Genomic DNA, 56502 nt, shown 5'->3' on the forward strand with positions numbered 1-56502 from the left:
AACGGTCGTTCTACACTGACTTAAAACTTCGACAAAAGAATATATCAATTCGCTAAAATACTTTACTATTGAACTAATAATATTCAAATTCTTACAATGTCATTACGGTTTTAATCGTTCTTTATAAGTAATATGGGCTTATGAAATGTTCACGCTCTATTTTCATAGAAACTATATCTCAAAAGTTTGATGTATTTTTATTTCTGAGCACAGGTTAACACGGAATGATGGTCGCACGTGCTAATAATAACAATGGTAAATAGGAAGGTATAAAGTGAAAAAGAAAATTATAATTTTAGTAGGTATAGCATATAAGTAAGTGTTAGATTCGTATTTGGTTTTTCTGAGTGTATCCCTTTAAATTTATCCACTTCATATACAAATTTTTTCTTCAATTTAAACGTATTATGTTTTTATTAACACATTCACAAATAAAATGATATGAAACATAAATTTGTTTTAAAGAAAGGGTTTTTTAAGTTGTAGTTCTGCTTCTATTAAATTGATTTATTTTTAAATTTCCATCTTCTTATTTTTTTCTTTTGTTTTAACTTTACGTCAGGACTTTACTTTCTTTAATTTCACTTTACATATATAATTTCTTTCAGATTTCAGATCAGAACTTATATAAAAATAATATATACAAAAATGTATGTGACGACTTTTAATTAAGACTGGCTCAGAACGACCTGATCTCGGCAAACTTTCGACGATGGGAAAAATTCACAGATCGTGGTGGAACATTTCTTTAAGCCCTACGTGGCGTGATGCTAATTTATGTTGTTGCTGTGTTGATATCAATTGCGGCTCAAATGGCTATGGGAAGGCAACGCTTAGACGGTCAACTTTGGGACACGTGACTATCTCACGGACACCAACTGAAGTTAGGGTTCATTAATTTGTCGATAGCCACCAATCAAATCTTCAAGAATACCCTTTTGAACTGTGATAGACTGGTATGAGCTGGGTGCCTAGACTAGAAGATATGCCTAATTTTAGGAACATATGTATTGGATTTGCAACAATAATTATCTTTTTATGTGCACCCAAAATGAGCCAAAAATGGTTTGAACGTAGCTTCCACTATGGTGTTCTCAAATATGAAACTGTAACCCGTAGAGGTGACAAATAATTATTTCACAATAAAACGAGAAAAATAAGTAATCGCTCGAAAAATGTTGAAAGGCCGTGCCCGTGAGCTTTGAAAAACGTTATTGGAAGTAAGGGATAAGTCCGATAAATTATAGCTGAGCTATATATTTGATATCGGATAACTTACCCCTGGGCTTACAAAGTAGAAAGCTTAATCCAAAATCAAAACCCCTGCATACTTTTAGGGTTAATATCATATTGAATAAAGATTTAGATTTGGGCAAAATCTTTCGATTTTGTTTATAGGTGCTCTGGTTTTCGCAAAATTTTTGCTATCGGAGTGTTCCGTTTGTTTCTGCTCAAACAGCTGACTTATTTTGTTTGCCAAAATCAAACAACGTGAATATATTTTGCATTTGCACTTGCTTGTTTGAAGCCACGAGAAGGCAGAAATTACTGTTTGTATTCATGAGTAAACAGCTGTTTTCCAGACAATCGAGCGGGCACAACTACTTTCTTACCATTTAAGGAATTGCATTACTTACGAACAACACTTGAGCACCTCCTTAGAATGAATTAATGAATTCCTTTGTATTTGGTAAGTATTTTTACCTGCCTGTTTCGTTTCGCGAACATTGTGGCAACCTTCGCGTTAGCTTTGCCAAGTCGATCATTTTTGGGAAAATTTTGTTTGTCAAATTAGAGGTGGTGCCAGAAATAAAATAATATTATAAAATATCTAAATACTAGAATGATCTTGTGGTGATGTGGAATAAAAATCAATAGATCACTGAGTAAACTATTTTTTACCTTAGTTAATAATATCTGATTTTATATAAAAAGAGGCATTTAATTTTCATTTTGGCCAGATAAAAGTGGCCGTTTTACACATTGAAAATTCAACCGGAGCACCGATTTTGCGATTTCAAATCGAAATCGTAAAATTCTTACGAATTCGATTACGGATTATATATGTATGGTGGTGGTGATTTTAACGTATTTAAGGATATTCAACATGTTTTGAGGTGTGGGATTTGAAAGGAGCTCTATTGAGTTGTTATTGTTAAAAATGATGCTTCACGGTTAATAAGATGGTGTTTGTTATTTGTGTGTGTGTCGAGTGTGAGCCGTGTGATTATACCCGTTTCTCGTAGCGTAGAAGGGTATACTACATTCTTTGAAAAGTGTGTAAGGAAGCGTTTCCGACTATTTAAAGTATATATACTCTTGATCAGGATCAATAGCCGAGTCGATCTCACTAGTTGAGTAACAAGTATCTAAAGTAAGCCTTAATTTGCACTTTAAGCACCCCAAAAACTTTAAAACGTTGTCTCTAGATTACATCACGGACTGTTCCCTTTTGGGAATAACCGCTTGAAGCAACAGCATTAATTTTCACCAAATTACCTGACTGTATTACTACAATGGGTGGGTGACCCTTGCCTTGGGGCACCCTGCCAAAAGCCCCGCGAAACTAACAGAAACATATTAAGGTTAATCGAGAGTACAAGCAAAAGTCGGCAAGAGGCGAGACGCAGACAAGTCGAGAAACAAATGCTGCAATCAATGAATATAGCGCAAAAAACGCAATGCGGCAAAGAAGTTACCTGACGGAAGGCAAGTGAAGGGGCTGTCCCAGAGGACTTGTAAATATCAACATGGCAAACAGGTAAAAAGTTTTCCTCTTGTTCTTTGGCATTTGTTTATTTGCCCGGGTCGAGGCCGAGCCATAATCGTTTTTCATTTCGGTCTTGTCGGAGGTGCACCTTAGATATTACTCCCATCTTCGCCAAAGGCACTGAACCAAATTTTCACAGAACATAATTATATAAAATATATGTTTCGGTAATAACAATCTGGTACACCCGCGGTTGTAATAGTCATGTTGAATTTACACCCGTTACTCGTAGAGTAAAAGGGTTTACTCGATTCGTCGAAAGGTATGCAACATGTAGAGGGAAGCAATTCCGGCTATATAGGTATATATATTCTTATAGCCGAGTCGATCTGGCCTGTGCGTCCGTCTGTTTTTTTGCCAAGCCTATTCTTCTTATTATTCTTCAATATTATTCGATATGCCAGAATAATTATGAAATTTCGCGTCCTCACTTCCATTAGATGAGTAACGGGAATCTGATAGTCGGGGAAGTCGACTATAGCATTCTCTTTCATTAATTTATATTATTAGACTTGCCAATCCATATGGATTTGGATTTGAACTCTTTTGGTTGAATACAAGGACCACGAGGAACTCTCTAGTTCTTATACACGTTACTCGCAGAGTAAGATATTCGTTGAAGGAAGTGTTTTCAACCCTGAAAATATTATATATTCATTATCAGGATCAGTAGTCTCGGAAACTATAAAAGCTAGAAAGCTGAAATTAGGCATACCGATTCCAAAGAGAAAGCTGTCACGTCCACAACATTGCACGTTTTTTTGTTGTATTTTCCTTTTTTTTCTGGCCATTTTTTATTGCAACGCCAAAAAAATCCTAGCACTCCCACTAGCCAAGTATATATCATTGGTATATGAGATACCAAGTATAGTATAGCCGATAAAATCGACTTTAGTTAAATATGTATATGATTAGGACGATACAATTCTACTGTTTTGGATTTTAAGTCCCTTTTTTCTAAGTGCGCCCTTTTTAACAAGGACGCAATTTAGTTTTGAGCGTAATTTCTTTTAATAGCGTTAGTCGTCAGATAAAATTTAGCCGGAGTAGAGTAGCAAGCCCCAGCCAGATGTCGCGCGCTGACATTGGCATTGTACTCTTCGGGAGCTCCACCTCAGGTCAAAGGAAAGTCTCTGTTTTGGCGGATGTCGCAAGTAAATTGCTTGGTTGGGGTCATGTCCAGGGGCCAAGGTTGGCGTCTTTTCGGCTTGTTTTATTGGAGGTAAGGGCGTATTGGTGGGGAAAGGTTTCCAACTGCCGCTTAGGTTGACGTTTCCTGGGCCATGACGATTTCATTTGCATTTTATGATAATTGAACTTTATAAATATGTCACGACAGCATCTTAGGGGTGCCAGAGCCAACACAACACACAGCGAAGGAAAACATAATGTTTCCTTTCAGAGAGTGGTCCCTTTACATTCTGGGTGCCATGGGCTTTAAGATTATGTTGAAGTGCCACCATTAATTTTAAATACTTATGGCCGTGTGGGTTGCTCCACAAACTAATAAGCGACTGCAGTTAAAGTATGTAAAAAAATAACGTTGAAGGACGGGTTTTATCAGAAATATCTTAAATGCGCTCCACAAAAATATCTAAAATTATAACATCCCACCTGGAATCTCAGGGTTAATACCTGAATGCCGAAATGACAGACAGTGATACAAGACTTGTTTATAAATATTAATATACAGTTTCTTAGTCTGTTTTCCGCATGATAGGTTGTGGGAATCCCTTTTCATATTACCTATCATATTCAACCTATCTTAGAAACCTTATAGTACCTGATAGGAAAAATCTGTTGTTTGATAATCTTCCTCATCTATTTGGAAAATCAGATCAATTGCCATGTGCAGCACGGTTGTAGGTCCATTATATCACTAGCCTTGTAAAACTTACTTTATTTGAGACAATGAGCTTTAAACATATGCATTTGAATCTGTACATTTTGTTTTATTCATTACCCACCTTGGTTAAAAATCATGCTAGTGCTGTGAACTTTAATAAATATAAATAAAGACTTTCCATTCACGTTTTGGTTATGGTTAATAAAACAGTGATATGTCGTATTAAAATTTGATATAAGGAAATCAATGCCCCTTTTTACAATTTCTACGATTAGCCGAGTATCCATTTTGTGACAAGCTGCATAATTAGCATAATACACCAAATTTTAAAGTACCAAACAATGTCTGGCCATTTTAAAAAAACAAAATTTTTAACATTTTAAAGCGTATTATGTTCTAACTAAAGTATCCGTTCTACTGCTCTAAGCAACGATTAGTACTAGCCCTAGGATAGGATCGACTTTAGCATTTATATATGTATATTTATACTCATTACAGGTAGAGTAAAAAGCAAGGGCGTCGCCAGGGTAGGGCAAGGGGGGGTTTGGCAACTGCCACGCCCACACTTTTGAGAAATATTTTGATTTTTCTTCGTTTTATTATTTGTCTTGCCAATTTCTATCGGCATATCTGTATATCGACAGACTCCTATAGACCAATCGGTCTTCTTCCGTCCCTTGGAAAAATTATGGAGAGCCAAATCCTTAATAAACTGCTAAAAGTTGATGCTAAAGTCAGGGTGATCGAAATTCCAATTTGGCTTCCGGATCCAACCAAAACAACTTCATAGAGTGATCAGCTTCACATTAGAGGCGATGGAAAGGAAAGAGGAAGAGGTCGTCGTTTTCTGGGACATCCAGCAAGCATTCGATGGAGTGTGGCACCGCGGGCTCCTGCACCAAGAAACAAACTGCCCTTGGAAAGCAATGTTAAGATATATAAGAGCATATTGGCTTCTGCCCTATTTTATGATATCCAAGAGATATCCAAGGTAGTGGTGCCAAAGCCCAACTAAAAAAATTACGAATACTACAGTCGAAAACCATGCGTAAAATCACCGTATATATTGGATATAACCGGATATAACAATATAAAGTTGTTTTAAGGCCACATAAAAGGAGGCAAAATCCAACAGCATAGCAAGGCGACTGGGCGAATTTCAGATACACGGACAAGAACACGAAGAAGACTTAAACGTCACCACCCTCAAGATCTGCCAGATTTTTTTTTGACTAATCTTGTATGAACAAAGCTCCCATTGATGTTATTCAATATAAATATCTATAAATGTATATGTAAATAGCTGTAAATAATTGTATAAGAACAATTTCTCATCAGATTAAGATGACAGTAGTAGTACGCTTTTCCTATAAATATACATTTCTATCTGAAGTTTTAAAGCTTTACACCTACATTTTACAACAACATCATTTTAGTGACCTGACCAACCAATAATGGAATTTTTTGTGAATCTTTCAAAAGAAGCCATTCGCCGCGCCGAATAAATATGAGCTTTTTATTTTCCAGAAAAGGAATTACAATCTGTAAACGTATTAGCTATCTAGTTCTTTTATACACTAAATCCGATGGACTTCGTCTATCATACATATAAATGAGGAAAAACTACGTAGAATGGTTCGATGAATTTGATCTTTTTAAAGCCCAGTGCTCACGCTGTCAGAAAGCAAGGGGAAGTGGTGGCAGGCACGCTTTGTCTAAGGCATTCCTCATCATATTACTCATCTTAAAATATGGGATCGACATATTGCATATGCTAAATTGCACACGACAGAGGGCCACTTGGTATATAAGCTGTATATCTACAGTTTTGTTATTAAAACCTAATATCTAAGCAAACACTAAGTTAAGTATGCATTTCATGAAGTCTTCAGAAAATGCCATGTGTATTTAAGACGTCAAATAAACTGAAATGATTTAACCTTTATCTTTCGTATCTTTCCTGCACGAACGCCCAATTTCCGTAAGGACTTCTTACCCCTCCGCAAACAGCGAACAAACTGAGATTCCTGCTAAATAACTCACCTAGTCAGCATCCTTCCTTATTCACCCTTTCAAAGCTTAGCGTAAAAATGAACATTTAACGCCTCATTAGAATCGGGACAACAAGCTATCCTAACAGCAACCGCCGACGTATCCATCTCTGGGGCGGCTCTACTCGAGTCAGCAACAAGACGCCGGCAATGAGTTAACTCCGGCATAAACAGAATATATGGCCGCAAAATCCCAGAAGCGCCTAGCAGGGAATGAATATTAATGAGACGTCGTCAGTCTTTCGTCAAATTAAAACACAGCTCCAACGGGCCAGAACGGTGAGCTGGGACCGGGTGAGCTTGGAGGTGGGGAGTAGTCCTGACAGGAGAGGACACATCTTCTCGGGTGTTGTGCGCGCACATCCTGCGGTAACTTTCCTAATTGTTGTCAGCACAACGCGAATAAATCAGCAGCCGTGAAGCTGGGCCACTACAACTAGCTGATGGCCTGGTGGAATTTCGGCACTTTGTTTTCCCCTAGTTGAGTCGAGTATTTCGCACAGGGGTGGTTGGATGAGAAGGAGGGGGAACAGCACTTAACCCTTTTGGGCAATGTGACTCTGCCAGTCACCGCCATCGTCACACGTCAGCGCACTATCATCGGCTTGTTTACACGCATAATTATGTGTGCCGGATTCCGGGAATTGCTTCAGGCTTCCGGCTTGCCCACTCCATTTGGACTCCTTGCCCGAATTATCCTTGCGGCTTTTGGGGGCTACCACGCCAGACGACTTAATGCAACGTGACAGATTTCTCACTTGAACTTAAGATGACGGAAAATGTCACAATTTGATGCTGATAATATGCTAATGGGGCTTTGTTTGTTTGATTTATATTCCCCTCCTCATGGCTGCAAAGAGAAGGTGTTGACGCCAATGGGCAACTGGAGGTCAGATAAATTGCTATTTAATATGAAAGTGCTTTTTCAACTTATATGCAAACATCGATTTCGATGAGTTGATAGTAGGTATTTAAAGTTAGTATTTTAGGTAATCTGTTTTGTTCCATTATATGTTAACACTTGCTAATAATTTGGCGGGCTTAGAACGATTATATTTTTGCGGCTGACTTGCGACGGTTAAGAAATTTGCAATCAAAACAATAAAATAAGAGAGAATGCTAAGTCGAGTTCCTTTACTATCAGATACCCTCTACTCAGCTAGTGTCAATGCGAAGGCGAAATTTTGATAATTTTTCTGGGATATGTATAGATATTGAGGAATAAAATAAGAAAAAAAATTGTTCATAAGTGCGGGCGTGACCGGTTTGGCGGCTTTAGGGCGTAAGAGTGGGCGTGGCAAAGAGTTTTAGAATCTGTATGCTGAATCTCAACCTTCAAGCTTTTATAGTTCCTGAGATCTCGACGTTCATACGGACAGACGGACATGGCTAGATCGACTCGGCTATTGATCCTGATCAAGAATACTTTTTAAAGTCGGAAATTATATAGTCCTTCTGCCTGTTACATACTTTTCAATGAATCTAGTATACCCTTTTACTCTACGAGTAACAGGAATAACAACAAATAGAGGCCGCTGTGTGCTATGAAACAGTTAGAGATCTTGAACAGCGTAATGAAGTGGCACTTGTATTTTCCATTTTAATGTCGTTGCCTGGAAGTATGCAACCACCTGGAGGATACAAAATTAAACGGGAAATCTTAGCAATTTGGTAGGAAAAATATTGTGACGATAGTGAAGACAGCTAGTTTATGTACACAAAGTAAGGAAAATCTAGTTTTCTGACCAAAAACAATCATCAATCGAAGTGTAACGCAAAAACTCAAGCCCGTGAAAGTGTAATAGGCATAAGGAAGCGTTTCCGACTATATAAAGTATATATATTCGTGATCGGGATCAATAGTCGAGTCGATCTGACCACGCCCGTCTGTCCGTATGAGATTCAGCATGCAGATTGTAGAGACAAAGCCGCAACGCAAGTTTGTTGACCCATGTTGCCACGCCCACTCTAACGCCCACAAACCGCACAAAACTTTTGATAAAGGTGTTGATATTTTTTCGGAATTTTATTCGTCTTGTAAATTTCTCTCGATTTGCAAAAAAATTTGCCACGCCCACTCTAACGCCCTTAAACCGCCCAAAACTGCTAAGCGCACAAGTGTGTGGACGCAGAAGATAGAAAGAAGAAGAGTCTCAACTAGATTACATTTGAAAGTTTATAACTATAAAAGAGAGTTGAGATGAGACATGCGAGATTCCTGATCTGCATGGCCACTTTTGAAAATGTTCAAACAATTTCTTAAATTGAAAATGGATTATATGCCAGAAAACTTTGGCGTTCGCACTACCTGAGTAACTGGTATCTGATAGTAGGCGAACTCGACTACAGCGTTCTCTCTTGTTTTAATTAAGAAATGGCCGTCTGTCGTAATGAACTTCGAATTTTCGGTAACTTCAAAGGCTATCCGGTTGAGATGAAGCATGCAGACTGAAGTGGCGCCGACCCACGTCCGCGGAAGCACCCCCAAGCTGAGCAAATCTTCTGAAAAAGGTTTTGTTGTTTTGGATATTATTATTTCTTATACATAACAATTTCACTCGATATGCCAAGCATATTTTCGGCCCCATCTTAACGCAGACCAACTGCTCAAAACTGACACTCTCTATTTTTACTATAACAATTGGGAGTTTGTTTGTATTTTAATAGTTATTATCGGCTTTATCTCAGTCAAAGCGGAAGTACACAATCGCAGCCTCGGTCTCGCCTACGATAATTTCCTCACTATTATCGGAATAAACCGGATAAGGGCACAGGTGACAGCGAACACAAATATATTGGCACGGACCTCATCTTTGGAGCGCTCCTCAATTCTAATCGGCTCAATGGAGAGTGCGCGAAACATCTTGGCTGCAAATGTAGGCAGAGCTTCAGTTGATATCTATCACCGTTTTACATACTTACATAGATAGAGTAACTAATTTAGAAGTTTTTGTCTTTCTGCACCAATGTGTTGTGGTTAACCTGTCCAAGCGATTTAGATATGGAACAAAGGCTGGATCAAGTCAGACTATTGACACAATCTCTGATAGATTATTCAATGACAGTACGATTGTTTTGGCAAAAAAATTAAGTTGTTCAGTTTATAGTACACATTATTCACTTACGCCCACAAGCCGCCGAAAGCTGTCCAGCGTGAGCAGGCGGCAGGCACTAAGCAGTTTGCTTATTCCAAGTCTTGGTCCAGGAACTGAAACGGGAGCAGGATCGGTTCGTGGAGCTGGAGCCAGAGGAGCACTGCAATTCGTCCTCGCGGTCTTTTTTGTGTTAATAATCAATAAGCGGACTGCAGCGGATTTTAATGGACGAATGCGAGAATGCGGCGAGTGGAGCTAAAACCCATAAGCCATACCCGGACTATGAAACGCGAATACATTTTGTGCAACGCCCGCCAGCCGCTGAAAGCTGTCAAAAAACTTTCTAAGAAATTTTGAAATCTACCCGGAGTCTGAAACGACAAACGACGATTTCCCACAGAAATCTGACGACATATAGTGCAGGTTCTCCATAAAGATTTCTTTAACTTTTGCGGACAAGCCTGCGAAGCGCTTGCAGCCATTTGACCTAGGGATCCCCGGGATTAAGTAACTGCGTATCCCAACTGCTTGTTCGAAATCGTATTGTTTAGCATAGAGGGCAAAGGTCAAGCAGTTCAATTGTTCACTCTATCGTCCCTCTACACCCTTTACACCGTCTGGGATCACCCGGGATTTTCTGGACTCGTTTGGCATATCTATAAATAGCTGAAAATTGGCCACAGCAGTGTTCCTTTTAAGGGAACACCATTCCACAATCCCCACAGGCGCAGTACTTGGGTCTGATCCTGGACAAGCGGCTCACCTGGAACAGCTCACAATGAAAATCGCAGCTTAATGTCGGGCTAAGCTTAGTGAGCTCAACTGGCTGCTTTAGCCAACTAGCAAGCTTACTATTGGCGATCTATAGACAAGAAGGACTTCTTTGTTTCTAAACTCCTAAATAAATTTATAAATATTAAGTTGGAGTGCAAAGTAAGTGATGGATTAAGAATTCGATGTACAAATAGTTTGTGTTTGTATTGTTACTAAAAATATCTGCGTATTTCGCTTAAATTTAACATTTAAGAACAAGTACACATTTTTGTAAGAACAATAGACAAACAATAATCATATATAAATACTCTTTTTGTTTCTGAAGCCTTCTTTTGTCTCCCCCACCACAAAGCATCAAAGCGGTTTATTGGTTGCAATGCCGATGGAATCGCTGGACTGGGCCTAAGTCAAATGCCGTGTTGTGCGCCCATTAGTCCGAGCAGATTCCGGTGCACATTATTTCTGGCCACGGCACGTGTCTGAACCGCAAACAGATGAATTTTTGCAGTGCCGAGTCTCGTCCGATGAGGACAACGAAATATGAGCAGGCGGCAGGCACTAAGGGCAGTTTGCGTATTCCAAGTCTCGGTCCAGGAACTGAAACGGGAGCAGGACCCGTAGCTGGAGCTGAAGCCGGAGCCGGAGGAGCACTGCAATTCGTCCTCGGGGTCTTTTTGGTGTTAATAATAAATAAACGGACCGGCCTTGCAGCAGGAGTCCTGCCCGTGTTTTGGACACACTGTAGCGGATTTTAATGGACGAATGCGAGTGCAGCGGCGGAGTGGAGCTAAAACCCATGAGCCATACCCGGAGCACACCTTTTCCCAGGTGCATGTGTGACACCCGAACCCTTCCTACGTTCCTGCCTTGAAATACAGCATTTGCTCGTCCATCTTTTGATTTAGCACCGACATAAAAATGATTTATCAGTGACATTAAAATAATGCATACTGTGGCGCATTTTATGTGCGAATGGATTTTCGCGCCTTTTTGTTCTCGCACTGCGCATGGTGCGGGGCAAAGTGGTGGGGTGGAGTCGCTGCAGTCGCATTTACCCCTTCCAAAAGTTCCCGCCCGACCAGAAGCAACCCGCGGCGACAGAGGCGAGGCAAGGGTAAATCATATATGAGGCATACGGGCTTCCCGAACAACCGTCCGTCCGTCCTCCGGTCCACATCAGACCTTGTGTGCCGCCGTCACCCGAATGTTTTACGGCCGGGGTGTTTGTGACCAGTCTCCTCCAGCTGCATCAGCCGGGTTTGTGACTGGGAGGGGCTGCATGCACCTATCCGGAACTAGAGCGTCCTCTGGCTGCTGTGGCCTCGTGAATGTAAACCTTTGTGCGAATATTGCGCACTCGTTCTGGCTGCCACGCGGCGTGCGATGTGTGCGAGCTGCACTCAGAGAAAGTCTTGTGCCCAAATGACCCGAACAAATTAAAGAACTTAGAGGTGTTCTAAGAGTCAAACAGATCTTTAAGATTGCTAAGTGAGTCATTATAGCGACAGATCACTTTAAACAAGCATTCCCATAGTCGAAGAGCGATACTTACTCGACTTAACGTGCATTTCGCTGCTGTTTGGAATGTTCCATAACTTGCACCCAGATGGGTGACACAGAACTGCGAGAGCGTCGAACGGGAATATCCTGATGCTGGCTACTCGTAGCAGGCTATCAACTGGAACGTGGCTAGGATGCCCTGCTACCGAAATGGACGACGGCATATGGAACTCATTAGAGAGGTCCAGTGTGTGCGAGCTTAATGAGGACGACACAGGAGCGAGAAGAAGGCGCAGGCGCTGGACTGGGGTGCGGGATGCAGGGGCGCTAGAGATGGGACAGATGGGACAAGGGACATGGACATGGACATGGATATGGATGTGGACATGGGCAAGCACATCTGCAGACGCCGCTGATTGCCCGGTCCAATCTCAGTGGTCGCACGATTCCCATGCCGTGGCCAGTTGGCAACGTCAGCATAATTTCCTGATGCTAAATGCCAAACGCAGGACAAGCAGGACGAACCAGAGCGGGCCAGCCGAGCACTTAAGCCCATCCGCCATCGACTGACCGACTGCCAGCGAACGAGTTTGCAAAATGCGATTGGACTTCTGTAGCGGGTTTGGTTCGGGCTAAGGCAGCCCGAATGGGAACAGCCCAGATGGTAAAGGGTGGGCAGGATGTAAGCATGGCAGGATGGCAGGATGGCAGGATGGCTGGGCAGAGTGATATGCTGCTGCAGTTGTAGTGGTGGCTCTGTGTCATTGTCTCGTGTGGGGACGGCAGCGGAGCGAGGGGCACCAGGGGAGGAGCATCAGGAGCAGGACCAGCATCAGCAGCAGGGTAATTTAGAGAAGCATACATACACACCGCCACACCTGTTTTGGGTAATTTATCTCGAAGAATTATTATTTCAAATATTTTGAGGGGATGGGGTGCACTGAAAGAAAGTGGATCACAAATATCATGTTTGATTCTTAGCCAGCTATTGAGGCTATTTGTGTAGAACACATTTAATTCAAGTTCGATTAAAATATGCCTTAAAAAGCAAAGCATGTCCTAAAACGGAGGGGAACGGAAGATAACTACCGCAACATGTATTTGATGCATTTTGCATTTTCAACACTCGGTATCTGAAAGTCGAGGCACTTGGCTATGGCCTTTCGTCTAATTTTTTGCCCATAGAGGGCTGAACAGTTGTTCAGTGCAAAAGGAGCAGAGGGAGATGGAAGCGGTGGGCGACGCACCGAAATAAAAGGATTTTAAAATGGTCATTTGATATGAATTATGCGCGGTAGTGCAATTACAGAATTCGCCCCTCTGCCGTGCTCACTGCGGCATGAACCCATCCTCATAGTCATCCTCAGCTGGGGAATTTCTCTCTCCCGGACAGTGATGCCTTTGTCTGACTGTGATGCGGTTACCTCGTCGTTTAGAGGAGGTGTTTCCGGCTGCTGTTCGGCTTGCTTACGACTGCCCGCGCGGGTGGACCTCTTTTGGCGCCCGCGACTTGGACTTCATCGTTAAATAATTAAATCAGCTGCTAGACTAATATATTTCTCTTAATTGCGAGTTACTCATGGCTGCCGCGTACCCAAACTGTCCGGGCCATTTGGAGCCCATTTTCTGATTTATGTTGCACATAAATAGCAGCGCTCCAATAGCTAATATAGGTGATGGGCTACATATGCAGAGTGTTTGGGATTTTCGGGCGAAATAAACGGCCCAATGGGGCTGGGATTCGGAAGTGATTTGAAGCCACGTCTACTTTACTTAAATCATACAGATATATGTAGCTACAATTGCCAATAAGATTGACGAATGAATTCGGAAATATTCGAGTTTTTTGAATGAAACAACACTTTATTGTGTACATTAGAAATTTCAGTAAGAACCAAAGCTAAATGGGAACAGCAATTCTAAGCTGTGAAACGCCTACTAATTTTTACGGATTTCGAAAATGAGAAAGTAATCGTTTCGTTGAGACTTTGTATCAAATCCATCACATATTTATTATCATTATCAATTATTTTGTTTAAAATTAATAAAAAGAACCTTAAAAATCAGTTAACAAACTATTTTCATAAGTTCATATCTGAAGGACCCTTCGATCATTGTCTGTTCTCATTTTATTGATTGATTATTGGATTGATGTGCATGACAAGAATGTTTCTCTTACGGATTAGCAATTTCTGACTGAAATCAAATACCTTCTATGTTTCTGACCATAAGCTGTTCTTATTTCTTATACCAAATATTTGTACCTCTTATTCCTAGAGTAAAATGGTATACTAGATTAGTTAATTATGTAAAGTATGTATGTATGTAAATAGATCTGGTCATATCCTTCAGTCCGTTCGTCTGCCTGTTTGAATACCTCGATCTCAGGAACTGGAAAAGCTACAAAATTGAGATTAAACATGAAAAACAAATGATACTCCCACAAACCAACCAAAACTGCCAAGCTCACACCATGGAACAATTAATATAATTTTTTTATTTTAGTTTTTTTTGGCCAATTTCTATTGATAAGCTAAAAAATGTGTAAGTTTCTCGTTCGCTCTTCCATTAGCTAAGTAGCGGGTATCCGATAGTCGGGGAACTCGACTATAATGTCCTTCCTTGTTTAAAATGTATAAATTATTGTTGAATAAATTTTCAATATATTTATTAGTGTAGGTTTATTAATTATAATAGGGCTTGTGCGGTCTGCTTTTAATGAAGCAAAGCAAGAGTTCTTATCTCTAAAGCTTAATCTACTAATAACAAGGTACAGTTTCTTATAGGTAAAGCTCGATCTATAAATAGGAAAAACTCTTGAGGCTTACGACTATATTTCGTCTGTTTGGTGATTGTGTTAACTTATACACACGGAAAGGGTAAATGAGCTTTTATTTTGTTGACAATTTATCGATAATCCAAAGAAGGTAGAAACATCTAAAGCGCGCCCACACTAGCTAAGTAACAGGTATCTAATAGTCGAAAGAGTCGACTATATATCCTAAAATAACGAAGAGCTCGTTCATTTGTCCAAGAAAGAAAGCATTACAATCAAAATATTTTATTTATTTTCATAAATTTCCGACGAACTTAATATTAGTATTATAAAAAAAGTTCTGATTTTCCTTGAACAAATTTATTATCACATTTGATTAATAAAAATGTAACCTATTGAATCTAATTAAAATTGAAATTTAAATTAAACCACACCTTTCCAAGACTTTTATACTCGTTACTCGTAGAGTAAAGGGGTATACTAGATTCGTTAAAAAGTGTGTAACAGGCAGAAGGAACCGTTTCCGACTATATAAAGTATATATGTACTTGAAAAGGATCAACAGCCGCCAAGTCGATCTGGCCATGTCCGTTTGTCCGTATGAGATTCAAGTAACTATAAAAGCTATAAGGTTGATATTAGACGTACAGATTCTAGAGACATAGATGCAGCGCGGGTATCTGATAGTCGGGGAACTCGACCATGGAGTAATCAATGGGAAATCAACAAAAATATTAAAAATAATTGCTGCGACACCAGGAACACTTTCCTGTCCCGAAGCCCCTCTTAGTCACCAAAGGTTACAACGAAGAGAAAAAATGGAAAAAATAAATGTAAAATTAATCGGCAATAAATTTAGCAGCAGTGTCGAAACGGCACACACATCCGGCGAAGGGGGCGACGAGGGGGAGAGTCGAACATGGCAGAAATTCGGCCACGCCAAGAACTCATAGTTCAATGTCCTGAGCAGGCGACGCCTTCCATCGGCAAAAGAACGCCGGGACTGGCACCTTTCATGGCCAGCGCATTTATAATAAATTGAATAGCAATAACTCAACCTCAATCAAAAATCATAATTCATGGAACTCGACAGCCCTGAACGAGGGCGACTCCAACCCCAAGTTTGATATGCAGTTAGGAGCACTGCGATCTTCCTTCTGTTTTCCCTTAGCATGGGAGTATTATGAAACTAAGAGGTGTGTGCTATTAAAAGTCCCCTTTTTCAGGAAATATTTCTTGGACACACTAAGGCAATGCCACTCGAATCGAAGGCAGTTCAAAAAAAAAAGTTGCATCGCAATCCATTGGCGACGCAGCGCCAAATTATAGATTTACGGTGTGACATGAGGCACAAATGTGTGAGTCGGGCCGATTGTTTGAGTGCTTCAGAGACGTGGATTTATAGACAAAGACATAAATACAAGACGCACTGCGTCTGGCGGCGGGAAGCGAATCGGCTGGCCCGAGACCGAGGCAAAAACGTTAAAAGTGCACCACCGCCCTCGGCGAAGGCGGAACACGCCCAAAGCTCATAAATATCCTGCCAGTTAACCGAGAGTGTGCTTGCGGGGATCCTTGGGGAAGCGAGAACGCATTTAAGGTGAAAATAATCACCGCTTCACATGAAATCATTCGGGCCAGAGAGAATGCAAGGTCCGCAAGTGGGAAACTTGCAAGGGCTCCAGGAACCAGACGGAAAGGGAAGAGCCAGGAAAATAAATTCATAGTCCTCCCCAAATCAAGGACAAACAACTCAAAAGTGACAATTTTGCTGCGGTCTGGAAAATCGTTTAAATGATTTTAAGCCGTGATTTGTGGCAAGTACAGAACACAAGATTAACGAGTGCTTGCTTGTTGGTAACTATCCGAACAGTTCAATGTGTCCAAAGATTGTCTTGGAGATATTTATTAGAAGGAATTATAGCTATAAAGAAATGCAGATTTCAGTTCCAGTTTTGCGGATAACGTTCCATGAACTTTGTATTAACAGTCAAGTCATAACAAAAGACTATTTTGCTAGTATCATTCAAAAAAATGGTGGAAGGGCGGGCAAATAAAAAGTTCATTCCGTGTTCCGTTATTTTCATAAATGCAGGCACAAAAGTTTACTCATAGAACACTGTACACTTTTTTCTGCAGAAATCTGCTAGATTCAGCAAAACAAAAATTATCGGATCATTAAGATTTTAGGATTTCAAAGTTCCAAAGGTCCATTTGAAGCTATAATTAAAACATAACTAACTTATACTACTGCTTATTTTTTAACGTTGAAGACTATCATGCCAAGCTTTGAAAACTTTAATGTAAATGTAATGTAATTAAATGTCAAAATAAAATTTTAGTCGGATGAAAAATTTACATTCGCATAGTTCAGGTATCAAATCATCCACGTAAGTACTTCAGTGGGTATTTATATGTAAATTATACTTGGCATGGAAAAAAGGGGACAAGAAGGACATTCGCAAAAGGATGCGGATGCTCGTCGCCGGGAATATTTCTCTACTGTATACAGAATGCCAAGCAATGTAGTAAGCTTGCAACACCTTTGAGCATACAGTCAGTAATAGACCCAAAAAATGGTCATTCAACAACACGGGATGCGGAAGTAATTTACAATTTGGTAGAAATAAAAATCAACCATTAAAGCACCACAACCATTCCGATCGCAGGATCGGAATGTGGGTGGCCCCAACTCAAACGAACAAGATTTATATTCAAATAAAACTGCGCCGCATTAACGTTTTAGCGGGGTATGCGTTATAGACGCAGTCGTTACAATACCAGCGTTATTGGCACCAGCGTTTTCATTTTTTTCCACCTCAATTTCATCTCAATTCTGGCGGCAAGTGCAAATGCGTAAGTAATCGACTGCGTGTTTACGTAGAGTGCAGCAAGAATTGCACCTCGACTCCACGTAGAGGTACAATAATACCCTTTGTCATGGCCCACAACAGTTAAGGCTAATTAACCGACGCTCAGGGGTTTGAGAAGTAGATATTAAATTTAAGTCCAGTTCTTTAAGTCCTTCGATCGATTCAAAAATTAAATTTTATGGTTCTTCAAAGACGTTTATTTTGCTGATAAGAATTTACCAGATATTTTCCAAACATTTCTAAGTTTACATTGCTTGTTGGGCAGGACAATTACAGCATAGAAACTCGTAAAAACTTATCTGATTTGAATTCATATTAAATAAGAGGGAATGCTAAAGTCGAGTTCCCCGGCTATAAGATACCCGTTACTCAGCTAGTGGAATTGAGAAAGACGAAATTTCATAATTTTTCTGGGGTATCGATTGATATTAGCGAATAAAATGAGAACAAATTTAAAATTATTTAAATTTATTTATTTAATGTTTTTCGCATATTGATAGAAAATTGCAAGTCTAAGGAAAATATGAAAAGATATCAAGACCTTTTTCAAAATTGTTGCGTTGCAACTTGGATCAACAAACTATAGAATGTATGCTTAATCTCAAGATTGTAGCTTTTATAGTTCCTGAGATCGAGGCGTATTCGGACAGACGAACATGGCCAGATCGACCCGGCTATTGATCCAGATCACCTTATATGGTCGGAAACCCTTTCATCTGCCCGCAACATACTTTTCAAAGAATCTAGTATAGCCTTTTACTCTACGAGTAACGGGTATAATTTCTAAACGGCTGGGCTAAGCACCGATCTAACTTTCTAACCCTTAATTTTACATCCATAATATTTTCCCTATAGATTTATATATACGTATATGGCGCTTGTTCAAAAGTATCTTATTAGTACTGCCATAAAAATGATTACCGAGAATCGCTCTAAAACTCCTTTTTGGCCAATACAATCCACAAAGGCACTAAAAAAGGAGACGTTGCCAACTTGCCCTTGACACCAGCAAAATTACACCAAAGGGTAAATATAATATACCCTTCTTGTCTATATCTCACATCCCCTCGGTCGTTATCTGTTTTCATTGTATTGATTGACTATTGATAGCTGTGCATGACAAGAATGTTTCTTTAACGGATGTGCAAATTTTTCCCACTTATCTTAAATTTGTTGAGTCTCGTGTTGTAGGTTATACATTAAGTAAGCATAAGTAGTGCTTTTTATTACACAATGGCCCAAGAGAGTCAATCGCACATGTGTTCTTCGCAGAGTTCTTGTTCTTTGATTCGAGCCACCTTCTATGTTAATTGTTTGGTGGCACAAATGTTTCTAATTACACCCACACCTTTAGCGCAACTGCAGCTTATGTTTCTCCAATTTTCTTGTCTAAGGCATCACGGATGTCCTTTTGTATAATAGCCGTAAGACATGATTTGTTCGGAATCATTTTCTCCAACGGTAATTATTTCGCTCGTATTCCATTTACGCGCGCCAAAACAGTTAAATGTCTTACAAGTTTCCGCTCCCATTCGTGACATATTTAATTGCCCTAAGGCTTCGAATCGAGACATTAGAAAAACCTGTTGTTCTCAACTAATGGTGTGTGCTATTTTCAAAGGTGCATCGCATCCTTTTTTAAAAAGCGAGCTTCATAAAGCATTCGGGTGCATAGATATCAGATACTATATTTGACTATTTCACTGTTGAATAGAACAAAGCTGAAAAACTAAAAGAGATGGGTACTTCAAATTAAAGACGACCAATATATTTTAGAGTACCCGTTTGTTAAAAAGTGCACATAAAGTAGAAATGGTATCCCAAATTAATAGAAGGAAAGAGGGGTCCTTTTGCTTATTTAAATGTTTTCTGTGTGATTATTCTCCAAGACTGCTGTGCCAGTTTCCAAACTTTGGCCGGTCGGTTTGTAATGGCACCCACCATCACTAAAAAGATAGCTCCCAATAAAATCGTGCCGATCTCCAGGAAAGTAGTGTTTGTACCGCGGCTCAGGCCCGACCAATTGGTTATAACATCTATGAAGTTGACGAGAAGCGTTTCCATGGATAGCCATACCCCCACCATCAATGTTTCGCCAATAAGGATGGCGATAATGGTCTCAAGGATGAACTTTCCCCATCGCGGAATGTTGCTCCAGTGCGTGGGTATTACCTCTCTGTCGCCCAGCAGATCCATCACTGACAAATAGAATAACTGGCTGCCAAAGACGGGGGTGTCTGCAAATATACCGGGATCTAGGTGAATGAAGAGCGTTGTGTGGAGCACCATGTGCACCACGAAGGCCAAGAGAACAGGCGTGGAACTGGTCATTTCTTTAGAAAGGGATACTGGCTAACAATCGGGTATTGCATTTATATAGAAGTTACAAGTGACTTGCCTGCGCGGTAAACGTGTAGATATTGTAAACAAGTATAAGCTGCACAAATTTAGAATAAATAAGCTAAAATATACAAAACAATGTGTTTTCTGCAATTTAAAATGCTTGCTATGTCGGAGAATAGTTTTTGTATTGTGTTGGCAAGTTAAATGAAAACTTTAGGGACTCGTGGAGCTCGAAAGCATGTTTATGAAGTCTTCGGTTTATACCTTCTCCTTATTTTTTGTAATATGTAATGTCAATATCTTTATGGGAGAGGTTAGTACGTGCTTCATTGTTCACTTTGCCTGTAAAAATTGGCTTTGGCACTGAATGTTTAATTCTGTCAGCTAAAAAATGCATAAATATCATTTTAATTAGAAAATTAGCCAATAATATGCAGCTCACGTTAATCGTATGACGTCGTCGTCGTTGCTATAGTTGCAACATGGAAACGAAACTGAATCGCAAGTGAAAACCCAGGTGGAGGGGATACGAATCCCATGCCATATCCAGGAGATACGACAACAACTGACTGTGTGCTCGCGTCCCCAACACACTCACCTCGAATGCGGAGCACCACCCCTGGCCCACTCCGTGCTCCTAATACTTGAAATCATTGCTTTTAACTTAGGTCAGTGTTTCTTGCAAGCAATTGCTGTGTAATTATTATAGAGCAATACCATTTTATTGTGCCGCCATTTTAAATTGCAGTTAGACATCCAATTGATATCCAATACCCAGCCAAAAGCCCTCATCGCTAAAAAAAATTGGAATTTTATCAAAGCAAGGAAGTCGCAAGGCTCACTCTGATGAAGTTTTGTCATTTAGCCAAATAAGAATAGTCGTATTGCTCGCCAGGCACTTATGTTTGCATATACTTTTCCCCCTGCTAACTCAGTCACCTCACCTGTCGTGGATTCTAGCTTATTACGGTTTTTTGTCCTTATTGAACAGCCGCCACCAAGAATTCCAATATAAAAACTCATATTTGCCGATGTCGAGCGAAGCAAATTGGATGAGAAACACTGAACAGCTGCGAGAACTTAACATATTTGTAATATTACAAAAACTGCCGGCTGAATATCCGGTAGTTTTAGTATTGAACGAAATTTCATAGAAATATGGTTCCTGGTGAGGCCTACCTATTTCGCATTTTTGAATAATGCATCGAATTTTCAATTAAGCTTTTTATACCCGTTACTCGCAGAGTAAAAGATTGAAAAGTTGGAAAGTTGAAAGTGTAACAGGCAAAGGGGAGCTTTTCCTTTCGCGTTCGCGTTTCCACAAGTTGAGTAACAGGTATCTGATAGTATAGATAGTCACCCGTAGAGAAAAAGGAATACTAGATTTGTTGAAAGGTACGTAACAGGCAGAAAGAAGTGTTTCCAACCATATAAAGTAAATATATTACTGATATGGATGAATAGCTGAGTGAAACCCATTCTGTCCGCCTGTCTGTTTGTCCGTATGAAGGTCGATATCTCAGGAACTGTAAGAGGTACAATGTTGGGATTCAGAAGGCAGCTTGCAGATACATGCATGCAGCACATGTTTGTTGAAACCACCCAATACAGCCACGCCCACACTTGTGCAAGATGTTTTTTTAGTTTTTTCTTATATTTATTAGTCCTTTTGAACAATTTCATCAATGTTTTCTCATTTTATTCCCAATATCTATCGATATCCCACAAAAATAATTAAATTTCGCGTGAGCACTTCCAGTAGCTGATTAACGGGTATCTAATTGTCGGGGAACTCGGCTGTAGCATTTTACCAGTAGATTATAAATTTACAAATTTAAAAATATATCAACACATCTTTTAAAAGTGTGGGCGTGGCAACCTGGGTCAACAAACTTGCGCTGCGTCTTTGTCTCCAGAATCTGTAGTATGCCGAATCTCAACCTTCTAGTTTTTATAGTTCCTGAGATCTCGACGTTCATCCTGACAGACGGACATGGCTAGATCGAACGACTATTGATTCTGATCAAGAATATAGTTTATATAGTCGGAAATGCTTCCTTCTGCATGATACATACTTTTCAACGACTCTAGTATACTCTTTAATCTACGAGTAACGGGTATACAAATTTTTGCCTAAATGATTAATACAAATGTCACAAAAGCTAGGCATACATTTTTTTCGAACCAAGTATACTATGGAACAAGCGTACTATTTTCTCAGCCTAAAACTAATTGAAATTCATGTTACAGCTGATACCTCAAAATTTCTTCAAAAGTCTCGGTGAATTGGATCGAACTCGATTTATGAGTGGGAGGAGTATTCAACATTCCATTGAAGCTGGGAAAGAGCTCAGGGACATCGCAGGGACACTGAGAGGATTGCAGAATGGATGAGCGCTCACGGACAAGACGAAAGATCACAAAAGAGCGGGAGTCTGGTGGCAAAACAGCACATGCTTTTGAGCGATTATTGGCAATTCGCAACAATAAATTAAGCAAGGAAAAATGTTCCGAAGACCGTGCAGAGCAGACGAAGGCTAGTAATGATTGCCAGACACAAAAGCATACGGATCTAAATATCGAGGTCAAGGAGACTTATTCCGGCGATTCCTCGCCTAACAGTGAGAGAGACAATGCAGCCCAAAACGATTCGCAAACGAAGGTTGAAAGCGAAGAACGCGTGTCCAACCTGGAACAGCTAAGTCGAGCAGTGTTAAAACGGAGCGACATAAAGAACTTACTGGATAAACCTATTTTCGCGGAGGCTGTGATCGGATCCTTTGTGCGTCTAAATGTCGGAAAAATCTACTGCATCTACGAAACTATTGCTCTGCATCAGGACAGAAAGGACTACCGGGTAGACGGTAAGCGTACGAATCTGATCCTGGTCTTGAGGTGCGGTTCCGAAAAGCGTTATTCACGTATAGACGTGGTTTCCAATCAGCCAATTACACAAAAGGAATTCTTGTTGTGGTTGGAAACCAATCTGCGCAATCGATGCACTTTGCCAACACTTAATGACATCGCCAAAAAACAGGTGCAGGTAAAAAATGCCTGTAAGTACTCGTACACTGAAACTGATGTGGAGAAGCTGATTCAAGCCAAAAGAGAAGCTGGTATAAAGCAGAACGCCGCTTACAGAAAAATTAGTCTAATTATAGAGCGTGATATGGCAGCGGGTATGAACGACGTGGAAAAAGTGCAAGTGTTGGAGAAGAAAATCCTAGAGATCGACGAGGAACCCAGAACCCAGCTCGAAAAATCTGGCCAGCATCGGTACCAAGTCCTTAGTTCTACACGCGTGGTTCATGTGCCTACCATTTACAGGCACGAGTTGGGTGTGCCTTCCGGCGGCAAAAGGTCCTTTGATAAGCGAACCGCGAAGCCCGATCAACATGAGCTGGAGAAGTATATGCGACGAAAATACAAAAAAAGCGCTGTCGTCAGTCGCAGTCGATTTAAAGAAACATTTGAAGATTGCGGGGATTCTTCAGCTATGGTCAACAAAAGTCATACGGAAAATCAAAAGAAAGAGGGTGATGCTGAGACGGAGACGGAGAAAATGACAGAGGAAGATCTCAATTTGCAAAGGTTAAACACTTTTAATATTGAATTAGATACCACGGGATTGGGTAAGGGCTTTTTACTAGATGTAACGAAAGTAATACTATTTTCTTATAGTTCCTTTTCATGAAATTTTCCCGAATGTGAAGTTCAATAGCCCTTGGGACGAGATAATGAAAGGCTAGATTGCACGGGCAGTGCAATCTATTGATGTTTTGTTGACCCGTTCGCTAGTTCTATCGCTTTCGCGAGCGGCAATTGGAAGTGCCGACTTAAAATGTGCTCGACCAGATAGTGTATTTTTTAAGTCCATATCCCTGTGTAATGCAAAGCTACCCCCTTGGGGAATTACTTTATAATAATACGTTTTTGCAAATCGTTTTCATGTTTTTGATATGAATATCGATGGAAATTGGAAATATATACCTTATGGGGTCAATGTGGTTTATGGAGTCTATCTGTTTCGTTTTCTCGACGGATCGAATGTACAATACAATTTAAACCAAGAAACATAACAAATAAAGATATTTTATATTTTATATTTATTTAGATATATTATAAAATATATCTAAAACAAACAAAATAAAATAAGAGAGAATGCTATAGTCAAGTTTCGCGACTATCAGATACCCGTTACTCAGCTGGAAGTTTAAACGAGGAATTTAAAATTTTTTTTAGAATATCGGTAGAAATTGGGAAAAAATTTACAAGACTAATAATTGTAATCTTGTAACTACATAATCATAAAAATGTGAAAAAATATCAACACGTTTTTCAAAAGTGTGGGCGTGCCAGTTTTGTGCGGTTTGTGGGTGTTGCAGTGGGCGTGACAACATGGGTCAACAATTTTTCGCTTTTTTCTCTAGAATCTGTATGCTGAATCTAAACCTTATATCTTTTATAGTTCCTGAGATCTCGACGTTCATACGGGCAGACGGACATGGATAGATCGACTCGCTATTGACCCTGATCAAGAATATATATACTTTGTATAGTCGGAAACGCTTCCTTCTGCCTGTTACATACTTTTACACGATTCTACTATACCCTTTTACTATACGAGTCACGGGTATAATTAATATCAATTTGCCAAAAAAACTTTTTGTCACGCCCACACTTTTGAAATGGTTTTCTCATTTATTTCTTAATTAATTTACCAATATATCTATATCTATATATAGATATATGAAATTTCGCGTTCGCATTTTTACTAGCTGAGTAACGGGTATCGGATAGTCGGGGAAGTCGACTATAGCATCTGGTTTTTCTCTCTATTCTGGCACCTACTTAATTATTTTAAAAATGGTCGCAATGGTCATAAACCATTTGCTGCAATTATCTGCTTCAAGTTCGCTTTACGCCTTTGGGAATATATTTAGCCAATTAAAATGGACGAGGATGCTTGTGGAATTCTTTGAATGGTACCGTAGGACGCAGCTTCTTCCCAAAACTTTTTAAGCACAAGTTTTGCTTAATTTATAACGAGGATTACAATAAACAAACTAATCTGAGGCAATAAACACTAACAATCCCCCAAAACGATGCCCGAAGATGCTGTGTGGTCGGTTGTGCAGTCGGTGGGAAGGAAAAGGGAGGCAGGAGATGAGATTTCGCCGCTATAACGAGTTGGAAGTCCTCGTGGGCATTGGATTTTATAAGTTAACTCGCAGCAATCCGTTGGCATTTTAAATATGCCATTTCCGTTGTGAGATTATTTTTCGATATCGTATGATTAGAGATGTTTACGAGTGTCTAGTGTCTACAGAGCTGTGGCCAGAGCTCTGGCCAGATAGGCATCTTTAACCCTATTGCCACCAGTCCGCAGTTCGGATATTTTGCAGCTTTTCGATTATGGGAAAGGGCTTAATGTGCGTGCCTCATTGGCTCAATCCTTTTTTCTATTAACAATAAATTTGTGCGCATTTTGTTTAGAACACAACGATGGTCGAGATGTGTGTAAAGAGCGGTTTAAGGAAGGAATTAATGTACAAATTTAATAAGCAAGTTTTCATATGAAATGCGATTTATTAACACCCTAAAAATGTTTATTTTAAATGCAAGCTTTTTGTTTCTATGGAAAATTTGTAATTACCAAAACGGCTTTTAACAAAAATGACAAAGAATAAGGTAGAGGGAATGATCTATCCTTTTAATCTTCCAGCCCATGACCAATGTACCTTTTTAGGGGGACGTAAGACACACAAAGCAAATCGGTTAAACTCGAAGCGCGTGATACGCAAAAGGATGCCATTAAGGACAACGGTTACAATCGTTAGTGAAGCCATTAGTTCGGAGGGCCAATATGCGAAAATCACATTTACACACACGCTCGCTGTCAACCCCATCGACTTCACCCGGAATGTTGCAGAATAAGTGTATAATTGCAAGTGGCACAACTTTCGAAAAAAGAGAATGTCATGTAATAACTTTAGCATGAAACCCGCAGCTCCCAAGTGTCCATCTTCCACTAATGTGTTCCGGCTGCGATGGGACGCCAGTCTGCGACAGGGGAGGTTCACGAAGTTGGCAATGACAATGGCCCAAGCTGCGAAACAATTACAATAAAACAAAGGCCAAGACCAGGACGGCCAGTCAACGTTTCACCAACGGAAAATAATTTCAGGGATATTATCGCCACCTTCGGCAGATGTCCCAAGTGCGATATCACCCGAGCCCAACGGACATGACTTGACCAGGTTCCAGGCGGGCATCAACATAATGTCTACTTTACAATGTGGATAAGCTTGAGCGAAAACGAAGTCACATCCTTATCAACCCCGAAAGGGCCGGCCAGAGATGTTAACCGTGGGTAAAGATACCTTGAATCGGAACATACAGTAAATAAGTTGCGTTAAATTGAAGGCATACCTGTAAGAAATTCAAAGATTCCTTGAACTCATCTCTCAATCATCATCTGCATCCAACTGTAGGTCAGCCGTTCCTTATCATAAACTGTATTTGGATTTGGCACAGTGTGCTGAGTACAGCCCTGTATGAAGCCTTCCAATTGTCTGATGGGCAGCGACTCGTCCAGAGTATTCGCTACCCACCCGCACGCCACAATGCAATAAGCTAGCGCTGTCCCGCCCATTACGGCGACGGGGGAATGGTGGATGGTGGGGCCACCTGGCACAGCCGGAGACAAATCCGAAATCCATACTCATAAACAAATGCAACTAATCGCCGTTCGTGTTGAACGTGTTCACGGCTGGGAAACGAGGAATCGTGGTCAGCCAGAGCTTCAAGTTCTGTTCGCATTTCTGCTCCACAACTAGTTCGGGATCCATATCTGCCTCGCGTTGCAGGTATAAGTTGGTGCGGGCTTTTGGCTCTGATTCTGATGGCTTTTTGTATGAAAACAGATATGGCAGGACTACCACTGCATTGCAATGTTTTTGATTTTGTAGTTAATTAGGTAAAATCATAACACAGGAAACAAGGAAACAAGGAAACAAGAGCTCAAGTGGGTGGTGGCGGGAGGTTGTTTATTTTAAAGAGAAAATGTGCGAAACTTTAGATTTTGGTTTGCATAAAACATGGAAGGAATCTAGCTTCGGCAAGCCATTAAAGTAATGGTTCAGGAACAAGAGATAATGCTATAGTCGAGTTCCCCGAGTATCGGATACCCGTTATTCAGCTAGGGCGTAACCGGTTTCGTGGCTTTAGGGCGTTAGAGTGGGCGTGGGAAAAAGCTTTTTTTGCACATCGATAGAAATTTACAAGACTACAAGACAAGAATGTGAAAAAATATCGACACATCTTTTAAAAGGGCGTGGCAACCTGGGTCAACAAACTTGCGCAGCGTCTTTGTCTCCAGAATCTGTAGTATGCCGAATCTCAACCTTCTAGTTTTTATAGTTCCTGAGATCTCGACGTTCATCCTGACAGACGGACATGGCTAGATCGAACGGCTATTGATTCTGATCAAGAATATAGTTTATATAGTCGGAAATGCTTCCTTCTGCATGATACATACTTTTCAACGATTCTAGTATACTCTTTAATCTACGAGTAACGGGTATACAAATGTTTGCCTAAATGATTAATACAAATGTCACAAAAGCTAGGCATACATTTTTTTCGAACCAAGTATACTATGGAACAAGCGTACTATTTTCTCAGCCTAAAACTAATTGAAATTCATGTTACAGCTGATACCTCAAAATTTCTTCAAAAGTCTCGGTGAATTGGATCGAACTCGATTTATGAGTGGGAGGAGTATTCAACATTCCATTGAAGCTGGGAAAGAGCTCAGGGACATCGCAGGGACACTGAGAGGATTGCAGAATGGATGAGCGCTCACGGACAAGACGAAAGATCACAAAAGAGCGGGAGTCTGGTGGCAAAACAGCACATGCTTTTGAGCGATTATTGGCAATTCGCAACAATAAATTAAGCAAGGAAAAATGTTCCGAAGACCGTGCAGAGCAGACGAAGGCTAGTAATGATTGCCAGACACAAAAGCATACGGATCTAAATATCGAGGTCAAGGAGACTTATTCCGGCGATTCCTCGCCTAACAGTGAGAGAGACAATGCAGCCCAAAACGATCCGCAAACGAAGGTTGAAAGCGAAGAACGCGTGTCCAACCTGGAACAGCTAAGTCGAGCAGTGTTAAAACGGAGCGACATAAAGAACTTACTGGATAAACCTATTTTCGCGGAGGCTGTGATCGGATCCTTTGTGCGTCTAAATGTCGGAAAAATCTACTGCATCTACGAAACTATTGCTCTGCATCAGGACAGAAAGGACTACCGGGTAGACGGTAAGCGTACGAATCTGATCCTGGTCTTGAGGTGCGGTTCCGAAAAGCGTTATTCACGTATAGACGTGGTTTCCAATCAGCCAATTACACAAAAGGAATTCTTGTTGTGGTTGGAAACCAATCTGCGCAATCGATGCACTTTGCCAACACTTAATGACATCGCCAAAAAACAGGTGCAGGTAAAAAATGCCTGTAAGTACTCGTACACTGAAACTGATGTGGAGAAGCTGATTCAAGCCAAAAGAGAAGCTGGTATAAAGCAGAACGCCGCTTACAGAAAAATTAGTCTAATTATAGAGCGTGATATGGCAGCGGGTATGAACGACGTGGAAAAAGTGCAAGTGTTGGAGAAGAAAATCCTAGAGATCGACGAGGAACCCAGAACCCAGCTCGAAAAATCTGGCCAGCATCGGTACCAAGTCCTTAGTTCTACACGCGTGGTTCATGTGCCTACCATTTACAGGCACGAGTTGGGTGTGCCTTCCGGCGGCAAAAGGTCCTTTGATAAGCGAACCGCGAAGCCCGATCAACATGAGCTGGAGAAGTATATGCGACGAAAATACAAAAAAAGCGCTGTCGTCAGTCGCAGTCGATTTAAAGAAACATTTGAAGATTGCGGGGATTCTTCAGCTATGGTCAACAAAAGTCATACGGAAAATCAAAAGAAAGAGGGTGATGCTGAGACGGAGACGGAGAAAATGACAGAGGAAGATCTCAATTTGCAAAGGTTAAACACTTTTAATATTGAATTAGATACCACGGGATTGGGTAAGGGCTTTTTACTAGATGTAACGAAAGTAATACTATTTTCTTATAGTTCCTTTTCATGAAATTTTCCCGAATGTGAAGTTCAATAGCCCTTGGGACGAGATAATGAAAGGCTAGATTGCACGGGCAGTGCAATCTATTGATGTTTTGTTGACCCGTTCGCTAGTTCTATCGCTTTCGCGAGCGGCAATTGGAAGTGCCGACTTAAAATGTGCTCGACCAGATAGTGTATTTTTGAAGTCCATATCCCTGTGTAATGCAAAGCTACCCCCTTGGGGAATTACTTTATAATAATACGTTTTTGCAAATCGTTTTCAAAATGTTTTTGATATGGTTTGATATCTAAAAGCCCTGCACTCGACTGCAGCGTGCTATTTGGGGTTAAAAACAAAAAAATAATAGTAATTAAGTTCTCATTATTGTTTCAAAGGTATTTCTAAGCTTACATATTTTGAATAATTTAAATATTTGTATGTGGTAACACTCCAATTTAGCGCGAATCTTAAAAAAGCGCTGATCTATAAGTGCAACTTCTGTAATAAACATTTGTGTCCGCTCAATCTCCTAGTGCGTGTCGTCATTAATAATACAAGTAGCATCTCATTCCTAGTCCTGGTATCAAGTGGAATTGGAATCATCTACACGGCTGGGTCATAGGTGAATGTGTGTGTGGTGATAAGATGGCAAAGGCTGCTTGACTGGCAATAAAATAAATACCATTTACTGATGACTCATCAACATAATTTTTACGATTCGCCCAGTTCGATGAATAAACAAATAAACCAACCGAACTGGGCAAGAAATCGAATCCTGGCTGAAGCGGTGACTGCTTTGAGCTCGTCACGCAAGCATTTCGCATGCATTGACTTTTTATGGCAGGCCACCGACGAAAGCAAAGCGCATGGACTGGAATCGACAAATAATGCAGAATCATTTAACTGACCTCCTCGACACTTCTGCCAGCGCCTTGCTGCCCCCAGCTACAGTCATAAAATCCCGCAGCGAATGAAATTCTCATCAAGCCGTAAGTTGGCACAATTTCAGGTTGCCGCTAAGCAACTGAGAACAGACCAAAATGATTCTGCTTGGAAAAAGGACCTGCGTACTGACTATCAGTGTTGACGGATTTTTCCAAAAAATCTTTGCTAGGCACCGCAGAGATCAAAGAATCTGTCTAAACAGAACCACAAAACGGGCAATTTTCTGTGGATAATGGACTCCAATGAAAAATCAACCAGTCCAATTTAAAAAGAAATTCAATGTTTTTAATTAATTCCCGAAAGTATTTTTCCATAAAATAAAATATATCTAAAATGTTTTTGAGTATTTAGCACATTTTTCGTTTCGCGACAAAATTGAATTCATAAATACCCTGAATCAATTTTTCTTTTGTAGGTAATTGTAGAAATATTAAAGCTATTTAGCCCATTTAAAAACGCTGAAGATGTCAGGAAATATTGTAAGAGTTTGGCTTAAGGAACATCCCATCCACAGTTGTGTGCTCATTTTTAATATCATGTTGTTTTTCGGTTTTCATTGAGGCCGAATATCGTATCGGCAGCGTATTAAGGTCTATAAGGTAGTGCTAGCCAAAAAGTGGAGAAAACGGAATCCCTGCACTTCCCAGCTAGCCTGTCAGCAATGGTGGTCACTGATGCAAAACTATTAACCCACGATGCCCATAGCCCCAGCAGTCGCGTGTGACTAACGTAATCAGGTCACGTAATGCCCGAATAAGATAGAAGAAATCAGCATACACTCAGGACGTAGACTGTCGAAACCCACCTAAGAAGAGTTCCGGACGCAGGTCCATTGTGATACAATTTTTGTTATCCACGTATGTATGTACATTGAAGACAATAGACAGCGCTATCATAACTTAACTTTTGGCTTGTGAAGATATTGAAATAATTTTCATTGAATGTTCCATGCTAAGCACTGCATTTTTCCACATCCTTTTATTAATAAGCGGCAGGACTAAAAAAATTAAATATGCCCCACGATAAAGCTCAACGAATTGGGTGATCTAAGCCACATGGTTCCTCTGTGGGTTCCATTAAAATGTAAAACCCATTATTATAAATGCATGCCACTGACCCATAGCATAAAAGTCCTAAGTTTCCAATGCCCGAATATCTCGCATAAGTTTCATTTTATTTTGATTTTTACGATTGCCCTACGGGCTGTGACTGTCCTCCTTAGAAGTCCCACCTGGATCACTTGCCAAATCACCAAAGACGGAGCCACAAAAATCCGCAGTGAAAAAAAGACGATGCCAAAAGGCTGGGGAAATAGTCCGAAGTGGCAGTTGGGGGTGGGACATGGGCTCATGAGAGCTAAAGCAGGGAAAATGCCTATTTACGAGCTTGCATGTTGCCGGACACATGGTAATCATATATTTTGGTCATATCTGTGGACCATAAAACCAGCGTTCTTATGTGCCTGTCAATGTGTTGTTTCATGACATTTATTTCGCTTGTTCCATCCCTGTTTTGGACTTGTTCGAAGCTCTGCGTGCAAAAGGAAAATATTTTAGTGTCCATTTAATGTCCAATCTAAGATGAGCTCGTAACTTTTGATCGAATAAACGAGCTAGGGCCCAGAAGCCGCCCATCACGGTCTTTGTGGGTTAAATGTGGGGTAATAGTTGAATCCGAGCAAAGTGGAGGGAGGAAAGGATACCGCACTCGGATTAGCCACGCAACCTGGTTTTGCGAGTCTCCGGAGAAAATACTGCAAGACCGCTTTGACTGATAAGCAGAAGTTTTTTTGTGGGGTGTCTTCGTTTTATCATGGATTTCCTCTTCCTCCCGGAAGTATTGACTGTTGCTGTAGGAGCTCTGACTTATAGATATAAAATTAAAATTAAAATGAATTAAGTTATTATCAAAACTAATTAATTAGAATTAAAAAGTGCTTTTTCCACACCCGAGAACAATCTAGGCCGACCCCACGATTACTTGAGGGCCGCCGTAAAGCGACGTTTAAATCGCACAAACAGCAGGCAGGGCAGCATCAATACAACAGCCATGCTGGTTTAGGCGCCGGTCACACGCAATTCACACCGTCTGCACAACTCTCGACAATGCCGAACACGAAAGCCATAGAGTAGATTTGCTACGGGACCCAAGAGACTTGAAGCAGGAGTCCTTTTCTAAACCTGCGAGTCCCCATTTATGTGATGACAGGACAGAGCCTGAGGTGGGTATTCAAGTCTCTTCTGGCCGAAAAAAAAGCGTAGTACCCACTAGAGAAATATAGAAGCGTTCATTATACCCGTTACTCGAAGAGTATAGGGTATACTAGATTCGTTGAAAGGTATGTAAACGTTTGTTTCTAAGTGTTGCCACGCCCACTACAGCGCTCAAAATTCGCCCAACACCTTTTTGCCCGCGCCTTTTGAAAATGTTTTTATATTTTTTTTAATTTTTTAGTAGTCTTGTAAATTTTTATCAATTTCCCTAATACATTTTTGCGATGGCCACAATTTGATTAAATTTTTTGATTTTAATTTTTGTGTGGCCAATTTTGGCAACGCCTCTTCCCGGTCACGCCACATTTTTAAGCAATTTGTAAATATTTTTCCATTTTATTCCCCAATATCTGTCGATATCCCAGATATATCCCGATATCCCAATTATGCAATTTCGCGTTCGCATTTCCGCTAGCTGAGTAACGGGTATCTGATAGTCGGGGGAACTCGATTCATGGTGTTTTTTGAATATCGTTATCCCAAAATTTGCATTTTAGAAAATATACGCGTACCCAGCCGCGAAGGATTTCAAAGAATTAATTTAATGTTACTATTTCAGGCGGTGCGCGCGTAAATAATTTATGTAATCGTCAGACTTGGGTCAAATTCAAAAATATTTTACATTGTCAAAAAACTGGTGTGTACTGAACACTATATGATCAATAACATCAAGGGTATACTTCTTTGTTTTTTGATTACTCCTGCCGCTGTTGCGGGTATATATAGTGACATATTCACATAATTAGCACTGCCCAAAGAAATAATGAATAGATGCAGAGTGGCAAAGTCCGCACAATCCACATCCACTCATTGTATACATTGTATCGCTCCCGAAATAATATAAACAAACGGGCATTAAGTGACATATTCACATAATCAGCACTTGTCAAAGAATAGATCATTTCCCCGATCATTTTTATTCTTAGCGTTGTCCGCAGTCCACTGACGGGACATAAGTTCGACTCGATAAAACACAAGCATTCGGTATATAGAGGTCCTGCCGTTTCCTTTAGACTAAATAAGTCCGGCTATATTTGACATTTGGAAGGTTTTATGCACTTTGCTGTTGTACTGATCAAGAATATATATGTTCACTGGCTTAAAAATGTAAAAGCTTCATACAGAACTGTGATGCGCATCAAATGACTGCAAAACAAAATTGAACAAGAGAGACGCCGAAGTGGAGTTCCTCAAATATCAGATCCCAGTTACCCAGATAATGTCCATGAGTGCGTGGGTGAGATGGGCCATTAGGAAAGGCACTGCTTCCGAGATTGCACACTTTTAAAAAAGCAGACCGGCCTATGGGTTGTGATAACAATACATATATAGTGACGTATTTGGGTGGTCCAAACCGGCCACTTCAATTATTTCAAATTCAAATATTTCTCCGATAATTTTTTATTTCTTAGCGTTGTCCTTAGTCATCTGACGGGACATTAGTTCGACTCAAAGGTATAACAACAATTTTACTATATACATAAACAATCGCGACCAAAAAGAGTTTTTGCTTACTAAAATAACTCTTAAGCAGCCAATTTGTCTAATTTGTTTGAAGCTAGACGCCTTGAAGATGATTGGTAAACGTAGTCCTTTTTATTGGACTATATTGAGCTAGTTTGTCATTTCCACAACATTTGAGTCGCACTCATTTTCGCATAAATTGCGGAACCGATTTAAATACTCCAGCAGACCGAACCAATTTTGAAAAGTGATTAAATTTAACTGGCTAACGAGCTGAACTAGGAAATCAGAAATTATGAGCCAGGACAATGGAGTGGATATTGCAGGCGGCAGAAAAAGGCGGTACAGCGAATGGATGCAGGAAAGATGGGGAAATGACAATGGAGTTGCAGAAGGACATGTGCCTGCTGACTACTTAAAATCTGTGCGTCTGCACGCATTACAAACGAATTACGAGACTCGTTGGGCAATTGCAGTTCATTGTTATTTAATATGTCGCCCGTTCAATGGCGGAAGAGACGGAAGGACCAGCAGGAACACCAGGAGCCGAATAGTCAACGAGAACACGGTTGGCAAATTATACTTTATGGCGCCAGGACACTGGATAGCAGCACAAGGGAGCAGCAGACGCAGGCGGCTTGACAGTGATTGCGATACAAACGATTGCCAACGTTTCCAAGTGGATTATTACCTCATGCCAATTATCATATCAACGATACACAGGCACTGGCACAGGTCTCGGTAAATGGGCAGAAACACACACTGAGCCACACTCGAAAGCGCAGGACACGCCAGGACGTGGCACATTGGCTGACAAGTGGAAGGCGGAGGGGCCCGCCATTGAACCAGCCCAAACTTCCAGCGCCCATCGCACTTTACGAGGTGTTGACTGTGTCGGCATCTGGCAGCTTCTGTCGCTCTCTCTCTCTCTTCCTCTCTCTCTCTCTCTCTCTCTCTCTCTCTCTCTCTCTCTCTCTTTATCGTCGCCCCAATTTGGCTCTTGCGGAATTGCATGTACAATTTCAAATGGATTTCGATTGCTTATGACAAATCGGCTATCTGAACTGGCATTGCTTGATTATGACCAGCTCCTACCTGGGGTCCTGCGTCCACCTGTGCTGCTTACGTTCCGATATAGGATAAAGTCAAATTATTTGTATGGGCCATATGCATTCAAAAGGGATGAGAGCTGTTCATATTTGGTAAATCAAATGAAAGCACCTCTTTACGAGGTAAAAAGCAAGTGACGAATAAATCGCTTAGTGCGGTAATTATAGTCAAACAGCATATACGTCTAGACCAAGGTCACAGGGTCACATTCATTAATTTTGGCCCTGGGAGAAATTGTCCCACTTACGTTCACTCGCCCGATTAATCGCAGCGACAAGGAAACACCACGAAAAACCCGCAGCAGTCTTCGGAAAGAGAGGGCTGCGATGGGCTCTTCTGGGGGGCTTGCTCGTTCTTCCGAAGATTTTTAGGCGGACGGGAATCCTGCCCATACGTGTCTGTCAGTATGCCTGTCGGGCTATCTGTTCGTATGAACGTCAAGATCTCAGTAACAATAAAGGCTTGAAAGTTTAGATAAAGCACACAGATGTCCGCCTCATAGGCGCAGCCGAAATCTCCTTCTTTAACGGAGAGCAACAAATATTTTGATAAAAAGTGACGAATAATGACATATTTAAATGAAATATCTTTTTTCGACACAAAAGTTTAAATTCGAACTATGGTTTCCGGTTGGGATCGTCACTAGTTTTCACCACGATATTGTTATTTTTTAATTTACGCCAAAGTAATGTTCGACTATAACGTTCCCTCTTGTTTTTTTCAATATAAATACTGCAAGGTTGCAAGGTGGATTTCCGAAACAAGGTGTTAGATTTGGGTGTAATCGCTCATACACGTCAAGGCTTAGTGTTTTAAGTCAATAAAAAATAACGTCGAACTCAAATGTATAAAATTGTATGGTTTGGAACTTTAAATAAGTCGATTGGCTACATCGGGAAAAAGAAGACCCGTCTTCTGAGTCCATGCGAGAAAATATGCCTTAATACAGCTAGAAAAACAGTACAGAGATGCGACAAAAACTATTCACCACCAAAGTTAAGTAGAATCAAGAATTTCTATACCTACAGTATTGTACTGGGGAGTCTCTTCAGTATAGTCATGTGGGCCATCTATAAGCTGGGCAAGCCCGAGGAAGACCATCGGGGTCCCATAGAAGATGAGTTCAGTCAGCTTCCCTGGTTCCGCCAGTACATAATGAGGATGTGGCACACACTTCAGTATTATGAAAAAATGATGGAAGAACCCCAGATGGCAAAGCTGCTGCCAAACGTTGTCCCCCCGCCGTATATACAGCCTCCCTATTCACTAGTCCTGGAAATCAAAGACGTACTGGTGCATCCAGATTGGACTTATCAGACGGGGTGGCGGTTTAAAAAGCGACCTGGTGTGGATTACTTTCTTCAGCAGTGCAGTCGAAATTTTGAAATTGTTATATATACTTCAGAACAGGGTATGACCGCATTTCCCCTTCTGGATGCTTTAGATCCCTATGGCTACATAAGTTATCGGCTAGTAAGAGGTGCCACGGACTTGGTGGAGGGTCAGCATACCAAGAACCTCGATTATCTTAACAGGGATCTGAGCCGTGTGATAGTGGTGGACTGTGATCCGTATACCACTCCCATGCATCCCGATAATAGCTTGGTGCTCACAAAGTGGCTGGGTAACGATGATGATGTCCAGCTCTTTGATCTCACGGCTTTCCTGCAGTTGGTTGCCGAACACCAAGTAAATGATGTAAGGGAGGTGCTGCGATACTATCGCCAGTTCGAGGACCCCATTGAGCAGTTTAAGGACAACCAACGTCGACTGCAGGAGCAGAATCAGGAGAGCATTCAGAATTTACCAACTAGTGAACGTCAGTGGAACTTGACTTTATTGGGACGCTCCCTTCGAGGGTCTTCAATCAAATAAATTTTCGTTTATGCATTTATTATCTAGTAACCTCTTGATCTCGGGAACTAAAAAATCTAGTAATTAATCTAGCAATTTAAATGTTAAAAATTGTTTAGCTTTTTTTCATTTTATTGGTTTCTTAAATTATTTTCATTGACTTGCCAGTTGGAAAACCACAGAGGTTTGGATTTTTATATCCGTTAACCGAAGTTAAGAAATGTATATTGTACTTATTATTGAAAGGCTTGACTGCCATGTGTCCGGATTATTTTATTAAACTGGTAAGCGGTAATGAAACACATGTAAGGTAACGAAGGGTCACCCAAAAGGTCGCGCGATCGCACTGTTGCTGCCCATACCACCATCCTTTTCGAGGCACTTTACGATGCAAAAAGTTTAAAATTTATGCGAACCGAACCAGGTGGAAAGGGTTTAGCGCTGTAGGAGTCAGATGGACATCCGGAGAGTAGAGCACCACTTTTGTGCTTGACCTCGCAGCAGCCTGCTTAGTCTCTTGACTACCGTTGGCAAAGCCGGGATGGGATGTAAGCTTGTATACGTATGTGGTCGCCTCTTCGGTGGTGCGTTGTTATTTTATGGGACCGCCGCCACCACCATTTGCTATGAAAGCATTTCCGCCACCGGCAGCACCAGCGACAAAGCCAAGGAGCAGCATGGAGTCCACTTTAATTTTTGTTTTGTTCATAATTTACGCGACGCAACATCAATTAAGTACTTGGCCGGAAAAGCGCATACCTGCAGCTGAAAAAAGCGGTCATAAATTTGCACCCTAAAGTGTTGGCGAGTTGCCCGTCCCAAACAGTAACGTACATCCGCCATTCCATAGAGGATTCGGACTCTTAAAGAACGCAGTCGTCAGGGGGAGGAGGAGTCGGTTGTTCCACAAGCGGACCACATGCAAGGTGCTGTGGCATAAATAGCCAACGCCATAACGCCATTTCGGCGTTCGGATCTGGGCGATCGAGATTTATCTGGCATTATAGAGAATATACATTCTTGGCCGACAGCAAGAGCGAACTTTTAAGCGGGAGGAATCAGACAACAGGAGATACCTAATCGCAGAGTACACAAGATTCGTTGAAAGGGGTGTAATTTTAAATCAGAAACAGTACCACTTCGATCTGGCTATGTCTGTCCGTCCGTTCGCATGAACTTCGGGATATGGGGAACTATAAAACTATAAAAGCTATTTTTAATAATAATACTTTTTAAAAGTTAATGGTTTTTAATGGTTTTCATACCCTTACTCGTAGAGTAAAAGGGTGTACTAGATTCGTTGACAAGTAGGTAACAGGCAGAAGGAAACGTTTCCGACCACACTTATATTCTTGTTCAGGATCAATAACCGAGTCGATCTGGCCATGTCTGTCTGTCGGTCCGTCCGTCTGTCCTCATAGCCATATGAGCGCCTCGATCTCAGAAACGATAGAGCTAAAACACTGAGCTTAGGCATGGAGATGCCTCCAGATACCCACATACATAGAAGTAGTGCAAAGGTGTTTCCAGATGTTGTTCGCCCAAAACTGCCACGCCTACATTTTGAAAAATGTTTTGCTATGTTTTCATTGTTTTATTTGTATTTGGGTCTTTCTATGAGTCGAACAAAAATTTTTAATTTTTAATTTTTTTTTTATATTCGAATATTGATAGAAGTGAAAAATTACAAAAAAATTGTTGCCAAAGCACATCACATTGACAAGAAAAGCCAGAGAGAATGCTATAGTCGAGTTCCCCGACTATCAGATACCTGCTACTAAGGTTGTGTGTGCATTTGCGAACGCGCAATTTTATCATTTTTCTCTGGTATTGATAGATATTGGGGAATAGAATGAGAAAAAATTTAAAAATTTTCAAAAGCTTGGACGTGATTGAAATGATTTTTGGCAAATCGATGGAAATTAACTATTAGTCTTTTATGAAAAAATATCAAAACATTTTTCATAAGTGTGGGCGTTAGAGTGTAGTCAGAGTTAGTAGCCACACCACATCACACTGGGCCAGATTCCCTTTATTTTGGCATAAAATAAAAAAATACAAAAACATAAAAAAAAACTATATATTATGAAAGAGCATACACTAGGGACACCAACAACCATGTGCACATGGGTCTTGCGCTGCGTCTAGGTCTCCAGAATATGTACATATGCTTAATCTCAACCTTCTTGCTTTTATAGTTTCTGTGATCTCGACGTTCGTACGGACGAACGGACATGGCTAGATCGTCTCGGCTATTGATCCTGATCAGGAATATATGGAATTTGATGGTCGCAAACGCTGTCTTCTACCGAATCTAGTATACCCTTCTTCCCTACGAGTAACGGCTATAAATATAACGCTACCGACCAAATTTATTTATTTATGGGAGAGACAGCAGGACTCCCATTTTCTATTTAACCATTTAATCCTTTCGCAGCATGCGACAATCAAAAAGGTAAACGAATGTTTTGCTGCACTCATCCATTTGTTTACGCACCATAAACTAGGCACGCATTAATGTGAAGGGACATTCGAACCGGTAAAAATAACAAAACAAAACGAATACTATATTCGACTTTCTCGACTATTAGATACCCGTTACTCAGATTGAGGCAGTGTGAGTGATTCGTTCGGCATATCGACAGAAATTAAGAATTGAATACTACAATAAAAGACAATACATGTTTTAGTGTGCTTATGACAGAATTGGGCGGTTTGTAGATGTTTCATAGATATGTCCTAAATATTTTTAAGATACCGATGGGAATTGCCTAGACAAATGATTAAATCAAAGAAAAGTTCAAAAGTATGTGCTAGGAATTGCGGACATGGCTAGGTCGATTCGCCTGGTGATCCTGATCAAGAATAAGGTGGGGAACGCATCCATCTACCTGTTGTATATTCTTTGACGAATCTGGTATACCCTTTAATCTACGAGAAACGGATATAATAAATCCAAATCCATTCGAGGCGGAGAAGACCGTTTAAAAGGTACCAGAATCCTTTGCGATTAATTACACATTCCATTTAAAATTGGTCACATAGCTTTTGGGGTGCGATGGGGCAGTTTCGGGGGCTGTGGCTGCACCGCGACCGAAATATTTTCAACCATTGCCAGATTTTGAGTGCAGCTGGCCCAACATAGATTTTGGCATTGTCGATGCACTGCAATTTACGCAACAATCGCAATAAGCATTGGTTCATTTGTTACGCAATTTATTTATCCTAAGCACCGAAATTGCCTTTGCAGCCCCCTCCCTGCCCAAAACACCACTCTCCACACTAACAAAGCACAAATATTGTTCGTGGGGGTTGCGGATGGTGCATTAAATTAATTACTCATGTTATTAATTTGGCCGAAATGAAGTACGCAACCATTTATAATGGCAACTACACGATTTGGAAGTACCTGCGGCTTCCACCTCGTTCTCATTTAACACCCTGCATTCCCAGGCTGTCCTTTGACCTTTTTGGTTTGTAAGCCAAAATGAAGCCAAAATATATTTGAAAATGAAAATTGTAAAATTTCGACCATGCAAGCGTCTGCTTGCAATTTTCGCTTGTTTGTGATTAACTTATTTTCAAAATATAGCCATAAAACGCACAGATTGAAATGTCTACTCCTCCGTAGAGTAAAAGCGTATGTAACAGGTAGAAGGAATCGTTTCCGACCCTATAAATATATATATTCCTGATCCTAATCACTAGCCGTGTCAATCGGGCCATGCGCGTTGGTTTGCATAAACCCGCATAACCGCCTCGATCTCAGGAGCTCTTAATAAAAGATAGAAAGTTGAGTTTTAGCGACCAGGTTTCATAGACATTGACGAAAGTTTGTTTTCTGTCTTGCCTATTTCTATCTATACGCCAAAACGTGTTGAGTAACGGGTATCTGATAGGCGAGGAACTCGACTATAGCATTCTCTCTCTTTTTATGTTTAATTGTACTTTGCAGTAGTTGTTTAGTCAGGAAAAACAATAAAATGAAATAATCAAAATTATTTCAAAACGCACGGCTTGACGGCGATACAGTGGGCGCGGTGAAAATGTTGTAATTTTGTAATAGAAACCTAATGTTCCCTGTACCCGGAAATGAATCAGATCACCTACTAAGTTTACTTATTCCGAACAGGACCTAAGACATCGAGTTACTGCATCTCGATTAATCCGGTTCCCCAATTTGGCTCTTATTCTATGGTCACTGGTCAAGCAATACGAGAATTGGATGTAATCGACCGCCACATGAATCAACAGGCGGCTGCAACAAGCAACACAATCACATCCTAATGCATCCGCCTCCTCCTCTTGCCCCAAAATGGTGCACCATCGGAAGGATGGCCCACACCACTTGGACCACCACTCCTGCCCCTTCGTATGCCCTACAGTTGTCGGCCTAACGTATGATTATGTTCAAACACAAAGCATACGCCAAGGCGAAAATGACAACAAGGGTTGGAGGAGTAGGGGGCGGAATCGGTGGACTCGTCGTTGCATTCAGTCCCATTTATTTTCATCGCTAAATTTGCACATGTTCAAATCGAAATTTACGATGCCGAGTGACATCATTAATCAAGCGCCTGATTGGTGATCCTGTTCCTGTTAATTAATACCATAATGGATTGCGTGCGGAGACTTTGGAACCGCGCTACCCTGGGGAACTAAAGACGGAAGCAACCGACGATTTACGACATAGGAGGAGCCGCAAGATAATCTAGGAGCAACAATGAAAAAAGCTTGTTCCTTCCTATGCCTAAAGCATTGATTTTAAATTTACAGCGTTTGTGTCGGGGTGCCTGCAAGATAAACATATGTACTATATTACTGATTTATCATTGGCAGTCGGTGCAGCACCCAAATTGGAGCTCCGCAGCTGTTCCTAGGTCTGGGTCCTGGGTAAATTGAAGGCCAACATACTAGGACGGCCGTAATGAGTCGGGGGCAGGTTCCAGCAAATCCATACACAAATTTCAATTAACAATTTCACCCTTATTTGGTGAGACAGAGAAGTGAACGAAAGGAATCGGGTCTCCGGGGTTGGGCTAACTAGCAAGCCAAATTCTAATTCGGTTGGTCTAGAAAGTCCTCTATGCCCATCCCAATTTTTTCTGTACTGAAGCATCAATTATGATTATCGTCACGTTTTATGAGACTCTTGTCAAGCGACCAAAGTATACACTCATATAATGAATATTGACAAAGGATATTGCTGCGACTGGAGAATTCAGTGTTCGGACGTCGGCTAGCCTAGAAAGGGACTTCTAAGAGACTTCTATTTGCCCACATTTATTCATTAGTCGAGTGAATTCGTTCAAATAGGCGAGCGGAGCGGGAAATAAGGTAAGTAAAGTTAATTGTGTCGGATGAGTATTGTACCGTTAGGAATTACGAATTTACGAATTATATGTATACTATTTAATCTGATATTTACTCAAATATAGCAATTATTCATACTTTAGTAGTTATCACTGCTGACGCAAGTATACGCATTTTGAGTATTTAGAAAATTATTACTAACAAGAGAGAATGCTATAATCGAGTTCCCGACTATCAGATACCCGTTACTCAGCTAGTTTGAATGCCAAAGCGAAATTCCATCATTTTTGCGGGATATCGACAGATATTGGGGATTATAATGAGAAAACATTTAAAAATGGTTCAGAAGTGTGGGCGTGACCGTTTCGTCGGCTTTAGGGCGTTAGAGTGGGCGTGGCAAAAGTTTTTTTTTGGGAAATCGATGGAAATTTACAAGACTAATAAAAATGTGAAAAATATCAACTCATTTTTTATCTTATTATTTCTAAGCATTTTTCCAAAGAATCATCTCAAATCATCATTCGAATCATCTTGCATGCGCCGTCTGCTAAACCACCCCGAAAAGGGGAAATGTTTAAGCCCTGTAAACAATGAAGGGTATCAAGTAGTTGGTAGGTTTTCGAGTATATCATAAACCTTGTTAGTTCGCTAAGGAAAATTATTAAATAAATAAATACCAGTTATTCAAAAAGTATTCTCGTTTATTCTGCGAATGTTTTGGCTTGGATTAATTTGGGGAAAAATTCTATTTACCATATTTATCTCAAGGTTTTGACAAAAATTAACGAAAAAGCCTTTTTGTGAACAATATCACGATGGAAGAAGTCCAATTAAAACTCTGTGCGAAATTTCAATTAGGAGCACTTAGCGTCAGCTGCCAGAAGAAGAAGGAAAGTGGAACCTCAAAAATTTCTAATAACAATTAAATGACTTTCGAGATAAAATTAGCTGGAGTGAAAAAGACAAGAAATGAAATGGCTAATACCGCAACCGGGGACTCTTGTTTTTTTGCGCCCTCAAAGACAAAAACAATATCCATTTGCAAATTGCGCGTGTTGTTCGCTCGGAGTTGCATTTCAATTAGATTTTACATTTCTAGTATTTGACGCAATTTAGTTTGAGATTTCTTTTGCATTTACTAATTGCCCCTAATAGACTTAATGGAAAATGCAAAAACGCAACTAAATTGGATATTTGGTTTGAGTTAACCAGCCCTGTGAAATGGCCAAGTCATTTTCATTCAAATAGTGTTCTGGCGCTTTGAGCTGAAATAAAATGAAAGGTTCTTGTGAACACGCATGAGCAAAACAAACCAATTTCGCAGGATAGAAAATATCTAAGCTTTTCTTTTAACTTCACCTGATTATTGGTATAATTATTATTATTTTTATTAGTATTATTATTATATGCATATATATATATTTTTTTTCTTTTTTCAGTTTCTGATATGAAACAGAAAAACCTCTATGCAAGGTAACAGCTACTGACGAAGTTCTGATATCAACTTTTGGAATAAATAAGGATTTCTTTCAACTAAGAATATATTTGAGATACTCTAAAGATCGGATTCGTACCGGTAAGTCCGAATGGCAAGAAACGTTATATTGCATACATTACTACAAGCGGATGTTTTGTTTCCATGTGAAGGTCATATTAAAGCACGAGCTAAGCCCAAAGTGGCTCCCTTGTGTAACGCCGGTTAGGACACGAAGAATACAAGAAAGAGGATTTTTAAGTAAAGAAAATTCAAGACGAGAGCAAAAAGAGATGCATCCTACGAAAAGATCAGATGCAGATCACTCCGGCACCACCACACCTCCCGACCAACCGACCAAGGGGCGCAGCCGTGTATCGTACGGCTCGATTCCCGGGAAGACAGGCGCGATATAGGAAACAGTAAAGAAGGGAGAAAATATAGGTAGATCTAATTGTGTGTTAAAAAGATAGTTTGTAACGTTATTATTAGCGGCAAAGGATAACGGATGAAAATGAATAAGATGTTTTCATGTTTCCCTTTTCCTAATTTCTGCCGATATAAAAAACAAAATTCTCACTTCCACCAGCTAAGTAAAGGGTATCTGATAGTCGGGGATCTCGACTATAACATTCTGTCTAGTTTTTTACTTTGCCCTGTGATTCGAAAAGTCGTTAAGAGTATAATCTTTTTTTAATCCCTTTGCGTCGGAATCGTTCAGTGCCTTTTAAACATGACAGGGCAAATGATATGGAAAGTTAAAGTATGGTACAAGGAGCCTTAACTAGATAACATTATTTACAAGTTACTTAGGAATATTTACCGCTTAAGAAATTATACGGGTACGGAGATCAGTGGGTTGGGTCCTCTTGAGACGTCGAAGGAGAAGAGGACTGGCTAGACTATTCGCCATTGTGCTTGGGTGTGTCTGCGTATCGACTGCTCGGATCGCCAATCAGAGTTATCAGGAGATTCCTTAGGATAACTTAATTGGAGACGTATTAAGGAAACCCGGACGCACGCCGAGCATCACGTGTTTGAATAGTTCTTAGCCTCTCCAGTTGGTGTTTGGAGGCCGTTCCCCATATTTGGATGGCATGGGTCCATGTAGGATTTATTATCGCCTTGATGAGTAGGACTTAAGCGGACTTGGCACCGTTCATGGCTGTGTTCCACTTAGGTGCCCGGACTTCAATGTTGTGCAGCCATTCCTATACAGCATTCGCTGCGGTTGCAGTGGCATGTGGACGCAAGCATAGCTATGTCGTCAGCGTATGTAGCCACCAGTACCGTGACCAAGGGAGTACTGTGGGAACCGGCATGTCTGCTGGGTAGAGGGTGTACAGGAAGGTCCCACGTACACTTCCTTGTGGAACAACCGCGCGCGAGACAGCAGGCTCTCACCACCTCAAACTTGCGTAGTGGGGAGCCCTAATTTGTGACCTTGTTGAAGGCTTGCTTAACGTCGAGAAGGACTGCCACTGTGTGGAGCTTGGACTCAAAGCCGTGTGTCCTGAGATTGACTGCGCGATGAAATTGTTCAATGTGACTTCCTGAAACCGAATTGATGTTTCGTATGTAAATTACGTTTTTCGCTGCGGGTTATATAAAAAAACGATTTGGTAATGTCTTTCATTTTTAAGAAATGTATTATTCTTATTATGGCTTTTATCGGTTGATAGCGACGAGAGCAGAGGAGGTGGACTTTGATCAAACAATTTTGATTGGTCAAAACTGTGGCCTGATAAATAAGTTTCCAGGTTGCATCTTATTCGACTCGGACTGTTCAAAGCTTTTATGCTGATGAATGGGTTGACATTCTGGACCCATTGTTTACAAGTTTGAAAATTGTTCATGTCCGCTGTCGACGTGTAAATGGTTTCAGGTATCGTGCCTTCGATAGAAACCGTGGGAAGGACTTACTTCATCTGAACTTCTGTTATTGACAAATCAAAGAACAGGTATCTCATTCTACATAGGTTGCTGGCTGGGTCTGGTGACTATGGTACGTTACTTGTGTGATATAGAGTAAAATGGTAGATTCGTTGAAAAGTGTGTAACATATAAGCTTTTGCGAATTTCAATCGATTTGCCAAAAGACTGCTTGCCACGCCCACAGCATTCTCTCTTCTTTACGTTTGTTATGTTATTATATTTGATATAGTTGGTCACTGCATCGTTCAGTTTGGCCTTGTATATGGTACATAAGAGCTCTGATTTTATATGCATTAAAATAATACATATTTTGCATTCCTTTGTTGCCAACAAAGTTTTGTGTAAGCATCAAAACGATTCATGCCATTGCACACTCAAATCCAAAGTATTATTTCTGGAAGCATCCTGCACTGCCCTCCGCTGTGCTCGGGGGCTCATTTCCCCTACCCCACTCCAACTCAATGTCGCCCGAGTATTTCGGATGAATGTCGAGCATGTGAAACTTCTCGAAGATAATAATAATTTAGTGCTCTTGAAATGACTTTTGACCATCACACACAATTGATACGATCCGGGCTCCCACACGTGTTCAAACGGGTGCACCTACCGCATCCATTTGAACAAACCCTTAATGGCTAGAGCAGCCGAATGCCAGCCGATTTGCGTGGAATGCAGAATAGAGTCGAGTAGTGTGCACAATCCAAACCAAGGAGTGGGTAGCCCATGCTTGTTGCCGCACCTCAAGAAATAAACAAAATGGGCCATGCCGCCAAAATGCCGGAAAATCCACACATCCTGCTGACTGAAGAGGATGGGGATTCAGAGCCACTTGCTTGGGTGCTAGCCCCTTTGCATGCAATCAAGGCGACTTTCCAAATGTCTTCCTTGTTTTCGTTGTTTCCAGGAGTATCGTCTGGAAGGTCTCGCAGAAGCGGAAATTAATTTTTAAAAAGTCACTCGTAATAATTTCTGAATTTTTGAAAACCCATTTGGTTACAACAAAACGTGTAAAGCGGTACCCCTTATACCCACGGCGCTGATGCAATGTCTGGCTGGTGAAACCGTTCCAGAACTAGGGTCATTAAATAAAGTTCATCTACGGCTCCTGCTGCTGCTTCTCGCCTTGGCCCACTACGCATTTACCAGAAATGCGCGATCGATCGCAAAATTAGCAAGAAAATAAAAGTTTTCGGAATTGTTGTTTGCCGAAAAGGGATCGTTAAGGCAAAGACGAGATTTCAGAAACTATATATGCGATCAAGCATGTTGATTTCTTGTATATATAGTGTACTCCTGATTTGTACTGATCCCTGATTTAATTCGTAAACCTATCGGATTCAAAATTAGCTTTCAGAAAATTGGTCCTTATAACGATGCCGGAAGTCCTAAACCATATTTTTAAAGGTAAAGGCTTCTAATTTGGTGACTTCAAGTAATGAGGTACATTTTCTATTGCCAACCCCTTGATCAAAACAACACCCCCGACATTGAAACCAATATTTTCAGAATATTTTGTTTTATTCAATATTTGTTGAGGCTCTTCCACTTTTGTTAAGACGATGGACTGCAAAAATTAAATTTTAGCGAGTCTCTAAGCCACATATGCATGTGTTCATTCAAGACACACTTTTGGAAATATTTTTTCATTTCCCGTTAAGTTATTTTAACAATTTCAAAGGGTAGCTATTTTTTAATCCCTTCATATATTTATATTGATCATTATTACTCGTACAGTAAAAGGGTATACTAGATTCGGTAACAAGTATGTAACAGGCAGAAGGAAGCATTTCCGACTTTATAAATTATATATATTCTTGATCAGGATCAATAGCCGAAACGATCTGACCATGCCCGTCTGTCCGTATGAGATTCAGCATACGGATTGGAGATAGAAAGACGCAGCTCAAGTTTTGTTTTTTTGAAGAAATTGTTGGATTTTTTCTTCTTCTATCGATTTGCCAATAAACTTTTGCCACGCCCACTCTAACGCCCCAAAGCCGCCAAGCCGGTCACGCCTACACTTTTTTCTCATGTTATTCCCCAATATCTATCGATATCCTAGCAAAATTATAGAATATCGCGATCGCATTCACACTAACTGAGTAACAGGTATGTGATAGTCGGGAAACTCGACTGTAGCATTCTCTCTTGTTTCTATTTTCCTTTGTTTTATTGTTTGTCCTGTCAATTTCTATCGGTAACAGCCAGCCATTCGTTTCGCGCCTTGTAAAAACCAGGAATGTTTTTCTATAAAATTGTTGTATTCAACAATTTTAAGGACTGAGCTGCACCAGGCATGAAGAGGTGTAAACAGAGTACTGCGATATTATGGTTTCCTTCCCCCCTCTTCAGGAAAGTGAATAAACTTTTCCTTGAGGGATTCACACGAAGGCCGTTGGGAGTACTTCCCCCAGCAATAATTTTTCACTACCTCGCGACAACCAGCGGCATAAACAAATCGAATCTCACTTCTCCGGAAACAATGGAACCTTTACCTAACGGTAATAAGCGTGATGCTGTGGTTAGGACTTTCCTTCGCGAGCATGGAGTACCAATTTCCGCCAGGCCATAGACCAACCACGGATTAGGTCTATCCATGAGGTAATGGGGCTGCCCCTGGGGTCGTCAGCGACCTTTTGCCCGTTGAATTGAACCAAGGAATATAGATGTTCTTTATTGGGGAGTTAGGGAGCCCCTAATGAAATTACTCGCTCATCAGTCGCGACTAGTTCATGAGAAAAATAAGCGGCACTCTGAGTTGATTGCAAATAGGCATGCCAAATTTATTCCCCAATCTTTTGAAGTGCAATTTTGCCGACTGCGACAGAAAGCTTTGCAATATTGATTGGCACGGTCGGGACAATATGCAATTACGAAACCCAAGTAAAAAACCTCCAAATTAGTTAGCGTACATCTGGGAGATGTAAGAGTGTTTCACTCCCAAGGAGTTATTACTTAACTCTTAAAAACAGCTTTGTTAATACGAGCTGTGTACGTTCTGAGCCCTAAAAGTCGATGGGCACAGACAATGACTAGACATCCTGTTAAAGGGCGTTTAGGTTGTCGCATAGCTCGAATAGAAGCGGCGGCGTCATAAATTAAAACTCAAAACTTTTGGATATGTCAAGTATAAAACGCTAAATCTCTGCACACACACACGCCGCCTGGAAATGAATAGCAAGAGGTTGCAGAAGGGTTTATGGGGTAAAAAGGTGGATGGGTGGAACGGTCCAACCCATTGAATGCGCATGTTTCAGCTTCGGCTGCCATCTTCGCTTTCCGGCAAAGCTAGATAGGCGGAAGCGGAGACCGAAGGAAGTAGGGAAGAGCCAGTGTAAAAAGCGGCCGGGGCGGAAAACTGTGCATTGAAGGCGCCCAAGAAATATAGCAACAACAATAGGTACGGAAAGCTCCCATAAATTTGGCCAAAAGGCAAACTTACAGATGATCCGAATTTAGTTTCCCCACAATGTGTTGTGTGTTTTTTGCTGCGCCAAAGAAGCAAGTTTCGCCTGTTGCCTTTTGGACATCGATGAGTTACAGTTGATTTACTTGCGCTGGACGTTGTTTTCCGTGCCCCATAAGTTCGCATGGCCAGCTCAAAGTTTTTAATTTCAAATTATCATAAAACCTGATTCAAGTTTTCATTACTCCCGAAGATATTGTGCCCAATAAACATGACACACTTAGCGCCCACGCGAACAAGTCTTCTTGGCAATACTTGAGTGAAATTTATGAAAATTAAAAACGGAAATGGACTTCTTGCGGTAATTTAAAAAATTAAATTGGTCACATAAATTTCTTGCTCGAAGAATACCAAGTTGAGACTCAGGATGAAAACACTTAACGATTTGAGAAGGAGGGGTGCTGCTTGATGGTGGTGGTTGAATGACGTAACAACGAATGAAGTGAAACGGCGGCATAATCAAAGTTCGGTCGGCCGCCAGCAAATCAGTTTGCCGAGCCAGCTTAATTTGGTTGTTCTTTTGGTAAGTTCCCTTAGACTAGGGAAATTGCCATCATAATTTCAAAATTTCCTAACCTGTTTTTTCTTGGCCATGACCACCTTCGGCATACATTATTTAGACAATTTTAATTCCACGAATAATTTCTCTGGGGACACAAAGTTTCGCTGTAGGGCATACAAATTTAATGTAGTTGGTTTTTAATAATTTTTAAGTTAAGAACCATCTTTGCGTGAATACTGCCTAAATTTTTTTCGAACCGGAAGTGCCACAGAAAGAAGTTCTCCCACTCACTCAATCCACCCAGCCGCCCACAAATCTCCCATAAATGACATGCACGTTTTTGAAAATTTGTATGATGTTTTATTATTTTGCTTGCCAATTTCTATCGATATACCATAAAAAGAAATTTCTCGCAATATTTGTTCCTACAGTGATATTTTTTGAGTAGTATATAGTTTCAAGAATTTAGATTTGACAGATTTCGATTTGTGTTATAGTTTTAATTATTATTAGTTTTATTTTTGATGTTATGTTCTTCGGACTCAGCCTGTCGCTTTTGTTGAATGACAATTCGATTGTTTGTCTTGATAAACAAGTTATTAAAGTATCTAATGCCAATATTATACTATTTATTATAAGCCGAAAAGGTTAGATTAATAATTCAACAATCTGATTGAACAGTTCTGGACGCTAGAAGGGGCGTGGACAAAATTTTGCTGGTATATCGATAGAAATTTGCAAGACAAATAATCGCGCTGCCTGATTCTATGAATCTGCATGTCCAATCTCCAAGTTCAAGCTTTTGTAGTTCCTGAGGTCTCAACGTTCATACGGACGGACGGACTGACGGACAGACGGACAGACGGACGGACATGACCAGATCGACTTCTATGGGCTTGGGATCCTGATCATGGATATACCATAAATACTTAATATGGTAGGGAAACCCTTCCTCCTACCTATTACACACATTCCCACTAATCATGGATACATTATTAGTCTTGTAATTATTAGTATAATATACTGGTATAATTATGACATTATTATTATTTTATTTTAGCAGCAAGGGCGTGTATAAATTGATTTTCATGAATTTTCATGTTCAAGGCGTTTTACTTCTATGTAATTTTGAAATGACTTGATATTTCGTATGACTTGACTGGAAACAAAGGCTGAGGTCAGGGACTGCCCGCAAATCCGCGCAGCAAATAACTCCGTCCTATTCCTAAACTCAATGCCAACACAACGATGATGAATTCGGACACTTTGTGCGCGTAGTTAAGTCACTTGCTCAAAAGTTATTAGGGATTAAATAGTCAGGGCAAATGTGCCGGCGGTATGTGCTCCATTAGAGCAGAGCATGCCACATAGCCAAGTCCACGTATTCGGACTGAATTTTATGTGTGGCGAGGCTTGCAGAATGTGTCTTTGAGAAGAGTGTGGAGGATGTTTACTTACCTTTGGTGAAAGTTTGTGAAAATCCTAAAAGGAAATCCCTTTGGACGCTTCGAACGAGATAGAGTAAAGTTTTGTTAAACCAGCTTCCCCTTACCCGTTCTATATCCGCATCAGGCACATAGCTAAAGTTCTGGCCAAAGGAACTGGGAACTGGGAACAATTATGAAGAGCTGATATAAAGAATTAAAGAGACGCTGCGTCCAACACCGTTTTGAATTATTTTCTTAAATGATGCTCAAATGTGGTAGGAACTTTTGAGACTTCTTAATTGCAATCTAGATAAATCAGACGTTTCTAGAAAGGGGCCTGCCATCTAAACACTAGTATTCCGTTTTCATATTTTTGTTGGATTTTGAATTTTTATGAGCCGCCACCATCCGTCCACTCACCTCGGGGATCCTCCTTCAGCTTGTTTGCGTGTTGTGGCTTATCCTTTCATAAATGGGTCCAACGGCCAGCTGATTTATGCTACCGCAAGCTGAAGCTGTAGTTGTTGCTTTGTTGTTCGTGGTGCATCCTCGGCAAACGGGCGGGCGTCCTGATGTAGATGGCGGTGTGCAACAATATAACAAAAGAGCAGAACAGAAATTCCAGAAAACAACATAAAACCGATTGATTTATTTTGACAATACTGCCATGCAGTGCCAGTCCTCCCCGAAACACCAGTTTCATCCTCACAACTCCCACCCACCGATGCCACGATCCCCGAGTGCTGCAATCTCCAGTTGGAGCTTCTGTCTGGTTACCTTTGTTGGTCGTAGTGGCCCTGGAGAGCCCGTCTCTGTCTGGGTCCCAGAATCAGACCCATGCCAGTCCACATCGACATGCTTATGTTCCGTTCGCTATTCGGCCCGAGCCCCGGTCATAACCACTTTCTACTCCCGGCGCAGGACAAAAGTTTTCCGCTTTGTAAAATATTATATTTGCACATCTTTCTTATTTTAATCCTTCATAACATTCGTTGGGCGGCATGGCACAGCCATCTCCCTGAATCTATTCTGAATAGTTTTCCTTCCTCACGATTGGATGGGTCCACTTTGCTAATTGGCCTTAACAATTGTCAGCTGTTGTGTCTGGCTCATTAATCTACATATACTCATACAAATGGTTTTTATACAAATATATTGTGGACTGTGCTACCCCAGCTTAGTTTACTCGTAAATTGATTTATCCGAAAGCATACAAAAATTTGTAAAAATGCTGGCACTTGTTTGTAAGGCATAGGCTAGGCGCAGTGCAACAGCAAAATTCTCTGTGCTAAGACCTTTATTACGTTGATCTAATTTTGGTTAATTACGATGTAAAAACCGCACACAGCGTTACTAAAAATAAGATACGTGAGCAAGGGCTTCGAGAAGTATGGCACAAAATATATTACAACAATTTGTTAAAAACACCTCATTTGGTAACGTCCAAATTGTTCTCGTACACTCGTCGAAATCTTCGAGGACGACTCTATTTTGGATAAGTTTGCGGTATCCGTATCCTGCACGGATGGGAAATTGTTTATTGTTCATTGTGGCTTCTAATATACCCCGTAGGAGAGACGCTTCTCTTTATCAGGCCCACACGGATAACATCTCCCATATTATTGCCAACTTGGATGGATAATCCGATGGATAATGGGTGGCTCTGTCGAAAGGACAATTGACTCGCATTCCTCATTCTTGGTTTATAGCAATGTACACCTGTCCCATGAAATTGTTGTTATTTTTTTCGCTCAAATAAATAATGTTTTCAATGTTTCGCGCAAGTTAGTTGATTTGATTTATACCAGTTCTCTCTTAGTTGTGATGTTCATCCCCAGACATTATGTTTTAGCATAGAGTTTTTAAATATTCTCTCGTCTCTTAAGGAAATTCCAAAACGTAATCTATATTCTGCAAACTTAAATGAAAATAAAAATTCCCTTGTATCATTTGATTGGGTCTCCCTACTGTCGAATGCTTGCCTTGAGACATACTGTAACAACTTCTTATTAGCCCTCAGATCGACTCTTGACAGCTATACTACTTTGTTCTTACAAGTGGCCGTGGTATATAAAAGTACTTCCGCAGTTAAGAATCTTACAAACCAATAAGAGGTAAAAAAGAAAAAAGAGAGAAAAAATGTCTTATATAATCAGTATATCTCTGAAGTTGAAATCAACTGGCACATTCTGGCGCTCTATTAATTCCAAAATAGATGCTTCGCCAATACCTTCAGCGATGACACACATATAGTAACATATCCATTCTACACCCACAACTCCCCAACCACACACACTACTGTAAACAATCACACACACACATTAATGTCTGAGTACAAACTCAAATAATCAAAGATCGAGAGCCCTTCGATTAAGCTTAGCTGTCATTACGGACAGCATCATGTTCCAAAGTCTAGACTCTGTGGCGAGCCACGTCCCCTGAACATTCGATCACTTGGCGAGCCAACGAGATAACAAAAACTTCCGCCCACACAATCGTCTCAGGATTCTCCAATTACTCCTATTTTTCGGGAGCTCCTCTCTTTATAACATTGTTCTCTTAAACTTCGCTCTTAAGATATTCCAATCCTCCGATATAAACGCAAACATGTCTCCCTGAGTACTGAACTACTGAGTACGCTATCAGTTGCGATAGCCCTGCCAAGCCCACTTCAACTTCGAAGTTATATTTATTTTTATTGTAATTTTTTTTTACAATTATAGTTATATTTATTTTTATGTAATAATACATAATGATGTTGGCATCTGCAACCTATTTGCTTTCCATTTCTCTACAAACTTTAAATCGGCTGTTGCATGGAATGACCTAGATATGTTAGGAAAGATTCCGAAAAGCTTAAATATTGGGTCGTCATTGCACTTTAATGATCCCCTTAATCCCGACATCCTTTTTTCTAAAAAGTGTATTTCGAGCAGGTTTCTGCCTCTTAGGATGCCTTTTTCGTCATCATTATCTATGGGTATCTTTATTTCTAAATGGAAAATTTCCAAGATCATGCCGATTCACAAAAGTTGTAGTTAAACTGCTGTCTCCAACTACAGAGCAATTGGTATTGACTCTTGGTATTGACTCTTTCTTTTTAAATTGAAAGAAATGGAAATATTGTGTCGAGATCAGTGGGCTTGTTTCCGACCAGTCTGAAGCTACTTCCGGACTTCCTCAAGGTAGTTATCTGGCTCCTCTGCTTTTCATTATTTTTTTCAATGACGTTTGTTATTGCTTACAATTCTCGAATTACCTGCTGTACGCAGATGATCCTAAAATCTAGATGACAATTAACACTATTAGAGACAGCTTCTTGTTTCAGTCTGATTTGGACAGAATTTGAAATGGGGCACTAAAAATTAACTTCTTTTAAATATCAACAAATGCAATGTTGTTACATATAGCAAATGCTTGTCTAGAATTGCTTCTTCTCAGTAATTAAATAAATAATTCCACTTTGTCCTTGTTAGATGAGATTGTCGACCTGGGGATTCTTTTTGATAGTAAATACGTTGAGTTTATAGATCCGTACTCGCGTCCACCTCTGTACTTTGCCTTCGTCCGATCTAGGGTGGAATATGCTTTTATTAACTAGAGTCCAACTGCCACCGTCCAAGTCAATATTCTTGAACGGCTTCAGTCCCTACAATACTCTGATCCCCGTCCATCGTATCGCAGCCAGTGTTGCTTTGTCCCTTGGAGGACAGTTGGCCTTCGACAGTTGGGTTACAGTTGGTTAATGATGGGACAGTTGGTTAATGATGTATTGAACGGAAACCTTGATAATTCTTATTTGTTGGGGTTAATTAATACAAATATTCCAGCAAGAAGTATTCGCAACTTGGACCCTTTAAGAAAGCATTCGCTTTAGTTGGGTTAAATGTAAAAAAAATCTTGAAAATTATTTTTTATGTAGGATATACGAGTAATGTATATATACTGTATAATGTAAGTAGCTAGGCAAGGTTCTATGTTTCCATTGGCGTAAAGAATCGCTTATTCTGCCTATTACAACCGATTCAACGAATCTAGTATACTACGAATAACTGGTATAATAAATAATATTTGACGGATACTCGGTTCTAACATAACATTTAGGATAACATTTCATTTATTTCATTCATTCAGTTTACAACTTAGCATGATATGAACATGAACTGTTCTTCCTCTATTAATATCATAACCAGTGGTCCAGTGGCTTTTTTTACCAGTTAATAGTTCCAAAGGACTGTTTTTTGTGACTCTATTGGCCGTGCAATTCATAGCCAACTGAACTTAATGTAAAGCTACCAGCCATGATCTCTTTCTCGTCTCTACAGCTGTTAGCATAGCCTTCAAAGAGCTCATCACGCGCTCAGCCTGGCCATTTGCGCGGCTAGCATCCGTTGAGACTACAAAACTAAAACTGTTTGAAGTTACTGCTGGTAACACTGCGGTCGCTATCAACCAACTCGGAACACCAAAAATGCACAAATGCATAAAGATGCCTCAACGCAGCTGTTAGTGTCGAGGCAGAATGTGTTATGCAGAAGAACATACTTAGCGTCTTTACGAAGTATCACATATTCTTTGATGTCATTCTTACCACTTAATTTGCCGCTGCATATCTACATATGCTGATATGCACTGTGTGCCGTGGTATGGAGACTTTCAATATGGAATGCAATTCCATTTCGACTTTGCCTGAGGTTGACTGACAATTTACATGTAATGCAATTCTCCACAAATTTTCGCACGCATTTGGACATATTTTGAAACCAATATTGCGTGTATATCCAAGGTCTTTTTCCAACCCAAGTGCATGATAGCTTCAGGGACATGGTTTATCATGGACCCCCAGAATGCTCGCGGTATTACTGGCAGGCACCTATTTCGGCCATTTCTCTGTATCTTTCCATGCAGTTGTTGTTCATGTTATAGGAAAAGCCAGCACTGGCTATCTAGTGCTGCATATCGTCGTTAAGTCTAATAAAAGTCTCCTTCTTTGTGCTACGATCAAAATATCATCGATATAAACTGATAATCGACTAAATGTAGAACTCGGCTATTTGGAATACCATTTATAAACTTTAAAGCACTTCCAACTTTGGCTTTCAATGTTTCTGCGAGTTCAGCTTTTCATTTCTTTTTTCATTTTACTCGCCAATATCTATCGATATCTATCGATCCCAGAAAAATGATTGAATTTCGCGTTTGCACAAGCTGATTAACGGGTATCTGATAGTCGGGGAACGCGACTACAGCATTCTCTATTGTTTTTCTTTTAATAGGGAACACTCAGCTCCTGAATCAGAAAAATATGGATCGGCCTCACCCATTTGGTAGATCTTTATAGTTGGCATGTCCCGCTTTGGAGTAGAGTTGCTATGTGTAGGGTTAATATTGGCTGCCGTCGTGTCTACACCCATTTTGATTCTTATGGCCTGGTTTGCCACAAAAGTGGCACTTCATGCGCAATGAAAACTCCCGCTTCTTGCGTTCTTGACCATAGTACCATCTGGTGACTTCTGATCTGTGCGCTTACCAAAAGTATAGGTTCGCAGTTGTTGATCAATTTCGCTTCGTGTATGCAA

At 40.5% G+C, this 56502-nt stretch overlaps 5 protein-coding genes across 9 annotated transcripts; 3 read left to right on the plus strand and 2 right to left on the minus strand.

Moving 5' to 3' along the window:
* Window positions 1–9194: 9194 nt before the first annotated feature.
* LOC117148215 lies at window positions 9195–9704 on the minus strand. Its single transcript, XM_033315508.1, has 2 exons — window positions 9590–9704; window positions 9195–9535 (listed from the first exon to the last, which is right to left on the minus strand). The coding sequence occupies exon 2, from the start codon at window positions 9528–9530 to the stop codon at window positions 9393–9395; it is 138 nt and encodes a 45-aa protein (XP_033171399.1). The 5' UTR covers window positions 9531–9535; window positions 9590–9704; the 3' UTR covers window positions 9195–9392.
* Window positions 9705–19428: 9724 nt separating this feature from the next.
* Window positions 19429–20184, minus strand: LOC117148051. 2 transcript variants are annotated; one of them, XM_033315239.1, is made up of 2 exons: window positions 20084–20184; window positions 19429–20018 (listed from the first exon to the last, which is right to left on the minus strand). In XM_033315239.1, the coding sequence occupies exon 2, from the start codon at window positions 20014–20016 to the stop codon at window positions 19540–19542; it is 477 nt and encodes a 158-aa protein (XP_033171130.1). In that variant the 5' UTR covers window positions 20017–20018; window positions 20084–20184; the 3' UTR covers window positions 19429–19539. The 2 variants fall into 2 exon arrangements, with proteins under 2 accessions (XP_033171130.1, XP_033171140.1); XM_033315249.1 differs by having other exon boundaries at window positions 19429–19922; window positions 20084–20181.
* Window positions 20185–22225: 2041 nt separating this feature from the next.
* LOC117150889 (RNA polymerase-associated protein RTF1 homolog) lies at window positions 22226–24054 on the plus strand. 2 transcript variants are annotated; one of them, XM_033318025.1, is made up of 2 exons: window positions 22226–23619; window positions 23710–24054. In XM_033318025.1, the coding sequence occupies exons 1-2, from the start codon at window positions 22415–22417 to the stop codon at window positions 23720–23722; spliced, it is 1218 nt and encodes a 405-aa protein (XP_033173916.1). In that variant the 5' UTR covers window positions 22226–22414; the 3' UTR covers window positions 23723–24054. The 2 variants fall into 2 exon arrangements, with proteins under 2 accessions (XP_033173916.1, XP_033173915.1); XM_033318024.1 differs by having other exon boundaries at window positions 22226–23660; window positions 23710–24048.
* Window positions 24055–27690: 3636 nt separating this feature from the next.
* On the plus strand, window positions 27691–29421 carry LOC117150900 (RNA polymerase-associated protein RTF1 homolog). 2 transcript variants are annotated; one of them, XM_033318042.1, is made up of 2 exons: window positions 27691–29084; window positions 29175–29421. In XM_033318042.1, the coding sequence occupies exons 1-2, from the start codon at window positions 27880–27882 to the stop codon at window positions 29185–29187; spliced, it is 1218 nt and encodes a 405-aa protein (XP_033173933.1). In that variant the 5' UTR covers window positions 27691–27879; the 3' UTR covers window positions 29188–29421. The 2 variants fall into 2 exon arrangements, with proteins under 2 accessions (XP_033173933.1, XP_033173932.1); XM_033318041.1 differs by having other exon boundaries at window positions 27691–29125; window positions 29175–29420.
* Window positions 29422–35760: 6339 nt separating this feature from the next.
* Window positions 35761–36846, plus strand: LOC117143997 (mitochondrial import inner membrane translocase subunit TIM50-A). Of its 2 annotated transcripts, XM_033308958.1 has the most exons (2): window positions 35761–36297; window positions 36358–36846. In XM_033308958.1, the coding sequence occupies exons 1-2, from the start codon at window positions 35796–35798 to the stop codon at window positions 36825–36827; spliced, it is 972 nt and encodes a 323-aa protein (XP_033164849.1). In that variant the 5' UTR covers window positions 35761–35795; the 3' UTR covers window positions 36828–36846. The 2 variants fall into 2 exon arrangements, with proteins under 2 accessions (XP_033164849.1, XP_033164839.1); XM_033308948.1 differs by having other exon boundaries at window positions 35761–36846.
* Window positions 36847–56502: the final 19656 nt, after the last annotated feature.

The sequence above is a fragment of the Drosophila mauritiana genome, chromosome 2L (genome assembly GCF_004382145.1).
Source record: "Drosophila mauritiana strain mau12 chromosome 2L, ASM438214v1, whole genome shotgun sequence".
NCBI lineage: Eukaryota > Metazoa > Arthropoda > Insecta > Diptera > Drosophilidae > Drosophila > Drosophila mauritiana.

Coding starts and splice junctions, on each gene's coding strand:
- LOC117143997 (XM_033308948.1), top strand. CDS start 35,796: ATGTATAAAATTGTATGGTTTGGAACTTTAAATAAGTCGATTGGCTAC.
- LOC117148051 (XM_033315239.1), bottom strand. CDS start 20,016: ATGACCAGTTCCACGCCTGTTCTCTTGGCCTTCGTGGTGCACATGGTG.
- LOC117148215 (XM_033315508.1), bottom strand. CDS start 9,530: ATGTTTCGCGCACTCTCCATTGAGCCGATTAGAATTGAGGAGCGCTCC.
- LOC117150900 (XM_033318041.1), top strand. CDS start 27,880: ATGGATGAGCGCTCACGGACAAGACGAAAGATCACAAAAGAGCGGGAG. Junction 29,126..29,174: donor ATTAGATACCACGGGATTGG/GTAAGGGCTTTT, acceptor ATTTTCTTATAG/TTCCTTTTCATGAAATTTTC.
- LOC117150889 (XM_033318024.1), top strand. CDS start 22,415: ATGGATGAGCGCTCACGGACAAGACGAAAGATCACAAAAGAGCGGGAG. Junction 23,661..23,709: donor ATTAGATACCACGGGATTGG/GTAAGGGCTTTT, acceptor ATTTTCTTATAG/TTCCTTTTCATGAAATTTTC.